Here is a 72,089-nt window from a genome sequence, read left to right on the forward strand (position 1 = left end):
GCGTGACGAGCTAACACTTTAACCACTAGGCTACCCCACCGCCCCTTTAGAGAGAGAGTAATATGGGTATGGTATAAACGTAAATAAAAATGTATTTATTTATATGTTGATTTATTGCTTTATATGCCTTTAGGGTATATAGGGTCTCACAGATAAATATGTCTTGTTATGCATGTAATGTCACTGAGGAAATTCAAACCACCTTGAGATGTTGTTACTGGCCTGAGTGATCACTTGCAATGGTCGCCTTTAATATCCAGCCAAAATTTGTGGCTGGGTCCCGGAAATACGACAGATTAACAACTGAACACTTGTTTACCCTTATTTTACCATCTTTCAATTAACAGTTAACAATTTCAGTATTACAAACTTCACGAAGTCGGGAAACATCACACAATTTGTACATTATATCAACATTTACAAGGAAGCGAGTATCTTGATGTGGGATGACACAGTGGAGATTTCTTATCAATATGTTTGCCTAATATTAGGCAACTTAATTAAGACGGATACAAAGAAAAGTTATATGGAGAGTTAAGAGGCAAATGAAAAAAAATATTTTATGTTCAACATCGCATTCCAGTTTCACTGAAAGACTTTGATAATTTACATTCGAATTTTTGTAATGTTTTGTAAAATGGCCACAAACATATCTGAAAGTTGTGTGTATTTTGTAGCTATGAAATAATAAAATCGCCAAAGTTCAGCAAACCAAAATGACGCATGGCAACGCATATATTGTCTGAGTGTCTAGTTCCGGTTTACAGTTAGAGAAGACTTGCCCTGGACGTTTGGCAAAAACAACAGTCCCTAAATTATATTCGTAACATTAATACAAAGGATCCCAGAGACTTTCTTCATTTTCAAACTGCGATTATCTACACTTTTCATTTTCAATATCCAGGCCTACAATATTCGAGAAATCACCTAAGTATCAATAAACGAGCACAGTGTCAATATCTGGTATATACAATAACAATCTTGACCCTCCCCTCTCTCTGTATCAGGGGCGGTGGGGTAGCCTAGTGGTTAAAGCGTTGGCTCGTCACGCCGAAGACCCGGTTCGATTCCCCACATGGATGCAATGTGTTAAGCCCATTCCTGGTGTCCCCCGCCGTGATATTGCTGAAATATTGCTAAAAGCGGCGTAAAACTAAACTAAACTCACTCACTCACTCTCTGTATCAGACGTTGAATTAGACGTTGGGGTATTGTGTTCCATTCTTGACGGAGTTGCTACAGTCTCTTGGCGAAAAAAGGTGTACCGGCAGGTGCACGATGTGACCTAGCATGTTCAGAGGATGGTCATCGGAAATGTGGTACAACAACCCTGTCTGGATGTACCGTGATGAACGTAGTGATGTACCGTTGTCCATTGAAATTCTGTATGAACGTCACAGGGTCAGGTTTACAATCATTTCAGAGGCACCCTCACAACCCCCGCTAAACAGAACTTGCATATGCAGTATTTCTGCGGGACCAAACACGAACTCGGACATCAGTCATGGACATTTGAAATCGACTTTCGTCCGACCAGTCGAACCTTTCCTATGACGTCAGGGGGTGACGGGGGAGCCTAGTGGTTAAAGCGTTCGCACGTCACGCCGAAAACCTGGGTTCGATTCCCCAGATGGGTACAATGGTGAGCATGGTACCTATCTGGTCGTGCTGCTTTAGCCCTGGGGATAACCGCGGACGTATGATAGGTCGTCTCTCTCTAAACAAGGCCATTTTAGTCGAATTCGGATCTTTCTGCAAGACAAACGACGATGTGGAAGCCACCTGAACGGATGAATTAAGTCTTGTGATTCTGATAAGGGTTGTGTCCTCCCCGTAGTTGTCAGTCGTGGACAACCTGAATAACCCTCAGTGACTTGCCAGTACTCTGCAACTTGCCATGTTTAAGCAGTTGTCAGTTGAGGAGACTCTTTAGTTGCGTAACAACAACGAAATCAATAGAATTTCCACCTTATCGAGCTCTAACAGTGTACTGAATTTTCATATTTGCTTAATGAAAGGTTTAGGTATTGCACTAGACTAACGCTTAGTCTCTGAATGTATATAGTTTTGATAGTAACAAATAATCCCATTTGATTAAAATGAAAAGGATGTCAGATTCTGAACCTGAGGAAATCTAGACTTGCTTCATTTAGGGCTTTAGCATTGCAGGGAGGGCTAGGCTGTAGGGAAAATAATGTGGTTCAGGGACTGTGAGACAGACTACATTGCAGGAGGGCTATAGGCAGTGGGGAAAATAATGTGGTTCAGGGACTGTGAGACAGACTACATTGCAGGAGGGCTATAGGCAGTGGGGAAAATAATGTGGTTCAGGGACTGTGGGTCAGACTACATTGCAGGAGGGCTATAGGCAGTGGGGAAAACAATGTGGTTCAGAGACTGTGAGACAGACTACATTGCAGGGAGGGCTAGGCTGTAAGGAAAATAATATGGTTCAGGGACTGTGAGACAGACTACATTGCAGTGAGGGCTAGGCAACAGGGAAAATAATGTGGTTCAGGGACTGTGAGACAGACTACATTGCAGGGAGGGCTATGCAACAGGGAAAATAATGAGGTTCAGGGACTGTGAGACAGACTACATTGCAGGGAGGGCTAGGCAACAGGGAAAATAATGTGGTTCAGGGACTGTGAGACAGATTACATTGCAGTGAGGGCTATAGGCAGTGGGGAAAATAATATGGGTCAGGGACTGTGAGACAGACTACATTGCAGGGAGGGCTACGCAACAGGGAAAATAATATGGTTCAGGGACAGACTAGTATTGCACGTTATACTCGCAATTCATCACAACACGTGTATATCTAAAACAATGTATGGAGCACCTGAAAAATCAAAATAATAATAAAATACGACTTAATTATGGTATTAATATGAATGGCTATATGGGTGTTAAAATCACAAGTGTTGCGGTATCTCTTTCCACCTGTATATTTTGTATCTATATCTGTGTATCTGTACTTAAATAACTTGTATATGTACGTAAATAACTTGTATCCGTGCTTCAATTATTTGCATCAGTACTTACATAACATTTATTTGCTGTTATGTGCATCTCTGCTTACATATCTTGTATCTTTAGTTGTATAACGTGTATTTGTAATGATATATCTTGTATTTACTGGTACATAACTGGCATCTCTACTTGAAATAACTTGTATCATACATGTATTAACTCACAAACACAATATTTTGTATAATTGCGACATAAGGATAAATGTATTGGCATTATATTGGGCATATATAGTCATATGGGCCTCAAATGAAAATTAAAGAATGAATATACATATGGTATCTTTCTCACCAAGATAAATAATATCATTACTTATCCAGGAACCGTGTTTCTTTCAGTGACGTATCTGTAGTACTCAGGGTCTTGAATGGATACATGAACAATGCATAAGCGCGTATTATACTGAGGTATGAACAATCAGGAACATGATTAGGAACACTCTTTTTTTTATCAAGCACTCTCTCTCCAGGCGCCGCCAGTATCGCCCGGGGAAAACGCTGTTAAACCAATACATTCAACGGATCGTTTGTGAAAGTAAGGGAGGTAACTCACGATGTTGACTATTCGAGTGAAGCCAGTAGAGCCGATCACATTACTGCTACAGAAAAGTACGGTGGGAAATTTAAAATGGCGACGACCGGGAGAGGTATTATTCTGAGCGGGAAATTGAAAAAGAAAACTGATCGCAGTCGGCGTGATGTTAATTCACCAAGGTGTCAGCCATACAAGGTATGTATTTTACCTCAAACATGTGTAATTTGATCACATTGTGATATATCTGGATCGATGTTGTCTCATTTCTAACAAGTTGTCGCGATCCTTTGAAACGATTTTGACACTGACACTTCACTTGTGTTCATTCCGTCCTTACTCCTCAGTACCAGTGTTGACGGTTAGAGTACACTGTACCCGTAGGCCAGTTGTCCGAGTCGGGACATTATTGAAGCCACTATAGAATTTGTCCGCCACCCTAACCTTGCATCACACGATTTATTTTCATTATTATCAATCGTGGACAAAACACTGTCAGTGTCACCCATCCAAGGGATTTCTGTGCCCAACGTTGCTTAACTTCACCTGATTTGTGTCCTGAGCTCTATGCACAGGACCACACACCACCATGAAAACATATGAGTTCAAGTAAAAATCCCTTGCTTTTTAAAAACTAATAATTTTTTGATTCCAGTGACTACGAATAATTAGTAGAATTCATGAACAGGATGAAAGGGATCAGTGTGCAAAATAGCCACTGGCCCTCTAGTCCGTGGCTAGTAAAAATCCAGTCGGGCCAGTAAATCTCCACTATCACTATTTCGACTGGCTAGTGAATTTTCGTGGGGTAATTTTGTAAATATATCACTCTCTCTGACTTGGTAAGTTCTAATGAACTTTTAGATCATACAAGATTATGGCCTGATAAAAATGTTCATCATTTTAGCAGCTTAATGATGAAACCTGCGTCTCCATTCACATTTCGGGTTAGTGAAGTATTTTGCGGGATAGTAACTTTCAGGCATAGCCAGCCTGACTGGCTAGCAAAATTTGGAAACAATTTCACACACTGAAAGGGTTGCAGTTGTATTCACAATATGCCCTTATGATGACAGCCCTAATGGTGATACAATCCAATGACCAATACTTATCATCAAGATTATGTTTACAGTGTATGTATGTTATAATGATGAGCCATTCCTTATCAACCGTAATAAGCTTAAGGAATGCTCCCAGCGCAGCCGGTGTTAAGCACTGGCACATTCCACCTTTCCATGTACAATAAACTGTAAAGTTGTGAGTACCAAAGCACCTTTATGTAATGATACTTACAGCATGGGTTTTCTTCATGTAAAGAGATTTCTGTTTGTCAGGTTATACGCCGAGATGCATGCCGGGTCTATGATCGGATTTATGCAGCTATATATGGTCAATGCGTGGGTGATGCCCTGGGATTATTGACAGAAACTCAGTCAAAAGAAGAAGCTAAAAAGGTATGCAAAGTTAATGACTTTACCATTTGAACAATTAAGGTGATGTGCATGAAAGAATTAAGTTTCCCTGTTTTGATATTTATTTGAATTCTGTGACCTTGGAATAAAAGATGAACAACTTCTATCATGTCTATGTCATGCTGTTATGAGATTGATGCTTATGATGTCAATCACTGGACTGTCTGGCCCAGACTTCGATAATTTACAGACCGCCATCATGTCAGTGTTCACGAATGGTGTTTCAAAGTAACAGAACATTGGGTCCTGTAAGCTTCAGATGTCTGTCTGACCAATTGAAAATTCACAGAACCCAAAGAATAAAATTAAACACACATTTCAGATTTTACATTTCTTATAATTGGCATTGAAATTATTAACAAACATAAGATTTATAAACAGCAAACAAGTGTCACATGTCACATATAACAACTTCAGTCAAAGTCATTGTGAAATATACAGTCAGACACTGGGGCTGGTGGGTTGTAGACTTCTATCAGACCTTTGGCGAGTCTGCTGGATTTGTCAGAGGGTCAGATGCTATTCGTGAACACTGCCATCATGATGTAGCTGGAAAATTGCTGAGTGCAGTGTTTAACAAACAAATGAACAAACATGCAGTTATGAAGTTCTTGATATTCCAGTTTGAATAGGCAACAGGCAACTTGTCACTTCGTGTATGCATTGTCTAAATAATCCCTTGAACAGGTTTGGTGAGTTTGCTGAATGTTTGTCATTATGCCCCATTAGCAATAGCATGGATTGTTGTTCTAATACCAGCAACTAGTTTGACTGAGTTAGACTTGAATTAAAGGGACATTGGTATGCGTGGTTAGTTCTGTAGTGCTCTCACCGACTTACAGTTGATATTTGTTCAGATATTGTTGATGGATAAACTAACAGGGATTCCTGTATTTAAGCCCTAGGCTTAACAATGAAAAATGACCCCTTTGGTAATCAAATTTCACAGAATGTCAATTTTCTGTGCCACTGTACAAATTTCTCAACAATGTCCCAGCTGATGCTACAGAGTGCCATACAGACCTCATTGGTACATCATTGCCCTATTGTTTTCATCTGTAACAGATAAGACCTGTGAAGATCCGGGTTAGAATTGATCTTCAGCAACCCATTCTTGTCGTAAGAGGCAACTAATGGGATAGGATAGTCAGGCTAGCTGACTTGGTTGACACATGCCATCATGTCCCAATTGCGCAGATCGATGCTCATGCTGTAGATCACTGGATTGTCTGGTCCAGACTGGATTATTGACAGACTGCCGCCATATAGCTGGAATATTGCTGAGTGCGGCTTAAAACTAAACCCACTCACTGTGACATAATATTGTTGGCAGATATCAATATAAGATGACATTGCAAGTTTTTATTTTGTTTCTGATAGTTATATGGGCCCGTGTGCAACAAGTTCCAGCTAGTCCACAAGAAGATGTTGGCGGATGCACATCGTCGCAAGTGGGATGTGTATGACTGGACTGATGAGACTGATCACATGATCATCCTCATTCAGTCATTGGTGGAGAACAAGGGACAGGTAACCAACTGTGTTGTATTCTTAGGTTTTTACGCGACACGTAAATGTGCATTCAGTACGCACAGATGTAGAGAATGGACACAGAAACAAAATTCACTTTGTCCCTGAAATATGCACAATATTATTCATTTTACCAACAACACATCTATGACTTTGCTAAGTGTTTGGTTGTTTCTTTCAGAACAGTTACTTGCATCATTTCACCCATCAGTACACATGATCAATGATTCATTCCAGGCTCTAAAGTAATGATCAAAACATACAGTTCTCTACACTGTTACTTCACAGGACCCTCGTATTGCCTACTGACTGACTGAGTTTAGGATACCTAAAATTCCTAATAACCTGGGGTCCACCAGAAATGGGCTTCACCTATGTGCCCATTGTGAATCGAAGCAGGTATAACTGAAATAAACTGACTAAAATATTACTGTATGTGCTATTACCTAAAATATTTCCCTGGGATTTTGAATAGAGGTGTAACGAAAATAAACTGACTAAAATATACCATGTGCTATTATAAGATATCTTGGAATGATGGACGATACGGATTCGATGCATAGATACGATATGCTATCTTTATCTTTAGTTATTTTCCTTAAAAAGTATATTTTGATAGCAAGTAACAGTGTAAATTTTTACATTACCGTCAATTTCTAGTGAACATTAACAATTTTAAGGTCAACAATTCATATCACGATACGAACAAAAGTATCGATATATTTATCATCAGATAAAGTATCACGGTTATCGATACTTCAGTATATCGTCACAGCTTTACTTTTGAAGGAGCTAAACTCTACCTACATGATTTCCAATTTTCCAAAACTAGACTTCATAAATCAAATAATTCTTGCAAGGAAATATCAAGAAAAGAAGAGCATCAATCTGTTTAATATTCCCTCCTTTTGGTTTGGGATTCATGTTGGGATTTATATTTGGATTAAAAAATGTGACAATATGCATATTTAATAATGAACACACACTTAACTAAAGACAGCAATAAGAAATCAATAACTAGGTACATTGGACTGACTGACTGAGTTTGGTTTTACGCCGCTTTTAGCAATATTCCAGCAACATCACGGCGGGGGACACCAGAAATGGGCTTCACACATTGTACCCATGTGGGGATTCGAACCCAGGTACATTGGAATATAGTATCACCAGCCCCCATTCTATTGTCAACCAATTACAAAAACACTATTACAGTCAAGTGCCTGGCCTTTTTTTTTTTTACTTTAAGGAAGAATTGATTGGTTAGCCAATTAATGGCATGGAATCTCTTGCATTTTATTTATTTCAAGTGAAATTGTGTGATGTCAAAGTGGAAACAGACAATGTGTATAGTCTGTTTGCAGTGAAGACATACCGGCCAATTTCACTTTAAACAAAAATGTAAATCGAATACAGTGAAATTAAGATTGCGAATCCTCATAATTCTACCATGCCAATTTAAAAATTAAATCTTAGATTTTTTATTTAAAGTGAAATTCATCGGTACGTTTTCACTGCAAACAGACTATAGTGTTGGTGTAATTGAGGTGTTATGCTTGTGGTTATTGCAGGGATTTACCTTGAGTCCTGTATTTGAGGATGCCTGGGACTAACACTCTTAATTTGGTTCATGACCGAGAAGGCTAAAATCGTGACCCCTTTCGGTTCAATGAGCATAGCCTTCGCGGTACTTGCAATGCAATGTTATGGCTGAATGAACATGGCGCGCCTCACACAGAGGCTCTGACAAATTACAGATTATTCAATTTACAATAATATCAGGTCGCTTTCTCTCAACCTGGAATCTCTTTTATTTGTCTTTGATTGTTATGTTGGCAGTATACTATCGCATGCGTCTGAGATATGGGGACATGATAATGGCTTAAATATTGAAAGGTTGCATTTGAAGTTTTGTAAAAAGGTTATTAGGAGTTAAGAAGTCAACATGTAATTCCATGGTTTATGCCAAGGTAGGTCGTTATCCGCTCGTATTTAAAAGACAATATAGCATGATTAAATATTGGTGTAAGCTTCTTGTGTCTGAAAATAGCATTTTAAGGGGTTGTTATGAGTATTTGTATGAGGAGGTGGAGACACGTGGTGTCAAAAATTGGGCGTATCAGGTTAAAGGTATTTTGTCAAACATTGGATTAAGTGAATTACCACTAGATAATCTAATCGTTATAGAACAAAGAAAACATTATCAGGCTATTCAGTTAACTTTAGTGCGCTGTCCAACTCATCGAAATGTGGAATTTATAAAAATATTATTAACCCGTGTACAGATAACGAATCGAATACTATAACAATGTTTTGAAAAGAAATCTATCTACCCCCGACATGGATTTAGCTTTGGCGATACTCCCCTACTCCCTTAGAAATTAGCTCTCCCGGGAAATCCGAAATATACATTTTAGCCCTTCCCGGGACATCTGAAAAATAAATTTTAGCCTTCCCGACACGACACCCTTAATTTTCAGGGGTCCTGGGCCCCGTTTCACAAAGCTCTCGTAAGCCTAAGATCTCGTATCTTTTCTCGTAGCATTCGTACCTCCTTTACTGTGACATAGGAGGTACGAATGCTACGAGAAAAGTTACGAGATCTTAGGCTTACGAGAGCTTTGTGAAACGGGGCCCTGGACTACAAAATTGGGGTCGCAGACACTTAAATATTATCATTAATACTATGTTGTAATAATGTTGTAATTCACGTTCTGTTACTGTATTTTGCGTATCATGATCATCACATTGTTACAGTAATTAAATTGCAAATAATACCATAACCCAGTTAGTAATTGAAATAATCAAAGATTGGTCGCAGTGGCCAAACGACCAAGCAATCGATCACATTTTCTCATAATCAAACATCAACAATTTTGGAACTACTGTTTTAGTCTTTGAAATACCTGACAATGGAACATATCTTAGAAGTTGTCAGGGCCTGAAGACGTGTTTAATTCTTAGAAAACTCACTTCACTTACTGAAAAGTCATGACTGAATATTTCTCTAAGACTCCTGGAAGTTTATGTTCATGATGTATTAGTGATCACTTTAGAGTAGCAAGTTGCATCATGTTATACTTATTTGCAATAAAAACCTGGATAGGAAAATCTGAAAAAATGACGCTAACCAATTTTTTTCGATGATTGTGCGTTGGTAATGAAGCAATCATCAATTGTGAGATTTCAACCAATTCCAAACACTACCAGCTAGTAGCAGACTCAGTGATAACTTATTGTTACTTGATCGAAATGTTTACATGCATTTTCATGCATCTTTGTGGGATATTCTTGCATCACTGTATACAGGTGATGCCGGAGGACATAGCCAAGCGGTTAATGGAATGGTTGGAGCGCGGCTTCCCTGACCTGGGCGATGTGTGTGGCCCTGGGTTGTGCAGTTTCACCAAGAATGTGATCAACCATCCTCAGTTCTCTGAGGCGCCCAACAAGGTAGGGACATTACTGTCAAGATCAGAGAAATTCACTTTCTTTTGAGGACTACTGAAAGTGTAGAACATGTTTCACTGTTTTACTAAGTCTTTGCTAGTCTTGCTAAAGAAGACAAATACATATAGTGTGTATTCATTGTCATTAAGATTTTTTCAGTTTATTTACAGATGTGATGCATTGAGGGTTAGTGATGTCACCTTAGAAATTCAGGTTCTAATTGTCTGTCCAGAGGACTAGTATAAGCCATATTTCATTGGTCCTCAGAACTTGGTAGCCAGTCTTAATGTAACAAGACAGTTATGAATACTAGGGTTGGGTACCACGAAAATTTCAGTACCACGGTATACCAAGGTTTTTGTTCAAGTACCACGGTATGCCGTGCTGCAGTAACTACTAACTAATGAATCCTATTGTCCTGTTTAACGATTTTGATTGAATTGGACCATGAAGTAATGTCATAACTATAGGAAACTTTTACAAGAAGATGAAATCTGAAAACTTCAAAACTGAGATCACTGTCAAGTTCAACAACTCAAACATTATGAACAAAATAAACAATCTTGCTAATTCCAATATGTCAACGACATTAAGCTGACATAACTTGACAATATCACAAAATAACTTCACAAAAAACACATTGACTAGAAATATTACAAGATTCACGGCTGAGCAATAAGATTCTTGAATTCAGCATTATTCAGGTATTAAATTACTAGGAGTGCAAGTTTGTGCAGTCATCACTCATCACTAGTCATCACTCATCAGTGATCACAGAAAGGAATAGTAAATTGAGATGATATTCTTCACAAAGTTCCATATGAAATTGAAAATTTCAAAACTGAACAACAAGTTAATAACAAATCTATTAATCATCAATGCCATTGCCAGTACTTTTCATTCGAGCATTTTAAAGAAACCATATAAAGAAAAACTAGTGAGATCACAAATTTTGCTAACAAATATCTTTGTGAAGAGAAAATAGTGTTTTATTTGAACGGAAAAAAGCCCGGTTTTCTGCGACCTTCCGCGGTACATACTGGCTCATGAAAAAAACATGGTTTACCGGTTAACCGGTAAAACCACCCATCTCTAATGAATACTGTATTTACATTTTAATGAGTTTTATTCACTTTTAGTTTGTAGTGGAACTGAGGCATTGAGCATGTTAAAACTACCATCAGTACGCGTGAAGATCTGGGTCTTCAGCAAACCTTGCTAGTTGTAAGAGGCGACCACGGGATCGGGTGGTCAGGGTTGATGACTTAGTTGACACATGTCATCAATAATGTAGATCGAAGTTCATGTTGTTGATCACTGGATTGTCTGGTCCTCACCCGATTATTTACAGACTGCCATCATATAGCTGGAATACTGCTGAGTGAAACATGAAACTAGCCTAAATGATGACACTATAGTCATAAGGAGCTAGGGGCAATTGGGTAGCCTAGTGGTTAAAGCGTTTGCTCGTAACGACAAAGACCCGGGTTTGATTCCCCACATGGGTACAACTACAACGTTTGAAGCCCACTTCTGGTGTCCCCCACCGTGATATTGCTGAGATATTGCTAAACTCACTCACTCATAAAGAGCTAAGCTGACTTGACTGTCCGGCGGAGATACGTCTTCAGCAACATGTGCTTGTCAAAAGAAGACAAATAGGATTGGAAGGCCAGATTCCTGCTATTTCCCAAATGGCAATTGCGTAGATCAATGCTTATGATGTTAGTCACAGGACTGTCTGGTCCAGATTGGAATATTTACAGACCCCTGTCATAGAGCTGGAATATTGCTGAGTGGAGTGTTAATCAACAAACGAACAAAACTTGCCCGATGAGCTATACTGCCTTTATGACTTGATTTAAAGTGGATTATTATGAAAATTTGGAAAACCGTCTTTCTTTGTTTGTCGAGATCATTTAAATTCAGAATTGGTAAAAGAACCTAATCTCAAACAGTAATCCATTGAACAAAGAAGCAGCTGTTTGTTTCAAGGAACAATTAATATAGCCCAGTTTCAATTATACAGGGATTTACAGGAACGAATTCCTGTGTCCTATACTCATAAAAATTGACAATGGACGCAACAAAACTTATTAGCGCGTCCCATGGGACGCAGAAAAAGTCCAAATACTTTTTGTAAAAATTCCAATCAAGTAACGATATGTTATCACTGAGTTTGCAACTAGCTGGGTTATGGTATCATTTGCAATGTAATTACTGTAACAATGTGATGATCATGGTGCACAATACAATAATAGTATTAATATTGTTATTTAAGTGTCTGGGACCCCCATTTTGTAGTCCAGGACCCCTAAAAAATTAAGAATATGAGTCCCTGGGACCCTCAAATGCAGGACTCGAGGTAAATCCCTGATTATATCTTCATGATGCTTTCTGGAGCTCACTTTGTGAAAAGAAATTAATCATGTATGTTTTGATCACTTTTGTGTTCCAGGCAGCTGAGATCGTGTGGCGGGACTGTCGCAGTCTGAGAGCCACTAACTGTGCCCTGGCCCGCGCCCCCATGTCAGGAATACATTACTACCACGTCCTGGGCAAAGTGATCAAGAACTCCCTGGATGTATGTTCCATCACACACGCAGATCCCAGGTACAGTGTAGAGTTGTCGGTAGATTAGTGGTTAAGTTAAAGTGTTCACTCATGCCAAATTCCTGAAGGCTTCTCTCCCTCCTTCCATCCCTCATTCAGTGTCTTGTTACATGTGCAACCTGTGCTCAGAAAGGGGCGGTGGGGTAGCGTAGTGGTTAAAGCGTTCGCTCGTCACGCCGAAGACCCAGGTTCGATTCCCTACATGGGTACCCATATCTGGTGTCCCCCGCCGTGTTATTGCTGGAATGTTGCTAAAAGCAGCGTAAAACTAAACTCACTCACTCACTCACTCACTCACTCACTCACTCACTCACTCACTCACTCACTCACTCACTCACTCACACTCACTCACTCACTCACTCTCACTCACTACCACTCACTCACTCACTCACTCACTCACTCACTCACTCACTCACTCACTCACTCACTCACTCACTCACTCACTCACTCACTCACTCACTCACTCACTCACTCACTCACTGTGCTCAGAACTGTTAAATCCATGGTCCAAATGAGGCTCGGGGCAGTGGAGTAGTCTGGTGGTTAAAAGCGTTCCCTTGTTATGCCGAAGACCTGGGCTGGTTTACCCACATGGGTACAATGTGTGACGCCCATTTCTGGTGTCCCCCGTCATAATATTGCTGGAATACTGGTAAAAGCGGAAACTTCGCTCACTCACTCAGATGTGGCTCTTACTGTGTTCTGCTATGAAACTGACAAATTGGGCACAGGGAGCCTTCAACATAAATTCATAGGATAATGTTATGATGTTATTCAATTGTATTGCACTTATTTCCAATGTAGCACTGCTCAGAAGCGCTAGATCATTACCCCCATTAAGCCAAGCTGCCTATGAGGCACTAGAAGGTTAATAGTCACATGACTTATCCTACTGGGTACCCATTTTCTGCTGAGTCATGCCAAACTGTTAAGTATGGCTATGTTATGGTTAAATCAAATTAAAATGATGAAATTATGAAATGGTTTACATTTAACGTGAACATGAAATAGAAAATGAAAACAACCAAGTGTTAATATCAATCATTGTATTATAGGAAGAGCAGGACGCCAAATAAAAAGGGAAGGGTGCCAAATAAAATGAGCAGTGCACTGCGCCCTGCTAAAAATGCCAAGGGAAAACACTAATTGATACATGTATCTATCGCACAGAGAACAAGCCATCGTATTCCCCAACTGTATTTAACCATGCATTTCAGCTGTCAAGCATCATGTGTTGCCGTGGCAACAGTCATGTCAGCCTTGCTGCAGAAAGACGAGAAGCACTTGAAGAAGACGGGAGACTATGATATTGATTCCATCATTGAGGAGGCCTTCTCCTATGGCTGTCGATGTATGTTGAATCAGCCTTATTCTGATGTGAGTAAGCTTTGAGTCATCTTCAGATTCATTCTCACATGGTCAGTGCAAATGGTCTGCTCTTTTAGACATATTCCTTTGGTAAATATTGAAAATTATTTTATAATGTAAAACATTGCACTTGATTTAAGCTCATCCATTGTACAGAATAGAGGTTGTTTGCTTCATTTTTTTGATAATATTTATGAAATCTGTAATGGTTGAATGGTTGATAAGTAATATGACTGACTGAACAAATGCATTTGAGACTGGACTTCATCTTTCGTTCCATTTATTGCGGTATAAATGCAAAACCTGATATGCACATTGCTTTTATTTTTTTTGTTTTATGAAAACATAAACATAAAAACATGTGCTTAATAGCCCATGGAATCACATGCAATGTATTTTTTACAACATGAATGCAATAATTTCAGTGATTTGATCAAATTTAACCATGTTAAAAGAGAAACTGTTTTGTTCAGATTAAGGAGTTCAAGAAGATCCTGTACACAACATCACTTAAAGACCTGAAGCTGGATGAAAGAGGCAAGATGAATCACACCTATAAGACGCTTGGAGCAGGGTTCTGGGCTCTCAAGCAGAAGGACTTCCGCACAGCTATACGAGATATTGTCATGGAGGTGCGTCTACAGTGAGACTGTTTGCAGGTCGAGGAAGTTGACTGTAGTGCTTTGTGTGTGTGACTTTGCATATTCAAGGGCAGAATAGCCTCTCAGTGTCATTTGTTGTATTTTGGAGCCTGTTCACTGGATGATTAAGGCTAAGCCATCCCTCCAGCCATCCACTCAATCATCCATCCATCCATTCATTCACCCAATTATCCACCCATCCATTCATCCATCCAATCAATCATCTATCCATCCATCCATCCATCATCCACCCGAATGTCCATCCATCCATCCACCCCATTGTCCATCCACCCCATTGTCCATCCATGATGAGTTAACCTGTTGTACTGGATGTTGTTTGCAGGGTGGTGATGCTGATGCTAATGCCTCTCTAGCAGGGGCCTTCTTGGGATGTAAGCTGGGACTGGACGCCATCCCATCCACCTGGATCCAGGACCTCAAGCACCGGCGTTGGCTGGACAAGGTCATAGACAGGTGACCGCCTAGCAGGGGGCCTTCTTGGGATGTAAGCTGGGCACATTCACTGCAGATAGATAGTTCAGTAGCGTGGGGATTAGGTGTGCCTCACCCACCCAGGACAGACCAAGCCCTGAAATAAGGGGAATTGTCGGGGTCAAGGCATTGGTCCAGGAGGGTTGGGCAACTTGTGCCCGTTTCAATTGTTCTGTTACAGGGATTCATATTGGCTTGCAGGATTGTGGGACATACACAGTTGTCATTACTTCTGCAATTTCAAGCAAATAAGGTTGAGTTGGCACTCTTTGTTGACCTGGTGCGAGATACAATATTAACAATATACAACCCTTTGGTAATTACCATATCAATTATACACTGTGACTTGTCTGAACAGAAACAATGCTCAACATTAATCATCGTAATAACCCAAGGTATCTATGATCAAAGGCAAGTTCCGTTCTTGAAATTCTTTAGTGAGCATGATCACTTGACTCCCTTTACCTGGAGTGTTGAAATAGTGAGGTCACAAACGTGTTGAAATCAGTGGGCCATTTTAAAAGACTGCAGGCATCACTGCTAGTACTTATCTGTTTGAAAGAAAGTTCCAGTGAAAAAATGGAGAATAGAACAATGCATGAATAAACAATGCCTTTGTGATCAAGACAACCTGTTGTCAGAACTCATTTTTTGTGGAAGCTGTAATATTTGGCTGACAACAACATGGCAACCAGTCCCATTGACTATGATTGGGAAATTTGATGCTGAAGAAATGACTGACAATCAAAAATGCCCTCTAAAATCTTTGGGAAGGAAAGGATGTTTTCACTTCCATAAAACTGGCTGTGGCTTTGGTGACGTGGTAATACAGGTTACCTCCCTTTACCTGTCCCTCATGTCAATGTTAATTTTTAACTAATCCTGCACTACTTACTTCCTGCACTTATTGCTTACGGCTCGAAAAGCGTGGCTTGCCAGACGATGTCAAAAAGACGTAGAACTGCAATCACTTCCTGGTCTCGGCTGCTTACTCGTCTGCGCATGCGTCACCGGAAGGTGACGTCAGCCACCTCAGATTATTGCTTTTCGCACGCCTCGTTAGACGTGTTGTTTGCCAGCTCAACTTGTATCCTACGGGATTATATTTTGTGAAGCATTAATAAAGACTGACTTTGTGTGTATTTTGTTTTTGTACCTCTACGAGAAGTGTAGGTATTATCTTTCACTTTCTTTTTGTCATTCAGTAGTTCTGTGTAGTGATGTCGTTCGCTTATACACGGTCCCGTCATCACACTTTCACTTTCGCCATTAAAACACTTTGTCGTATTTGATACATCGTTGTGTTTCATTTGGTTCAGGCTTATATACTATACCATATAATAGTGGTATATTTATTGTGCCTGTATTATGGTCTCTTAAACTTTCAGTTATTTTGAGACTTTTGTTCTCAACTTTGCTGTTATATTCATTACTTTGTATGTGCGTTTACTGGGTTTTCTGCTTCATTGCAGATCTATGTACAGCGCCAGTTGTATACATTGTCGGGTGGGAAGTCTCGTAAAGACCCTCATCCCGATGTTTGAAATGTACTACTCAATGTACCTCTGGCCATAAATGTGCCAGCTGCGCGCTGTGCTATCACCCAAGAGTTTCTCCGTTTATCTACAGGTTGTTAAGAAGCTTCTGGGACAACAGAGACGGAAGAGTATGTCTACTACTTGACACCGGTCTTTGACGACCACCACTCACGTCTACGCCAAGTGTTGCGGCGTCAACTGTGTCAACGTAATGCGCCTGTCACCAGCATTCAGATTATGTCTTCGCCGCTTATGTGGCGGGTGTTACAGCGTTTGGCGCGGGCGCTTGCAGCTTCGTCGGCGCTTTGATCGGCGTGGCGCCTGGCTTCGGGCGCTTGGCACTCCCTCACCTCCTCGCTGTTGCCGATGTCATCTCCACAACGACCGATGGGCCAGCAGTTTGCGCCGTGATCAGACACCCCAGCCAGTGTTCCCGGGCAGACGCTTTATCGCGTATCAACCACATACGGGTTTCCAATGCCTCAGGCGTCTATGATGCAAACGCCATCGCCACCAGCAGTTTGATGTATCCACGCCAGCACTCTCTTGACTTTACTATCAGGTCAAGCCGGTACATCAGCGCCTATGCCGCTTATGCCACCAGCTACATCGGGCTCTCCCCTACGGCCTCCAGCTTTGCCACCTTTGCCACCTCCGGACGATTTCGGCGCTTCTGCCCCTCCAGCATCGGTGCCTATCTTGTCAACTTTGTCTGCTCCTGTGCTCACGCTTAACGCCTCCCCGTTCGCCCGCGTCTTCGGCAGGCTTAACATAGGTCGAGAGACCTCGTAAGGCGCCTTCTGCTAAAGGCGCCGTCTGCACGTAGTCGCTCCCCTTTGCCGTTTTCGCTCACCGCCCCTCTGAGAGGACTTTGCCCCAGACTATGAGGAAGACACAGGCTCTAATCACCTTGGCTTTGATCACGTGTTTGACTGGATTGTTGATCGCTTAATAGCCTCAGTCCCTTCACCAGGCCCTGATGTTGCAAAGTCACTTACTATTTGGGACTCGCCTTCCTTAATGTTACCAGCACATGAGGCGGTCAGAGAGATTCTCTACCCTTGATGAAGATTTCGCGGGAATGTCTCTCAACCCAACTATTAAAGCCTAGAGTACGCCGTGATGACTATCCTATTCATGGCTTGGACTTTGCCCAGACAGTGACTAAGGTGGATGAGGAAATGAAACGCGTGTGACAGGTTCTTCCTCTGTGTCCTCCTATAAAGTTCAGGATACAAGGGTCGCGCTTTGGACTTAGAGCTTAAGCGTATGCTCCGCCCTATATCGGCATTGGCGTCAGCGACTGATGCCATCACTCAGGATCTTAAGGAAATAACCGGATCGACTGGATCATCTTACAACTATGATGCTATGGCAGGGTAAAGTGATCACTGACCTGGCGTGGAACACCTTAGGTCGGCTTGCCAACGCATGCGCAATTAAGTGGCAAGGCTTCCTCTCCTTTTCTTCATGGGATTCGGAATTTCAGCGGAAATTATTCCACCAACCCTGGTCATCGTCGTCACTGTTTAACGATGCCATTCATGATGTTTATCGGCAGGTGTGTGATTTTGCCAAAGGGGAGACTGCCTTGAAAGCGTTTCAAAAGGGACAACGTCCTGCCTCCACGTCATCCAACACCTACCAGCCTCGGCGACCGTCTGTTCGGCGTGCCAGAAACTCAGCGCCGTCTCGTGGCAGGGGACGTGGTGCCAAGCCTAGATCAGACAGGGGTGGATATCAACGTCGCCGTGCTCCCGCCCATCCTAGAGGATCCATACGTCACCGATATATTGAGGCAGGGGTTTCGGCTCCCCCTCCTCTCCGATCCACCTCTGACAATGTTCCCGCTCCGGCACAATCACTCTCAGGTTCAACACAACCTTCTAGCGGAGAACATAGCGATTTTGTTGGAGAAAAGAGCCATCGAACTCCTCCCGTATCCCATCATAACACCAGGGTTTTATTCTCCAATATTCTTAGTGCCGAAGAAAGGGTCCGCGAAAATGAGGATGATTCACAATCTGTCCTATTTCAACGAGACTTTCCTGGAACGTCCTCCGCACTTCCGAATGACGTCCCTCGAATACCTCAAATCTATGGTATGCGTCAACGACTTTCTTATCAGCCTGGACCTACAGGATGCATACCTCCATGTTCCAATACGCCCCAGCGACAGGAAGTACCTGCGCTTTATTTTCAACAATCAACATTTCCAATGGGCTGTCCTCCCATTTGGAATTTCAACGGCCCCGTGGTTGTTCACACGTATCACAACTCCTATTTCCCGGTATCTACATTTGAGGGGCATCAATTTCGACCCGTACCTGGACGATTGCCTTATGCACCTGTTAGACCGTCTACTTCTTATACAACAACGGGATTTCACCCTTCGTCTGTTGCGCCAACTAGGGTGGCTGGTCAACTTGGACAAATCGGAGCTTGTCGGGTCAACACATCAACTGGCATATAAACAGTCTGGAGTTGGAGGCCGTGATCCTCGCTATTCATCATTGGGCACATCGACTACGAGGAACTTGTCTTCTAGTGGCTACAGACAACACCACGGTCGTATGGTACATACGAAGGCAAGGGTCGACACACTCACAGTTTCTCCTCGATCAGACATTTCGGCTCTTTCAACTGGTCGACGATCTCCACATTCTGTTGAGAGTGCGGCATATTCCGGGGTGCCGCAATATACTAGCAGACGCTCTCTCGAGACCCGACAGAGTTGCTCCCACGGAGTGGATGCTACACAAGGAGGCCTTCACTCTTTTAAGTCACGCACTGGGTTATCCAAACATAGATCTGTTTGCCACCAGCCAAAACCATCAACTGCCAGTGTATGTGTCCCCAGTCCCAGATCCAGCGGCTTAGGCGGTGGATGCTCTCAGCCTATCATGGGAGGGACTTCACGGCAGATGCGTTCCTCGCCACCAGTTCTATTACCCAAAGTTCTCGCGAAAAGTCAAGGAGACAACTTGCTACGACTAATTTTGGTCGCGCCTTGGTGGCCAGCCAGGAACTGGTTTCCGCTCTACAAAGTCTAGTGGTAGGAGATCCCTTCCCTCTACCCACGTGGAGGAACGTTCTAGTGCACCCTCACAGCCATCTTCCGCATCCGGCTCCAGACTGATTCAATCTGCACGCATGGACCATTTGCAGAAAGCACTGAGTGCTAAGGGTTTTTCGGCTAGAGCAGCCAAAGCCATTCGCGACGGCGCACAGAACTTCTACTAGACATTTGTATGACGACAAGTGGCAGTCGTTTGAAGCGCTTTTTGTGTTACCAAGAAGCAGGATCCGCTGACTGTGTCTCCTCAGTTCATAGCAGATTTCTTACTTTATCTCCGAACGTCCAGGCGCCTGAAGGGAGGCACCATTGCCACGCATTTGGCGGCAATTAGCTCTGTTTTAGCGATTCCCACTGACAGAAGGATTTCCAAAATCCCAGAATTACAGGCCATGCTTCGGCTTCATTCCGACTTGAAGACCAGAAGTTGAAGTTTCGATCCGCCAGCATGGAATCTCAACACTGTTTTAGACCATCTCCGCGGTGCAATCGTATGAACCTCTTGATAACGCTTCCTCGCTGATTTATCCAGGAAGACGGCATTTCTGTTGTCATTAGCGATACCGCGCTAGAGTGAGTGAGGTTCACGCCCTTTGACGTGACTAGGATCAAGTTTGAACGCCGTCGCCATGGTTCTGTGCACTTAGGTATGTGTTGGGATTTCATCGCTAAAACCAACTACCAGGACAACCTGATCGCCAGTTTTCCATCCCGCCATTATCATCTATTGTTGGCTCTGAAGACGATCGCGGAATTACTGTTATGTCCGATTCGCGGCGCTCAAAACTTACATTGATCGCACCAAAGGCGCTCGTGGTACAAGGAAACGTTTATTTCTTCCACTGTCCCGGCGCCGCAGTCAGATGTCAGCAAAAAAACACTATTGCCTTATGGTTAAGAACAACCATTCTTCAGGCATATAAAGCGGCTGGGCTGGACCCTCCTACGCCCTCTCATCCCCACGAGATTCGAAAGCACTTGCTTCGACTATGGCACTTCACAGTAATTGCACTGTGTCATCCATTATGCAAGGTTGTTTTGGCGGTCGGACACAGTGTTTGCCAGTCATTACTTGGCGTGGACATGGCTGTCAAGGACGTTAATGATGTCCACAGCTTCGACCATTGGTGGTTGCTCAGCAACTCGCCATTCCCCAAGAAAGTGACCCTCCTGCCTTGTGTTTTCCTTCCACGGACCACCATGTGGGGAATGAGTTGTTTTTCTTCACAAACAACTAGGTATGTCAGTTAAGGAGTTATCCTTGTTTTTCAAGTCCATGCTTTTTGCTGCATTCTTAAGCTTTCGCCAGCTTTAAAATTAGTGGGTTCTTTTCATTTAAGACGCAGTCTTATTTGCAATTACCGCTACTTGATCGCCCCTCGCTAATTCCGGCTCTCTGTTATAGGCGGCGTTATCAACGCTTCGGTTAACGGGATTACGGATTGAGCTGGCTGCTATTACGCAGTTTGGTAAGCATCCCTCAGATGACACGCCCACCTTCCAGCCTGTCGGATAAAGTGCAGGAAGTAAGTAGTGCAGGATTAGTTAAAATTTAGTAAAATCTAAATATTTTTTATATTTGTATACTTATCCTGCACTACTTATGATAAGGGCCCACCCTGTGCTATCAGCTACCTCCCCGCTTAGTTTTGCCATCTGTGGGATTTCTAAGCAATAATCTGAGGTGGCTGACGTCACCTTCCGGTGAGGCATGCGCAGACGAGTAAGCAGCCGAGACCAGGAAGTGATTGCAGTTCTACGTCTTTTTGACATCGTCTGGCAAGCCAGGCTTTTCGAGCCGTAAGCAATAAGTGCAGGAAGTAAGTAGTGCAGGATAAGTATACAAATATAAAAAATATTTAGATTTTACTAATATTGGTTGGTAAATCTTAATGGGAGTGAGAGAGTGAGTTTAGTTTTACGCAGCACTCATTAATATTCCATCTATATGGCGGTGGCCTGTAAAGAATTGAGTCTGGACCAGACAATCCAGTGATCACCAGCATGACTAAATGTTAATGAAAATCAAGGGCGGGTAATCTGCGATCACAAGAACCACGGGGATGAATCCAGCACAAGGATAGATCTTTATTCATGGGCTACTTCTATGTTATGTTCAGGAAGGTGTTTTTTGTTAGTAGTCCAAGCCTAAACATGTCACCACTCACCAGTGATGTAAAATATGTTGATTTCTTTCAGAATTTTGGGTAATTTTTGTTTGAGGTATCTTCTCCGATATTCAATATTCCATATTCCGTTAAAGATTACCAATTTCTGTTAACTATATTGTTAGCCAGCCCAAGTTATCAGGCAAGTACTCTCTTGTAAACATTTATGGAACAAAGTTGTCTTAATGAAGCATTCAACTTTATGGATTAAACATTCTTGTGTGTTGTATAGATCGACGTTTCAGTGTAGATTCTGACACTGGTTTCACTTTTAGCGTGAAAATGTTGAAAGAAGGTACAACGAAATGTTGCTGTATGAGTGAGTGAGTCAGGTTAGTTTTCCACCACACTTAGCAATGGTGGCGGTCTGTAAATAATCGAGTCTGGACCAGACAATCCAGTGATCAACAGCATGAGCAACGATCTATGCATCTGGGAACCGATGACATGTGTCAACCAAGGCAGCGAGCCTGACCACCCGATCCCGTTAGTCACCTCTTACGACAAGCATGGGTTACTGAAGATCAATTCTAACCCGGATCTTCACGGGTACGTCACTCTATGCATCAAAGAAGAAGTTGTTATCCGTAAGGTTGTATGCTTCATTATTGAGTCACCAACTTCTAGAATGATGATAAACAAAGTTTTCTGTGTATTTCCAGTTACTTCAACATCATGGAGAAAGGAAGATTTCATCCTAAGATTGAAACTACAGTATAGCAGAAGAGGATTAAAAGACACAGCCTTAGTATTTCCATTACTGCTCAATATTAACCATGACAGACTAAGTCTCTGTAGTCAGACACACATACTACATCATTTATTGGAGCTAAGAGGGCTTTTGGCATTATTTAAGTAGGAGTGATTGCTGGAACGATTGCTCTTCTCTGTAAATAAATAAATAAATATTTTGCAAACAACTGACAAAATCACACCCTGATTGACTGATGTCTTGTGGCTGCTTTCCAATGCTTGGTGCTAAAGTAAGTTTGTTAGAATATGTAAATGCCGGTGTTAGTACAAAAAGAATTGATAATAACAGGTTTTGTTTTGAAATACTGTTAATGGTTTTCTAATATTGCAAAGATCTTAAAGTATATTTATCAGCAATATTATATTTCAAACATTTTTCATGAAATGTACTGAATGGGAAAAATGTTATATGAACTTGAAAAAGATTCCTGAAATCATGGAGATTTATGTGGTGTTCTGTGTAGTTCTCTGACTGGGCTGCACATGGGAATAGTCCCTTGAACTACATAGAAAACAACTGTCATTTGATTGTACATCATTCTGCTGGTTTCTTTATGTACATAGTGTTCAAAAAGCAAAGGAAATCACTCGCAAGTCATCGTGACTGTATTGTTGGAAGTTGTATATATAAAATCCTGCTGCTGTTATAGACATCCTAGTACATAGAGAATCTCGCCCAAGTGTCTTCTGATATCAATTATGTCAACCCAAGTTGATAACATTACAAACATCCAAGGCCTGTCAAGGGTATTTTAACTTTAATCAACGAGTGTTGATATATTTGAGATCAGAAGACACGAGGGTGAGATTCTATTTATCATCCAAATCACTCTTCATTATTTTTCAATGAAAAATGTACATCTCTGAACACGGTGCTGCCATTAGACTGTAGTGATGTCATAGCATTGTGATGTCATCAAGTTCATGGCATCATAGCATTGTCAGGGCATTGTACAAAATCTACTGTCAAAAAGATATCTCCCAGGCGATATCATTTGATCTCACACAAGCAATATCTCCTGTGAAACACAGGTTTGGATGATAAAGGAGATTGAACACTAGTAGGAGCAATAGGGTGGCACACTATAGGTTCATATACCCAGACAAGTTTGATATTCATTGCTAGTAACTGTGATAAATCAGATCTTTCTTTCAAGCTTCAGTGTTTTAGGGTTCAGGATAAATATATCATCATTCTAGTCATAGAAGCCGGTTAGCTTTAATGGCCGTGTTAGGTTTTAAAACCATTTTAGATGAAATGTTGAAAAGCAGCTTTATCAGTTTTAGACATTTGGACTTAAACTTTTGGGAACTGAACTCTTGTTTTTGTTTGAAGCACATCACATCATGAGGTGACATGATTTTATATTCTTTGTTTTAAATATTTCAATTTTGTTTTTCTTTGTGACCGAATGTTCCTATGTAACAGTGACTAGAAATACAAATGAATGGCATTGTTCAACATCTTTCTGCCAGTGGTCATTGTATCCATAATAGGAAAAAATACAGGAATGAAAAACTTCCCAAACTTTTTCCCATGCTGTTTACATCTACGACATTGGTCACGTATCTATTTTGAGTTTCTCCTGGCCAATAGTCTGCCCATGTGCTGCAGAGATGTACCAATCACGTGATATGATAAGTATTCTGATAATATGGATGGGTTACGATTCGTATCTCTGCTTAGTACTTTTCTATCGAAATTCATGTTAATTTTCAGATTATCTCCCTTTTCTGCAGGATCATTTCTTATTAAATCTCAAACAGTGAAGATGAGACATTGTAAGGGAAACATAAGCTTTGGAGCACTGCAGATTCTGCTATTAATAGTCAACCAGGAAATACCAGGAATCTGCATAAACTGGTTCCTGGACAGTTTATTTTCCCCATGTTTTACAATATAACTTGCAATGTAATATATTCTAGGTATTGTGATACAGACGTGGTATTTCCATATATTGTATTTGTGCCTCCTATTTCGATACAATACTTTTCTTCTGTAACGTTGCACCACAAATCATACAAATATTTTGACAGAGCTGGTGTTAAGATTTATGACTAAGCTACAAGATTTGTTTAACATTGGACTAAATTACTTCCAAAGAAGTGAATGTCATGTGTTCACTTAATCTGAAGTGGCTCATGATTTGTTGTCTATGGTAATGTAACTTTCAGAGTTGTACCCTTAGCCTTAAGCTGGAATCTTAAGCTATGACCTCGGGTTGATATTCCACATTCCCTGATTATGATTTTAGGTTTGTCTGTGCCAAACATAGCTCAGTTAATGAGTGGCATGGACATGCTGCATGTACAGTACTTGTCATACTGAACGTAATGAATGAGACGTTCCATGCCAAGTGTTAAGCCTGTTTATAGCCAGATCAAGCTGATAACATGAGACCTGAGGACATGTATTAAAATGTAGCCAAGGTTTGACAAACATGCATATGAGTTACATATACCTGCAGTGGCATATAATGGATTGTATAGTCAAGATGCTTTTGATAACCAAATTGTATGCATATTCACATAGCAGTGTAGCACTGTTGTTTTTCAAAGCCGATTTTAGTGGCAGTTGTGATATATTTGATTCTTAGTACATATCTGCATAATATCTTTTGTAGCTTTTTAGTATTGTGTTTTTCAAGTTTTTGTACCACTGTTGGGGACCGTACATAATTTATGGCGGGGAGGGATGTTTGGTGATTTTTATGGAGAAGCATGTACAAGGTGACTGACCCTCCCTAAGATTTATGTACAATGTAAGTGGACCCCCTGCATATCATGTACAAGATCAATGACCCTTCCCCCTCCCATATTTTCTAAGCATAATTTTTTATATTTATATGCACAAAATTGATGATCCCCATACCTCCCCAGAACAAAATCTCTCTCTCTCTCTCTCTCATCATATCTCATTATCTCTCTCTCTCTCATCTCCTCTCTCACTCACACACACACATTAGCCATAAATTATGAACGGTCCCTTAGAGTGAGAAAAGAAGTCTTTGGTCAACAGTTAGCAGTGTTCCAGTTGAAGCAGAACTTGGGTATGTTGGGGGATCTTGAGGTCTTAGGGTGTTTGAATCTCTGGATCCCTGAAATCTGAACTTTTTATCGATAGGTAATGAAAAGGCTGCCCAGCTTTCTAAATGCTCACTCTATTTTGCTCTAGGAACACAGCACATATTCCATAGTTTCAGTAAAAGTGGCAGATTATATATGCAAATAGTATCATATGCAAACTGATTTTATGAAAAAATAGTAGTATCTGAGAAAAGGACCAAGTGCACCAAAGATGAGCTGGAACAAACTATGTTTATCATGGTAAGTTCTATTCTGTCTATAGACAGGGTTCCCATAAGCTTGAAAAAGCCTTGAATGTTGACATTTTACCCTTAAAGCGATGTAGCTGAGAGTTATCTCCCCCTGACAGTCGGTCCCACATTTGACCAACCTTGTGTGTATTCAGCTACTTATGTGTTATATGTGTTTCTATAGTTTCCTAAACTTATTGACTGAGCCATGAAAAGACCCTAAAAAGGCCTTAATTTGATGGCGGATAATATGTACAACCCTGATAGAAGATGTCAAAACTGGGTCTATTCATGATTTCTTTGTGATATTTGTCAGGGATTGACACCATTGGTCATATCCAAGTAGTCTGCCACCTGGTCCCGATTTTTCGAAACAAACTTAAGTTTTTACTCAAATTTCAAACTGAGTTGGACAATTTGAAACAGATGAATTTTTAACTCAACTGCATTTTTTAAATGAAAAAGCCCAAACAACTTAAGTAATCTATCCACCAAACTCAAATTGTCTACTATGTTTGAGTTTAATATCGATTTTAGTTCATTCTGGGAAATGCATTTTCTCAAATTTGAGTAAAAACTCTAACTTAAGTCGAAACTCACACTTAAGTTTGTTTCGAGAAATAATAACGACCTAACCGGTTCCTCTCAACTGTTTCAAGTCTTGAAGTAACCGACTTTTGGCTGTGTCTATCCCAGTTAGTCAGATTAATGTCCTGTGATAAATTGCTTTATCAGTGGTGTGATACAGTATGTCACAAGACATAACTCATTTGGATATCCTATATTTCAATGTCTGTTGCCTTATGTAAATATGATATATGTATTTTGTTGAAAGTTCTGGTTGTGATGAATGTTCAAAGTAGGATTATGGCGATCACAGAGAATGTTTAAACTTATAATACTGGATAAGGGTATATTGAATGTTTTTTGTACTCCTTGTATCACAAGGCTCACCTGAAATATTACACCCGCAAGTAAATATAGTAATAGATGCAGAATATAAGAGACTGGCAGAGATGCTATCCACACAATTTTGCGGAGTTACTCCGAGTTTCAAATACAAAATCTGCTCTCCGATTTGTCTTTAAAAAAGTCTGATTCTTTTGGAAAAAAATCTGATTTTTATTGTAAGGTATTACAATTTCGTAAGTAACATGATTTATTTGAGTCGACACGTTTAAAGGCTTCCGGAAGCTTAGCGTGTGATCTTTTTGGCCTCGATAGTTGTGTCAGCCCATATGAAACAAAATGGCGGAGCCGACCAAGCGCTCACCCCCAACTCGCACCTTTGGTGCACGGGCCCGGCTTCCTTTCACTCACTGTGTTATATGTGGTGATAATTCATACATATCACAGTTTATGACCCTTCGTCACAATGCCCAATCTATGTATGTTGTGGGATCTTTGTGGGGCTCTGGTCCTGAAGAGAACTAGCTGAAGGAAATAGAACATGCGTTGCTGAGCCTAACATATGTTTGTTAGCAACATGAGCTTTTTAAATCTTAACGATATTTTGATTAATTGAAATATTGTGTGATCTAACACCTCTGATTTCGATCAATTGGTTTGTTAATGCTGAAAGATCATGTGCCCAGAAAAGCCTCATTATTTGATTATGGAATACAAGATTCTGGGTCAAGCTTTTGTAAAGACCTTTTTCATGGCAACAACATTGTGTAATTAGAAATTACATTTCTGTGATATTAGAATACATTAGCTGCCACTAGTGTCAGTTGTAGATTATTTTTATGTCAGTACTTAGCGTTATGTACTTCAGATGCGTAAACTTGATGTAACTGTCGATACTTGTACATTCCATGATGAAATATATTCACAGACTGATATTTAACCAAAGGCCCAAGTATGTATGTGCAATTATAGATCTGTTACTGTCTTATATAAACAGTCTATTATCAATGGTGTTTTGTTTTTTGTTTGGAAGAATTGTCTTGGATTGAAATATGCATGTGCATTGGATCCTAATAATGAGGGAGTGAGTTTAGTTTTACGCTGCTTTTAGCAATATTCCAGCAATATCACAGTGGGGGACACCAGAAATGGGCTTCACACATTGTACCCATGTGGGGAATGGAACCTAGGTCAGCGTGACAAGCGAACACTTTAACCACTAGGCTACCCCACCGCCCCTTCCTATAATGAAGCAGCTGTGTTAGAACATGTCGGCAGTCACCAGTGGGGCTTGTAGAGGAGGAATATGTGCTTAGACTTGGTGACTTGGGTCATTGTTCCCGATGTTGGTTCATTATAGAAATCACTGTATTGTCTGGTCCAAACTTGTGTATTTACATAATGTCATCACATCAATGGAGTAATGATGAATGCAGTGTTAAACACACAACAGTACTGACCTGGGTATAGGGAGAGTGACACTTCCTCATGCTTAATGAGTGAGTGAGTTTAGTTTAGTTTGAGGCACCTTTTAGCAATATCACGACTGAGCACGACACGACATCAAAAATGGGCTTCACACATTGTACCCATGGAGGGAATCGGGCCAGGTCTTCAGCGTGACGAGTGAATGCTTTCACACCACTAGACTACCCCACCACCCTCATGTTTGTGGGGGGCTGTGGGGTTTGCTTAGTGGTTAAAGCGTTGGCTCGTCACGCCGAAGACCCGGGTTCGAATCCCCACATGGGCACATTGTGTGATGCCCATTTCTGGTGTCCCCCGCCGTGATATTGCTGGAATATTGCTAAAAGCGGCGTAAAACCATACTCACTCACTCACTCATACTTGTGGGGTAGCTCAGTCGTTAAATAATTCCTGATGAGCTGAAAACCAAAGACCGGTTCGATTTCTTGTGTGCTCTCCGAGATATTGCTGAAATGTTGCTAAAAGCGGCCTAAAACTAACCTCACTCACTCATGACTGATGTGGGACATGACAGTGGAGCGACTATAACACTTTAAATAACGCTCCTTAAACATAACACTCCTTAAACATAACACTCCTTAAACATATTCTAAGCTTTAATGTAGCTTAAAACACTCAGCTATTTAACCATTGTACCCACTAACTGAATATGGAGAAGAAAGTTGAGGTAGCCTAGTGGTTAATGCGTTCGCTCGTCACGCCGAAAACCCGAGTTCGATTCCCCACATGGCTACAATGTGTGAAGCCCATTTCTGGTGTCCTACGCCGTAATATTGTTGGATTTCGGGTGCGGCGTAAACCTCAACTCACTCACTCACTCTTGTTCTGTCAACACCATACCTGTGGGTTCTCCAAGGTGGTACATGTCTAAAACCTGCATCAACTGTGCTTCCTCGTAAATCCAACCGACACTGTGATATATCTTAAATTCTATTCAAATGGCATGGCAGCCTCCTGAAGTAGTGGATAGAGCGTTTGCCGCAGGGAGAAAGGCCGTTCCCAGCCGTTTCGTTACCAGAGTTGTGACAAGACAACTTGTGTTACCTTGCCAAGCGCTGGGCCTTTAATATGGACAAGTAAATTAAAAAAAACCCAACTGATAGCGATTTTGTTGCGAATTTCAATTTTCCATCTTTTGTTCATTCAATATTGGAGGGAGAGAAAAGTAATCATAATCGTAGAAAGTAACTAAATTACAAAATAAAAGAGCTGAAACAAGAGAGAGAAAAGCCCAAGCGGGGGGATAAACTTTTGGGGTGAAAATAAATCACCCCGCCCCATGGAATAAACATGCATCCGCGGCAGTCAGTGAACCGTGAACAAATGGTTCATATCGACTAGTCAGTACAATGTTAAAGATATGATTGAATTTCAGTTTGTTTGATTGTTCTCTTTACATAATAAGAGCTTTAAACATTCCGTAAGATAAATTCATTGTAACATTATGAGTATACGGCGTATACCGCTTATCACAATGCTACAACCTATAATATGTGCCTCAAAATACCATTACAGAATTTAATTACAAAATGAAACACACACCTATTGACTGCTATGAAATATTGAATATTCCACCATTGGTCTCACGATAGCTTTAAAATGCAATCATTGTGATAAACGAGAACCATTGTACACCTGCCTTTCTCGTATTTGACACCTGTCGAAAAACAATAGAAGCGGTCATGTATATTTCTGTTCTCACGATCAACGAGCTTACCCCCAACGCTTTACACTTTATCAAGTTGGAAGCAGTTCAGACGCAAACATCACATACAAACACATTTATGCTAATTCAAACATTTGGTCATGTGGTCAAGCGGGGCTGAAGATGATGTGGCGGTAGTGTCGATAATCTGATTGGAAATGATCGATAATCTGAAGTTTGTTAGAGGACTATAAACACATTCAACAACCGTGAGTAGTTATGTGTTATATTACATATGATATTTGGGATTACGCTTTATCAGTAATCCCAGATTTCTAGTAATTTTTGGGTTGAGTAAGTCCCGGTGGGGTAGTCTAGTGGTTAAAGCGTTCGCTCGTCACGCCGAAGACCCGGGTTCGATTCCCTACACCGGTACAATGTGTGAAGCCCTCTTCTGGTGTCCCCCGCCGTGATATTGCCGGAATATTGCTAAAAGCGGCGTAAAATCATACTCACTCACTCACTTGAGTAAGTCGTAATCCGGATTCGAACCCGAACTCTCTGAGAGATCTACAGACCACCGCCATATACGAGGGGCGTCCCAAAAGAAGTCGGCCTAACTATATTCTCGATGTCCAATGTTAGAAAAGCTTCCATTTTATTTTGAAGGAATCATTAGCAAAGCCATATCCAAAATTTCACATGTGTGGGTAATGTGGTTAACAAGATATTAGTCATCACAACACATTGGGGTATAATATTTCATTAAAAATTCCAGAAAGTGAAAACGATCTGTTATTTTCTACGTCTTGGATAAGGTATGCCCTCAAATAATATCATATAAAATATGTTTAGTATAGTATTGGATAACTTCCCATCATAATCAACAGTCAAAGATTTGGATTGCTTGACTTGTATTTATACGGGGCTGTTTTTAAAGGACACCCCCATTTTAATCTTTCAAAAACATTGTGTCTAGATATTCAAGCTGGCACTGTTTACAATATATTGAGTGCTTACACTTGTGTGACCATTCAGTATTTAGTTTGAACCCTTGGCGTGGTGTATGAATAAGTGAAAACATTAGAATAAGTTATGTCCTTATGATTACGTCATCTGAAAGGGGTTGGGTAGTGTCTCCAAAACAAGCTCTTTCAGTCAATATGAAGGGGGAAGTCACTTTAACAAGCGATTGTAGTGTCAAATTGCATTTTTATGCACTTTAATATCTACGTTTGATTCTAGAGGACTTCTGCCTCTCTCAAACACACAAAATCTTTCTAGCATATTTTGTTTCCTGAAGTTTGTGATGCATTTATTGCAGATTTTGCGTGTTAGGGGGTACCAAGATAAAGAGTAAAAGAAAATGGGGACCGTGAGCCTGGAACATGGCAAAACCATTTTGCTTGAGGTTGACAGATAATAAGTAGGAAAATAACACATAAAAACAGCTGCATTTGTATAATTTTCTAGGTGAGGCGGACTACTTTTGGGACGCCCCTCGTAGCTGGAATATTGCTGAGTGGGGCGTTAAACACCAACCAACTATTGTACACTGGTAACGTCATGTCACAACGCTGCAAACGCTGAGCTAACGTCATGCTTTGGGCTCCTTACAGCGTTATAACAACGTTTCTTATAACTTGGTGTCACGATAGAGTTTTCTGTAAAACGTTTCACTTTGAGGTTCTTTCTTCACTATTCAGCTACAGCTTCAGAAAACACACGACCGAAACAACATTACAGCGTTATAACAACGTTTCTTATAACTTGGTGTCACGATAGAATTTTCTGTAAAACGTTTCACTTTGAGATACTTTCTTCACTATTCAGCTACAGCTTCAGAAAACACACGACCGAAACAACACTACAGCGTTATAACAACGTTTCTTATAACTTGGTGTCACGATAGAGTTTTCTGTAAAACGTTTCACTTTGAGATTCTTTCTTCACTATTCAGCTACAGCTTCAGAAAACACACGACCGAAACAACATTACAGCGTTATAACAACGTTTCTTATAACTTGGTGTCACGATAGAATTTTCTGTAAAACGTTTCACTTTGAGATACTTTCTTCACTATTCAGCTACAGCTTCAGAAAACACACGACCGAAACAACATTACAGCGTTATAACAACGTTTCTTATAACTTGGTGTCACGATAGAGTTTTCTGTAAAACGTTTCACTTTGAGATTCTTTCTTCACTATTCAGCTACAGCTTCAGAAAACACACGACCGAAACAACATTACAGCGTTATAACAACGTTTCTTATAACTTGGTGTCACGATAGAGTTTTCTGTAAAACGTTTCACTTTGAGATTCTTTCTTCACTATTCAGCTACAGCTTCAGAAAACACACGACCGAAACAACATTACAGCGTTATAACAACGTTTCTTATAACTTGGTGTCACAATAGAGTTTGCTGTAAAACGTTTCACTTTGAGATTCTTTCTTCACTATTCAGCTACAGCTTCAGAAAACACACGACCGAAACAACATTACAGCGTTATGCAACGTTTCTGAAAACTTGAAACATTGTAAAAGTGAATTGCTACAGCTTCTGTAAAAGAAAACACACGACCAGAAAAAACGACCGAAACAACATGCAAACTGACGAATAAACATTGAAGTGAATGTCTGCTTTGTTTCTTATGTACTGTTCATTACTGGGAAAACTATTCAGCTTTTAACATTAAATAGAACGTTAAGACAACGTAAAATACGTTAGCATCAAATAACGTAACCTTGTTTTGACGTACAAATGACGCATCACAACGTCAGGCCACGTTGTCACAACGTAAATGGGAATCCACAGAATAAGGTTGTTACAACGTTGTGACAATATGACATTGTGTGCTGGGTTGTTCCCACTTCACGGGTGTCTACGACCTTCATCTTGTCATTCTACTTTGCCACTTGTCTCTACATTGATCTCGGTCACATGCATGTACATGGTCTTATCTTAAGGAAAATTAATAAGGATCTAAGCAACGATTTAGCCTGAAACCGGAAACCGGAAGCGGTTTCGTGCGGGCCACCATCTTGCTTTACATAACAAACTTGGCATTTCATTTTACATTTCAATTCAGAGACCATATTTCGGTACATATGGTCGCTGTTTGAAACAGAGATATTGCCTCTATTGTGTGATGTCTTGTTGCAGTGGTCCGAAGGTTGGGGGCGACTGATGAGAAGACATGCAGCCCCTTACAGCATTATGGATTCTTCTGGTTGCCATGACAACCGTTCACGCAGGTGGGTATTGTTTAGAGAGAAACTTCAGCTATATTTCTCTCTATATCTACAACAGTGATGATAGAAATTATAGAATGTTATTTAAGGGATTGAGCTCATTGCCTCCTGGGGTGATGGTGGGGCAGCCTCGTGGTTAAAGCGTTCGCTCGTCACTCTGAAGGCCGGGGTTCGAACACCAACACAATAATGACATAGCATGTCAGCTAAGGAGAAAAGGCCTGAGATGGAGGCTTCAGACCTTTACCATTGTCTTTAAACCCACGTGCTTCGGTATGGGTTTGTATTTAGTAGCGAAACAGGGTTCGGACCCACAATCCAGGTTTTGGCAAGACCAAGGGGCGTAACTCTGCACAGGTTTTGGCAAGACCAAAACCACAATGAACCTCAGGCACTCCGTCCAGGATAATATATTACCGAACATTAGAAGTTGTTCACTGGTCATGAAGGGGACATGGGGTTACGTACCCTCTATGTTTGTTTATGTTCCCTTCGGGCTCATGGACACTCCCAAACACTACTAAAGAACTGTCGGAAATAGAAAAAAACACCGTTTTTAGGCTGTTAGTCTGTATCCCTAAACTTTACACAATTGCAAATAGCACATGTCGAAATAACCCAAATCGGCCTAACTGGGCGTTAAGGGGCTGCGTAATAGGATATCCAGCATTGGCGGGCCCAGTGCGTGCGTGTGCGTGCGTGCGTGCGTGCGTGCGTGTGTGTGTGTGTGCGTGCGTGCCTGCTTTTAAAAATGACTTAAGATCACATTGAAGATTTTATTTGGCATTGGCGGAGCCAATGGGGTTTCGAACCCCTGAACCCCTCCTTCAAAATTCCTGGATCCGCCCATGTCAAGAAAAGCATGTTTACTCGTAAAATCGGGCAATACTTTGAAAAAATACGAATAGCTGCTTAAAACAATAGATCAGACTATAGATGACAATTAGGTCGCTGGGCCAGGTATGATGACGGACCGTCGGCACACCGATCATGAAATGCACGTGCTGCCTACAGGTACAAGGGTCATCTCAAAGATATTCAATGTGTTTTCTTGTGTCGAATATGTCTCAAATATTGATTAACATCTAACGTTTCATTCTTGGTCACAGCAGATGAGGTTAAATGTGTGGAGTGTGAATCAGCATCAGACAAACCAGTTGAAGTACTGTCGGAAATAGAAAAAACTGTTTTTGGCTGTTACTCTGTATCCCTAAAATTTACACATTTGCAAATAGCATATGTTGAAATAACCCACATCGGCTTAACTGGGCGTTCAGTGGGATGCGTAATAGCATATCCAGACAAGCATGTTTACTCTTAAAATCGGGCAAAAGGCACAAGGGGTCATCTCAAAGATATTCTATGGCTTTCTTTGTGTGTTGAATATGTCTCAAATATTGATTAACATCTAACGTCTTTTTTCATAAAGTTTATGTTGAGATATGTAAAACAGTATGATACCCATAGAAAAGCTTAAATCAACCATCGTATCAAATGTCTCAAAATATATAGGTAGCATGGCCACCCGGAAGATCGACAGGACTGGATATTATTTGTAAATTGTTACTGACCCAGTTTAATCTTATCTTTATCTTATCTTAGCTGATATCTCTATCCCCAAGCCCGACTCCCAACCATCGTCTGCGACACCCGACTTGGTTTTGCTTTTGAGACGACCCCCATGTCCGTTTGTTTTATAGTGGTAGTGAGACTCCATGGTAACTACATCCTTAAGAGTTTCACAAGTAAATATTATTTTGTACGTCAGCTATGGGTTCTAATGAAGCTAAGTCTAATTTCAAAATGGGCATTTTTTGTCCTTTGTAATACAATATCATTGCACATGGCATAACGCCAAGGTCTGTTCCAAATAAGTCAACTTGGACTTAGAAAAAAACCATACATTGCTCATTTCTGCACTAATCTCTCCTCTGTAAAGTCCCTTTTTACGTTTCCTATCTCCCTACCACCGAGACTGTAGTTAGGTTGAACTTAGTTTAACAGATATTTTCACACTTTCACATATTAACTACATAAATATTGTGGATCTAAATGTGTAAAAACACAGTTTTATTTTCTATTTCGACAGTACTTTAACACTAAGTACCTAACGAATTCCTACAGTTCGGCATTTCCAGCGGGTAACATAGAAAATGTTACTTGCTTTTTAGCGGGGTACATTGACTGGCTCAGCCAATCAGAAAATGACATTTATGTTTGAGGTAGGATAATGCTTGTTCTTTGTCAGTCGCCTTATGTAGCCATGAAATACGTCTTTATTGAATTAATGAAAAGGCAACATGTTCCTTTAACTATGAACATTATGGGACATTGGATCCTGATACAACAGTATTACAAAACAACTCCACTGTGGCATGCCATTTTCTACCATTTTGGGAAGGTGCATTTTGTTCCATTGGGGCAAGGCATTTTCTAACCCTTTATGTTTTGTTGTCACTCGTTAATGAATTTATTGCTTGTGTGCTTTTTGTGTGTGTTTGTATGCGGTTGTTTGTGTGGATTACTACTGCTGCTACTGCTACTACTACTACTACTACCACTACTACTACTACTAATACCCTCCCACCACCACCACTACTACTGCTTCTACTACTACTACTACTACTACTGCTGCTACTACTACTACTACTACCACCAACACCATCACCACTACTACTGCTACTACTACTACCACCACCACTACTACTACTACTACTACTACTACTACTACTACTACTACTACCACCACCACCATCACCACTACTACTCTACTACCATTACTAATACTGCTGCTACTACTACTACTACTACTACTACCACTACCACCACTACTACTACTATCACCCCTCCTACCACCACCACTACTACTGCTTCTACTACCACTACTACTACTACTACTACTCACCACCACCACCACCACCACCACCACCACTATTACTGCTGCTACTACTACTGCTGCTACTGCTGCTACTACTACTACTGCTACTATTACTACTACTACTGCTACGACTACTGCTGCTACTACTACTACTACTACTATTACTACTGCTACTATTACTACTAGTACTGCCACTGCTGCCACCACTATTTCTGCTACTACCACTACTACTACTACTACTACTATTATTATTACTACTACTACCACTACTGCTGCTACTACTACTACTACTATAACTACTACTACTACTACTGCTATTACTACTACTACTGCTGCTGCCACTCACTACTCTGCTACTATTTCTGCTACTACTACTGCTATTACTACTACTACTGCTGCTACTACTACTACTATTACTGCTGCTACTCTCTACTGCTGCTAACACTACTGCTACTCTGCTTCTACTGTAACTTCTACTGCTGTTCCTACTACTACGTCTACTACTACTACTACAAGTGCTACTACTGATGCTACTCCTCTTACAACTACCAATGGTATAACAACTACCAATGGTGGTGATGCTACTACTACTGCAACTACTACTACCGAGGCTACTATTACTACTACAGCTACTGCTATTCTACTACGGCGGCAAACCATTACACTTAACAGAAACAGAGAACACAAACACATGATGATAATGATTATTGCCGACCACGGCGTAGAACAACAATCAGTCCATATATAATAAATAATAATAATAATAATAATAATAATAATAATAATAATAATATCTTCGTTTAAAGAAAATCTGGAGCTCAGAGCTAAATGCTCGAAACAAGGTCAAAGCCACCAATACTTTTGCTGTGCCAGTCCTTTCCTATTCCTTTGAGTAGTTGATTGGACGAAACAAGACATCCAGAGTCTTGACCGTCTAACCAGAAGGATCATGTCTGATAACAGAGCCCACCACCCTCGTTCCTCTCTTTAACCGTTTATACATGCCAATCAATTCTGGAGGTCGGGGGTTGATTAATGTGGAGGCTCTTCATGATAGAATTTTATTGTGTACTTTTGCACATATTTATTTATCAGATGATCCTCTAGTGATGCATGTGAAGACTCATGATGAAAGCAAGGAATTCCACAGCTATTTTAAGCGTGCCAAGGTTGTTGGACAGAATCTGAAATTTGAGGTTGACTTTGCTGATGGCAATGTACTGCTGGACGGTACAGCGATGGGAGTAAACCAGGTGAAGTCCTTTACCAAGTCTGCCCAGAGTCGGTCTCTTTGTGGATAAGCTTTCTGAGAAGCCATTGCATCGTGTGTACATGCAGTGTGTGGAACAGAATAGCAATCCCACCGACTCCTCTGCCTGGATGAAGTCGGCTGGTCTTAAATGTGAAACTGAGGGCTTCCCTTTGCTGCTCAGGACCAGTCACTTCCCACTCGTAATCGCCCTAAATGTGATTCTTAAAGAGAATATTAACATGAAATGTCGACTTTGCAATGAATTTACAGAGACTGTCCAACACCTTGTCAGTGGATGCCCTTCCTTGGCACAAACAGCATATCTTAAACGACATGATGGCATGGCTCGTTGCTTTTACTACTGTCTCCGACATGCCTGTGGCTTTGACTCCGAGGTCCATCCATGGTACGACCCTGAACATGTCCAGGGCGTCATGGAAAATGATGCTTTCAAACTTCTGTGGAATAGGCCCATATACAGCCTCAGAAGAATTCCAGCTAACAAACCTGATCTTGTCCTTTTTGATAAAGCCAATGAATTTATTTATATCATTGAATTTTCTGTCCCTTTTGACACCAATGTGATTGGCAAGATTAAGGAAAAGCATGATAAATATGCGGACCTCGCCTTTGAAATGTCTCGCTTGCATCCCAAGTACACTGTCGTCAGGCTCCCCATTGTTCTCGGTGCCCTTGGTTTGGTACCTCCTGATCTCTTGGCGCAGATCAGGAGAGTGCCCGGGTTCTTCACCGGGAGCACAGCCCTTCTGACACTCTGGGTAATGCAGAAGGCTGCAGTGTTGGGGAGCCTTCATATTCTCCGGAAAGTTCTTGGTGGGTTCGACTAGGCAGCGTTTCCTGGGAGAAGTCCCATTCGCTGTCTGGGCTGCGTGTAGAGGGGGCAAGGGCCCTGAGCTGATGATGAGCCTTACCAGCCTGACTGTGCCAGGATCACCTGAACCCTCTCTGCTGCATACAATTTTAATCTGTAAAAACATAATAATAATAATACTGATCCCCATAACTAATAATGTTTGAATACACAATACAAAAATATTCACAGGGTGTTTGACAAACCTCGTGTCATCTTACTGCTCTTCCAATGATATAATTTACAGAGAGCAGAAGGGAGCAAGAAAGGGATGTTGGGGGTGCAAGGATCAACTTCTTGTACAGAAAATGATTTTGGAAGAGGCTAAAACATATCACCGCAACCTCTCCATGTGCTGGATTGACTACAAAAAAGCATATGACTCTGTCCCTCACGAATGGATTCTGAAGTCTCTTCATTGTATTGACCTCCCTGAGCGACTACTTGATTTACTCAAGTCTTTAATGAGTTGCTGGTCGACTCAACTTGAGATGTACTCGCAAGGGCAGGTGCAGACTTCGGAATCTATTCCAATCAGAAGGGGAATATTTCAGGGGGATTCCTTTAGTCCTTTGCTTTTTTGTCTGTCTTTAAATCCTTTGAGCTTTCTGCTCAATAAAGAGGAGGGTTACCATCCCGGACCTCCTCAGCACAGATCCCCAACACCTCTTACTCATCTCCCTTTACATGGATGACATCGAGCTCCTTGCCAAAGGAGATTCCAATTTGAAAGAGCAGGTTCTCCTTGTCGAGTCCTTTTCTAATGATATTGGTATGACATTTGGACTCGACAAATGTAATACTCTTCATTTGAAACGTGGCAAGGTAACTAATGATGGATCGGTCAGGTTACAAGGGGAGGAGTTATTGAGCATCTTGTGGAAGATCAGGCCTACACCTATCTTGGAATGCAAGTTCGAGACAAGCTCCAGAATGCCCAGATTCAAGAAAAACTTCGGGCCGAGTATAAATCTCGTTTAAAGAAAATCTGGAGCTCAGAGCTAAATGCTCGAAACAAGGTCAAAGCCACCAATACTTTTGCTGTGCCAGTCCTTTCCTATTCCTTTGGAGTAGTTGATTGGACAAAACAAGACATCCAGAGTCTTGACCGTCTGACCAGAAGGATCATGTCTGATAACAGAGCCCACCACCCTCGTTCCTCTCTCTTTAACCGTTTATACATGCCAATCAATTCTGGAGGTCGGGGTTTGATTAATGTGGAGGCTCTTCATGATAGAATTTTATTGTGTACTTTTGCACATATTTATTTATCGGATGATCCTCTAGTGATGCATGTGAAGACTCATGATGAAAGCAAGGAATTCCACAGCTATTTTAAGCGTGCCAAGGTTGTTGGACAGAATCTGAAATTTGAGGTTGACTTTGTTGATGGCAATGTACTGCTGGACGGTACAGCGATGGAGTAAACCAGGTGAAGTCCTTTCACCAAGTCTGCCCAGAGTCGGTCTTTGTGGAGAAGCTTTCTGAGAAGCCATTGCATCGTGTGTACATGCAGTGTGTTGAACAGAATAGCAATCCCACTGACTCCTTCGCCTGGATGAAGTCGGCTGGTCTTAAATGTGAAACTGAGGGCTTCCCTTTTGCTGCTCAGGACCAGTCACTTCCCACTCGTAATCGCCTAAATGTGATTCTTAAAGAGAATATTAACATGAAATGTCGACTTTGCAATGAATTTACAGAGACTGTCCAACACCTTGTCAGTGGATGCCCTTCCTTGGCACAAACAGCATATCTTAAACGACATGATGGCATGGCTCGTTGTTTTACTACTGTCTCCGACATGCCTGTGGCTTTGACTCCGAGGTCCATCCATGGTACGACCCTGAACATGTCCAGGGCGTCATGGAAAATGATGCTTTCAAACTTCTGTGGAATAGGCCCATATACAGCCCTCAGAAGAATTCCAGCCAACAAACCTGATCTTGTCCTTTTGATAAAGCCAATGAATTTATTTATATCATTGAATTTTCTGTCCCTTTGACACCAATGTGATTGGCAAGATTCAGGAAAAGCATGATAAATATGCGGACCTCGCCTTTGAAATGTCTCGCTTGCATCCCAAGTACACTGTCGTCAGGCTCCCCATTGTTTTCGGTGCCCTTGGTTTGGTACCTCCTGATCTCTTGGCGCAGATCAGGAGAGTGCCCGGGTTCTCCACCGGGAGCACAGCCCTTCTGACACTCTGGGTAATGCAGAAGGCTGCAGTGTTGGGGAGCCTTCATATCCTCCGGAAAGTTCTTGGTGGGTTCGACAAAATTTAGGCAGCGTTTCCTGGGAGAAGTCCCATTCGCTGTCTGGGCTGCGTGTAGAGGGGGCAAGGGCCCTGAGCTGATGATGAGCCTTACCAGCCTGACTGTGCCAGGATCACCCGAACCCTCTCTGCTGCATACAATTTTAATCTGTAAATAATAATAATAATAATAATAATAATAATTGACTTGTATAGCGCCTAGTTTCCATCATAGATGCTCAACGGCGCTGCATACATATAGAACCAGATGGTGATTATACCAAAAAGTTTTCTTTTTCAGGTCGCTTAATCGAAACCAAAACCTACGGCGATCTGAAACTAGTGACACTGAATGGCTATGGCGTTCCTGTAACCGGATACAACCATGTACTCTTTGAGGTTAAAGGGTGCATGAACGCATACATCGTGTTATCAAAGACGTCCAACTTCGTCAAAGACAAAAACTACTTCATGATCATGTTAGGCGCCCTGAGAAAGAGACGTATGAACGGAATCAAAGACAGTTGTTTCAAATGTTCGACGTTCCACGCCACCGCTGTCAAGACTACGATGAACTGTACCGGGTTCAAATCCTACTTCATCAAGTGGGACAACCGTGGGTACATTGAAGTAGGCTCCGGAACCGACGTCACAAAAGACAAGTTCCTTGATTATACGAGCAAAACTAAAATTTCAGTGAATGTTCTCAACGTAATGTCCCAGAAAGCGAATGTTACGTGGAGATTTCGAGTTGGTAAGTACATTAAAACGTTGTGAGAAGTGTATTTTCAATAACAGCTCGAGAATCAGATATTCTTTTTAATGAAACTATGAACCTTAATTTAATTTTTTACCCCCTCAACTTACTCTCAAAACCTTGCTAAAATGTACTGTTTGTGGCAAAGATTTCCACATTTTTCAGTCTGGCCTCTAAGTCAGCGAGCCTGACCACCCGATCCTGTTAGTCGCCTCTTACGACAAGCATGGGTTGCTGAAGATTAATCCTAAATTTGATTTTTACGCGACATAGGAATACACAAATGTTCCAAGCATCCAAAGCTAATCGAATGCATAAACGTAATTCCAGTTTTGACGAGGTGCATTTTAGCAGAGAGAAGAGCAATACATTTCTTTATCACAGCGAGCCCTTCTCCACATACGTAGCCACGGGTACTGTGGTTTCCAATGATAGAATACATTAACGAATTGTTATAAAAGTATTCGTTAAGAATGTTTGTAATTCTTACGGGAAACTGGTTGTTACGAATACCCTACTATATTTACACAATTTCCAGACAGTCCACCTCGTTTTACGGCTCCCCTAAGCCATGGCGCGACGGTGATCAAGGTGGCAGAGGATACAGTCACTGATAAAGTAGGTCACGTTTGTGGTAGGTGCAGTGGTTACAGCCATTGATAAAGTAGGTCAAGTATGTGTTGGGTACAGAGGATACAGTCACTGATAAAGTAAGTCAAGTATTTGCTGGATGCAGAGTTTACAGTCATTGATAAAGTAGGTCAAGTATGTGTTGGCTGCAGATGATATAGTCATAATAAAGTAGGTCAACTATTTGTTGGATGCAGAGGAAGGTCATTGATAAAGTAGGTTAAGTGTGTGTTGAATACAGAGGATATAGTCATTGATAAAGTAGCTGAACTATTTGCTGGATGCAGATTGATAAAGTAGGTCAACTATTTCCGGGGGCAGATGATATAGACATTGATAAAGTAGGTCAAGTGTGTTGAATACAGCGGATACAACCATAGATAAGTAGGTCAAGTGTGTGTTTGATGCAGCGGTAGTCATTGATAAAATAGGTCAAGTGGTTGGATTCAGAGGATATAGTCATTGAAAAAGTAGGTAAACTATTTGCTGGATGCAGGGGATAGTCTATGATAAAGTAGGTCAAGTGTGTTAGATACAGCGGATACAACCATAGATGAAGTAGGTCAAGTGTGTGTTGGATGCAGAGGATACTCATTGATAAAGCAGGTCAAGTGTGTTGATACAACGGATACAACGATAAATAAAGTAGGTTAAGTGTGTGTTGGATGCAGAGATAGTCATTGATGAATTAGGTCAAGTGTGTGTTGGATACAGAGGAGACTGATAAAGTAGGTCAAGTAGGTCTATCGCCAGATATATGTCTCTGCCAGGAACGCTTCAAGTAAGACAGTTAGACAAGCAAAATGCACATATATGAATGCTAAAATCGAGGAAAATACATATGATCCCAAGCACTGTATAAACTTATGTTATCCCTGATGGGTAGAAAGACTGATCCATCCTTGCCTTCTGGTGACGTAACCTTGGAGATAGCAGAAAGATTTTCAACCTATTTTTCAGCAGTTTGATGACGTCACGTATGACAACGATCCTGTCATGTTTCAGAATAACCGTTTATCTGTTTTTGAACCGTTCTCTGAAGCCGAAACTCTGAAGTTGATTAGAAGATCTAAACCAACTACTTGTACCTTAGATCCCCTTCCTACGACGCTGATTATCGACAACATTGACATCCTCCTTCCAGTTGTGACATAATTGGTCAACCTCAGTTTAGCCAATGGAATAATGCCAAACTCTTGGAAAACTGCACTTGTCAAACTTCTCTTGAAAAAACCTGGCCTAGACTGTGATGTATTAAAGAACTAGCGTCCGGTTTCCAACCTTCCATACATTTCAAAACTCATTGAGAGAGCTGTGTGCCAACGTCTATCAGAACACCTGTCTTTGTATGATATTCATGAACCCTACCAATCTGCATACCGACAAAGTCACAGCACTGAGATGGCCCTGCTCTATGTCATTAATGAAGTGCAGTCTGGAATTGACAAAGGCAATGCAGCCCTCCTGGTTTTGCTAGATCTTAGCGCAGCCTTTGACACCATCTACCACAGCAGTCTCCTGTCCCGTCTTCAAGTTGAGATCGGTATCGATGGAACTGCATTTGCTTGGTTCAAATCATATCTGGAAAATAGGCTTCAATCAATCCATCTCAACGGGGTATCTTCATCAGCGCTTAAGCTTAGCTTTGGCGTTCCACAAGGTTCAGTGCTCGGACCGGTGTTATTTACCCTCTACATTCGACAATTGGGTGAAATCATTGGAAACTATGATCTTCCGAAGCACTTCTATGCTGATGATTCCCAGATCATCAACATCTTCAGACCGGATCTTTCCTCAGCATCAGTAGCTCACACTAAGATCAGTCTGTGCTACCCAGACATCAAACATTGGATGACCGCAAATAAACTGAAGTTGAATGACGAGAAAACAGAGGCACTCCTAACCGGACCTGCGAGTCGAACACAAAAGACACAGCTTGACAGCATCACAGTCGGAACAACGCCGATTCCTCTTGCCAGCTCAGCCAGGAACCTTGGAGTCACATTTGACTCCCAACTAACTATGGAAGTCCACGTCAGCAATATCTCCAGAACTTGCTTTTTCATCCTAAGGAACATCAGTTGTATCAGAAAACACCTTACCACCAGTGCTACTATAACCCTCATTATCTCTCTCGTCATCTCACGTCTTGATTACTGTAACTGCCTCTTGATTAACGCTCCCAAATCTCTGATCAACAGACTTCAGCATGTTCAAAACACAGCCGCAAGAATTGCATCCCTTGCCCCCAGACAGGCACACATCACTCCACTACTCAAGTCTCTTCATTGGCTTCCTGTTCACTTCCGTATCAAGTTCAAGCTCCTGCCCCTTACCTTCCAATGTATCTCCGGATCAGCTTCAGTCTATCTCTGCAACCTTCTTCAGACATACCAGCCTCATCCAACTCTCAGATCCCAGACCAAGTCTCTCCTTGTTGTCCCCAATACAAACACTGTCTGCTACGGTCACAGATCATTGCCGCAGCAACTGAGTGGAATAATCTGCCCCAAGAACCCAAAGACTCTCAAACGTTGTCATCCTTTAAATCCTTACTAAAAACTTTCCTCTTCCGCAAAGCTTTCCCTGACTGTTAATATCAAACCATGTTTGTGCACTTTGAGCATCCTTATGTTTGGAAATAGCGCTATATAAATGCACTATTATTATTAAGTGTGTGTTGGATACAGAGGAGACAACCACTGATAAGTAGGTTCAGTGTGTTGGATACAGAGGATACAGTCATGATAAAGTAGGTCAAGTGTGTGTTGGATACAGAGGATAAGTCATTGATAAAGTAGGTCAAGTGTGTGTTGAATACAGAGGATAAGTCATTGATAAAGTAGGTCAAGTGTGTGTTGATACAGAGGATACAACCATTGATAAAGTAGGTCAAGTGTGTGTTGGATACATAGGATACAGTCATGATAAAGTAGGTCAAGTGTGTGTTGGATACAGAGGATAAGTCATTGATAAAGTAGGTCAAGTGCGTGTTGAATACAGAGGATAAGTCATTGATAAAGTAGGTCATGTTTAATACAGAAGATAGTCATGATAAAGTAGGTCAAGTGTGTGTGTGATACAGTCATGATAAAGTAGGTCAAGAGTGTGTTGGATACAGTCATGATAAAGTAGGTCAAGTGTGTGTTGGATACAGAGGATAAGTCATTGATAAAGTAGGTCAAGTGTGTTGAATACAGAGGATAATTCATTGATAAAGTAGGTCAAGTGTGTTGAATACAGAGGATAATTCATTGATAAAGTAGGTCAGGTGTGTGTTGATACAGAGGATACGACCATTGATAAAGTAGGTCAAGTGTGTGTTGGATACATAGGATACAGTCATGATAAAGTAGGTCAAGTGTGTGTTGGATACAGAGGATAAGTCATTGATAAAGTAGGTCACGTGTGTGTTGAATACAGAGGATAAGTCATTGATAAAGTAGGTCATGTTTAATACAGGGGATAGTCATGATAAAGTAGGTCAAGTGTGTGTTGGATACAGAGGATACAGTCATGATAAAGTAGGTCAAGTGTGTGTTGGATACATAGGATACAGTCATGATAAAGTAGGTCAAGTGTGTGTTGGATACATAGGATACAGTCATGATAAAGTAGGTCAAGTATGTGTTGGATACAGAGGATAAGTCATTGATAAAGTGGGTCAAGTGTGTTGGATACAGAGGATACAACCATTGATAAAGAAGGTCAGGTGTGTGTTGGATACAGAGGATACAACCATTGATAAGTAGGTCAGGTGTGTGTTGGGTACAGTAAATACAACCACTGACTGTAAAAAAGAAGAAAAGGTAAACCTAATACGGTGTTTTATTGAATACTTCAAAATCTTTATTTTGATTTTGTAATAAAACATATGATAGCTTTTTTATTTATTAATATATTTACTTAGTTACTAGTTACTTACTTACTTAGTATTTATTCATATTGGCTTCTAGTGATACTTATCATTGCAAATAAAAACGACAAAGCCCGTTTTATCATCATAAGAAGTCTCTTCGGTTTAACTTCTATAAACGTTTTACCAAGTTTTCTTCTTCCAGGAGATCTTTAAGATCAAAGCATTCGATCCTGAGTACGACTCAATTACGTATTCGTTGGGCAAAAAGACACAGGAAATGTTTAACTTGAACGGATCAAGCCTCATGTTGAAGAAAATGTTGGACTACGAGAAGCAGTCGTTCTACAGCATAGAAATATCGTACGTCATATTAATTTGTTCTAAAACAAAAATTTTGTGTGATGAATGGTATGTTACAGAAAACTGTTATGATGTACTGGGTTCATTCTAAAAGGCATACCATGGCTTACACCCGACGGTCAGTCCATCCTTAATTCGCGCTCTTGCTTGGATTTTCACTGCATTCATCTTATAAATCCCCTGTAATATTATTCTAGTGTTGGTTTAATGTTTAACGCCGCAGTCAGCAATATTCCGGCCATATTGCGGCTCACAAAATATTGTTTATCGCACATTACAGTGGATTATTGCAACCTACCTTTGCGACTGATCCAATAGGCTTCGCGTCCCTTTCCATGAAGTTCGCGGTACATGAGTGTATATTATGTTTTGGCTACACGTCCTCAGATTTTGTGACTTTTAAGTCAAAATTAAAACACTTTCCAAAATATTTACGTTGTAAATAATCCCGAAACACCAGGTGTGTATTTTTTTGGTTTATATTGCCGATAAAAAGTTGTTTCAGATTTTTCCTTCGGTTTTGAAGTAAAATATAACGCTTCACCTCGGGATATTATAAAGTGTGACAATAATGCAACATTGCTAAAGCGGCGTAAAACTACACTCATTCGCTCATTCACTCATATTGGTTAACAATCGGAAATGACACATCAACACTTTCATCACCAGAATAACTGACGGCTTCAACACTGTCCCCGTCTCCATGGCGGTTCAAGTGACCGACGTCAACGATGAACCGCCAACTCTCATTTACAATGATGAGGTGAAGGTTCCCGAGGAGATGCCGGTTGGGTACGTCATCAGCGGCTTGTTCAGCGCCACCGACAGAGACATGAACGACAACATGACATTTATGCTCGAAGGTAACTGATTCTAACTATAGTTCTGTTACTTGGCGATTTCCTTGCTTTATATAGTCTAAATACCATCTGGTTCTGCCCGTTCCTGCATTAATCCAGCAATTCTAGAAACGTCTATGTTATTCTTCATTCCAAGTTTAAATATATAGTAACTAGCACACTAATGTTTTCTACTGAATAGGGGCGGCGGGGTAGCCTAGTGGTTAAAGCGTTTGCTCCTCACGCTGAACACCCGGGTTCGATTCCCCATATGGGTACAATGTCTGGTGTCTCCCGCCTTGATGTTGCTGGAATATTGCTAAAATCGGTGTGAAACCATACACACTCACTCACTCTCTACTGAACGTTAACAGAAACAATGCAATGCATTAGCAACACTGCCTTGCAATTAATGACACTACCTTGTAAAAATCATATGATGTATTTTAAGGAGGTGGCACACAAGACTGGAAAACCTTAAATGAAGCGTGACCTAATGACATCATAATAGAATCATCATTTTGCACCCTAACCAGAGCTACAGATAACCTTTTGGGTCATTGAGTTATGCACTCGCTTGTGTTCATCTCATTTGGGCCAGAGGTACAGATAAGCTGCGTATATGCGTAAATTACGCAAATATTTATGTGAAAACTCAATTCTTATTAAGTCTATTGCGTACAATTACGCTTGAATTTTTGTATATACTCAATAAATTTGATCATACATGCGTACACACAAAAATGTCAAGTCTTAGCTTGCGTACCGGTGGATAGATAAAATAACTGAGGTATATTAAGAGGTTCTATTTCAACACATGAACTTGGCAACTTTGCAGTCTTTCTTGTCGTTTCCCATCTTACAGATCAAGTGTGAGTAATATTTAATCTTTACAATTTTTACAATTAATGGAAAATGGCAAAAACCAATTGAGTTTGAGTGAAGTGGGTACAATTTATTTGGTTACTCTAATAAAAATTAGGATACCTAAATGAGACCTAATGACACAATAGAGTACATATCTTAATGACCCAAAAGGTAATCTGTTTGTGTATCCTAATACAATCAACACTCCATCAACTGCTTTTGTGCTGAGGGTCAAAAGAAACTATACGTAGTTTGTTTTTTAATCAAATTGGGATAAATACTTAACGAACACTCTTTCATGTAACAAATTTTTAAAAGTGAATTTAGGCTTAGTGGTTTTGTTTAAAATGAATTGGATCAATGAAGTTTGGGCTAAGAAATGAATTCGCGTCGCCATGCCCCTACCATAATTGAAACGTTGAAACTTATTACGCAAAAGGAAAACTGATTTTCAAAGATAAAATGTCGAAGATACCCATCAGAAGATACCCATGTGTTTCATGTCAACATTCTTTAAATTTTGAAACAAAAGTATATTAATAAAAAGACAAAAAACCAACAGAAGTAGTAGTGTTCAAGTGTTCTTATCGCTAACTTAAAATACTTTTTATTACAAAGAGGTGAGGTGAAATTGGGGTTAACGTCGTGCTTGAGAATATTTCGCTCATATAACGACGTGCATGCGTGTGTATGTGTATGTGCGGCTGCTTGTACTAGCCCAGACTGAAGCTGGTTTTATAGAGCTAGCCCACTGAGATACCATGCCGCAGTGAAGCATGAATACCCCACTCAGACACATTATACTAACTCCGAGCCGACCAGTCCTTGTTGTACCCATTAATGCCGAGCGCCAGACAGGGACCAACAAGTACCATATTTTAACGTCTTTTGGTATGACGCGGTCGGGGATCGAACCGGCGACCTTCCGCTCTCCGGGCGGACGCTCTAACTACTACACCACGGAGGCGGTCTTATTACAAATGAACCATACGATAAAATCAGATGAGAGGTATCTTTGATTTGGCCGGTTTTATATTATAATGTCAGATTTTCAAAGATAAGACTCGTGAACCATCACGTCAGTCAGTCAAAGATAAGATGTCGGAGAGACCCATCAGCAGTGGTGTTTTATGTCAACATTTTAAAAATTTTCCAACAAAATTATATTAATAAAAAGAAGAAAAAGTGTTCAAGTGCTGACTAAGAAAGTACAGAGGAACCATATGATAAAATCAGATGAGAGGTATATTTGATTTTGCTCTTGTCTTTACATTTTAATGTCTTATCATGTCAAACTGTAAAAACCAACATCGTCTCACCCTTGTCTCCTTTTGCCTCGCTCAATGAAGGTCCAGAAAGTGAGTTTTTGAACCTTTCCAACAACGTCCTACGGGTCCAACGCCGCATCGACCACGACGGCAACGAAGGGCACTTCTCGCTGAATGGGTTAACGTTTCGGGTAATGGACAGCGTCAACCACGAGAGCAACATCACCAAGAACATCACCATCATGGACATGAACGACAATACACCGAAGTTTCCACAGTACATATACAAACTGAACATCACTGAAAACTCCACGCGAGGTGAAAACCATATTGGACTCTTTAAATCTCGAATGTTTAATCTAAAAGTGACAGTTACAATCAGAATATTTCTTTTTATCAATGATGCTTCTGGAGAATGTTCTGACACGAGGAAATAGTGAATCGGTACTTTTTATCTTTTCTTTGGTATACGTGAAAATGAAACATGGCAGCTGAAACCCATGCTTGTCGTAAGAGGCGACTAATGGGATCGGGTGGTCAGGCTCGCCGACTTGGTTGACACATGTCATCATATCCCAATTGCGTAGATCGATGCTCATGCTGTTGATCACTGAATTGTCTGGTCCAGACTCGATTATATACAGACCACCGAGTGCGGCGTAAAACTTAACTCACTCATTACTCGCTGGGTTTTCAAGTGAAAATAACCAGTTACGGCGACAAAGCTAGGTTAAAAACTTTCATAGCTATATTCTCGATGACACCATTTGCACATCGGTAATCTTTAATAATTTTCCCATCAATGATATTTCCGATATCGATTTTTTTAGCCAGTCTACTTTTAACCATACCCATTTGCAGACAAATCAGCATACTAAGTAGGCTGTGTAAGTTTGGATTAACGCCTTGAACAGGGCACCAACTGTAATGCACCACTTCGTAAAGCCCATTACCATTATCATGTAGAATCTGTGATTCGGACCCCCGATATCGGCATCCTGGTCCGCCGAAGGGACGCAACCCTGTACAGTGAATGCGGCGCCTTAGTTAACATCACCAGTGTTGGATTGATTGTTGTTTAACGCCGCACTCAGCAATATTCCAGCTATATGGCCATAGTCTGTAAATAATCATGTCTGGACCAGACAATCCAGTGACAAAAAGCATGAGCATCGATCTAAGCAACTGGGAACCGATGACATGTGTCAACCAAGTCAGCGAGCCTGACCACCCGATCTTGCTTGTTGCCTCTTACGACAAGCATGGGTTGCTGAAGACCAATTGTAACCCGGATCTTCACGGCAAGGCCACCGGTGTTCCCCTCGCCACAGTAATAGCCTCTGAAGACATAACCAGACATAACCGACAAGAATATTTCCATATTTCAGAAACATTTCTGATTCAACTGTCGGCGACCGACAACGACCAAGGTGGAAATGGACACGTTGTGTATTCCCTTGCTGGGGAAAACGACACTACGAAGTATTTCAAGCTGAATGGAACGGATCTGTTTGTTAACGGGGATAAGATTGACTTGGAAACAATGGAAGACGGGAACGACGAGTTAATGTTGACGGTTATGGCTGTAGATACCCCAGAGTTCGAGCAACCGCAAACAGGATCCGCTACTATTCGTTTAAAGGTAATCAGTTCTTTCTTATGCTTTAAGACACAGGGTCTAGTACTATAACCCACTTGATATAGTGATCACTACCCGTGAAGTACCGGGTTAGAACCGGACAAACGGAATAGGGTGGTCAGGCTCGCTATCTTGCTTGACACATGTCATCGTATCCCAATTGCGTAGATCAATCCTCATGCTGACCACTGGATTGTCTGGTCCAGACTCGATTATTTGCAGACCACCGCCATATAGCTGGAATATTGTTAAGTGTGGCGTTGAACAACAAACAAACAAACAAACAAACAAAGGTAGTGATCACTACTTCAGATGTCAGTTACAATTTATCTTACAAAGATACATTTTTCAGATTATCTCCAAAAATGAATACGACCCTGTTTGGTCTTCCCCGAAGTTAAACAGCAGCAATGCCTTCCCGGATATGACGTTTTCAGAAGATGCTGCTCCCCTGACTCGTGTTGTCATTGTTACAGCCACGGATGAGGATAAGGGAGAGGATGGGATAATAAGTTACAGCATATCGTCTATTACCACAGGTACGCTGACTGACAATAGGGTCCGTAAATAGGTCATGGCGTTTCGCGAGACCTTAGGACTTCCGGTGACAAACGTTTCATACCTTTTCGATTGGTCTCATGGTTACAAGTTGACAGTAAGGAACCGATACTCCTTGTTGAAATAAGAAATTTCAGATCTAACCACCCCCATATTAAGCACGACTGTCACTAGCTGTGACAGCCAAGCATAGTTGTACACTTCGTCCGGTCAAGTAAAGTCATATTTGGCGGTCGCGCAATTTGGAACCAGAACTGGTTCTTTGAATATGCGTTTGAAAATCTGCAGCCTGGTTCCCGTGGTCTGCTGCGCCTGCGCTAAAGCCCGGGAACCAGGCGGGAAATCTGGTACCGGAAGTAAGCTGGGCTCCGTCTCGCATATCGCAAGTTGGCGCGCTCAAAGGGAGCCAGAAAGGAGCTTAGAGCCTCCCGAGACTTTCAGGCCCTGTACCATTACAGGCTCAAAAATATACATTTCTGTAAGGTTCAGTTTTAAATAATTTTTGAAATTGATTGACTCTTTTTCCAAGAAAAATGACTCTCATATTTTATAGTTACCCATGATCTTTAAGTTGTTGATCTGATTTTACAATGTTTTATTGGAAAAAAAGTGACGAACTTAGGAGTCTTATGTGCCTTTTCAAGACGTTCTTACCTGACCAGGGGTGGTGGGGTAGCCAAGTGGTTAAAGCGTTCGCTCGTCACGCAGAGTCCCGCGTTCGATTCCCACATGGGTACAATGTGTGAAGCCCATTTCTGGTGTTCCCCCGCCGTGATATTGCTGGAATATTGCTAAACGCGGCGTAAAACCAAACTCACTCACTCTTTCCTTACCAAATACGAGTGTCCATATTCCCTGTAATAACATCCATTCATGCTGTGTACATATTTCGTACTGCTAATATTCCTCACCATGCTTTTAACGTTTTTGTAGTGAAGACATGAAACTTTTACGTAGCTTCAATTGATAAGTCCTAGGAAAACTGTAGCTGTCAAAGTAGACCTGCGTATTTCTATCAAGTACAGGCTAAATCCTTGAAACATTACTTGGACGTGTGGGGAATACCATATGGGGAATCGAACACGGGTTTTCGGCTTGACTAGCCAGCGCTTTAACCACTAGGCTACCCCACAGCCCCTGTTGGAATTAGATGAGACTGTTGACTATTATTTGGGAACTGCTGGTGTGATTTTATCTGACTGACTGAGTTTGGTTTTACGCCGCTTTTAGCAATATTCCAGCAACATCACGGCGGGGGACACCAGAAATGGGCTTCACACATTGTGCCCATGTGGGGATTCGAGCCCGGGTCTTCGGCGTGACGAGCCAACGCTTTAACCACTAGGCTATCCCACCACCCAGTGATTTTATCTGACTAACATTGTATTTGTATATTGTTTAACGCCGCAATATTCACACTATATGACGGCGGTCTGTAAATAATCGAGACTGGACCAAACAATCCAGTGATTGACATCATGAACATCATCTACGGAAATGGATACAAAGACTAACAGACTAGGACAAACCGTGTTAACGTTGTACCTCGTCATTTCATCATGCCCTTCTATGTAAGATGTTTCTTTCATTGGGGGCGGTGAGGTAGCCAAGTGGTTGAAACGTTCGCTCGATTGTCCGTGGAAGGATGAGAGATTTACGTAAACCGCAGTTGCAGATTTTTGGAAATGGACGAGTAAATTATAAGATTTTGAAATTCGTGCTCTGTAATCGTTTAGGTTTTTGAAAATATATTTCCATTTGAGTTACATAGTGTTTTCCTTACGCATAAGTTTGATAAACTCGATTCATTACTAGATTCCCAAATATACAAAGGTAAAGAATGCAATTAAATGGTACCTCTCTGAATCCGAGAATGTATGTGTTTATTCATTGGTGCCAGTTAGGACGTTTGTTCGGAGAGCGGCAGGTCGGCTTTTCGACACCCGGCCGCGTCAATAAAATATCGTTAAAAAAAGGTAATTGTTTTCTTCTTCTGGCTGAAATCAAACATCAAACTCATCGAAAGTAACTTTAGCTCACCTACTTACCTTACAAACAACAAAAGAAAACAAATACGATACAAAATAAATAAATAAATAAATAGACTTTCACACACGTGAATCTAACTGCAACTTGTTTGCACACACTGTTAAACCCCATGTTTTGTGTCCCCAGCGTCAGGCTTGACCACCAACAGCACATTCTGGATAGACGTGAAGACTGGCGAGTTGAAGACAGCAGCTGTGCTGGACAGTGACACGGGCACAGGTATATGTGAAACCCAGTTTATATTTCCGGCTAAATATTTGCTTTTCAAGAGTGCAAACATCCAAAGTATAGCAGTTATGTTTTGGTCTAAAGGCAAACACATTTCATAGCGATTGGCTAAGGATTGTGTGCTTTTCCCAATAGTCAATAAATTGGCTTCAGACAGTACCCACATAAGTTGGTTTGTTGGTTTGTTGTTTAACACCACACTCAGCAATATTCCAGCTTTATGGCGGCGATCTGGAAATAATCGAGTCTGGACCAGACAAGCCAGCGATCAACGGCATGAGCATCGATCTCAGCAATTGGAATACGATGACATGTGTCAACCAAGTCAGCGAGCCCGACCACCCAATCCCGTTAGTCGCCTCTTACGACAAGCATGGGTTGCTGAAGATCAATTCTAACCCGGATCTTCACAGGTCTATACACGTACGAGTGATGTTCAGATCTGAGCATTAACACATGAAGGGACAAGCCGAACAGTGTTTTCTCGTGTTTGTTAAGGGCTGGTTGGGCTGCCTAGTGGTTTAACGCGTTCGCTCGTCATGACGACGATCTGGGTTCGATTCCCCATATGGGTACAATGTGTGAAGCCCATTTCTGGTGTTCCCCGCCGTGATATTGCTGGAATATTGCAAGAAACGGTGTAAAACTAAACTCACTCACCCCTGATCCACGGCATCAGTGCTTGGAGCCATGCTCTAGGGCCACATTCTGACAGCAGCATCTCAATGCTCCTGTGGTGCAGGAAACATTTGTCGTGGAATATTGCTAAAAGCGGCATAAAACTAAACTCACTCACTCACTTGGTTAAATAGGTAGGTTTTCAACAGACGATCCTTTCAACCATTCCTTGTTTTCTGCCAGGCGGGGAGGAGTACTACGATCTGCAACTCATGGCAGCAGATGCGGGTAACCCGTCCAGGAATACAACGGCATCTGTGAGGATCCGTATCTCCAACGTCAACGACAATCCACCTTCGTTCAACAACACCGTGACTGAAATACCCCTGACGAAGAACATGAACAAAGGAGACGTGGTTGCCTCCCTTAGTGCGACTGACGCAGATGGCGACAAAATGACCTTCACCCTTGGAGGGCAGTACAAGGATCTGTTTGAGTACGACGGCAAGGCGATAAAGGCCGCCAAGACGATCGTCAGTGGGAAATCTTACGTTTTGATATTGAGGTATAAGTGCGTTTGAAATATATTACGAAAGTGGTGACGAAATGAATTCTTGATGTAGCTATAAAACATGTATGAATGGAGTTGGGGGTCGATAATTTGGACGGAAAGATTACGTAGGGTCATTCCTCAATAGCACATCGTATTATCAATCTCAACTCCTCAGGGAGCATACAACTCTTGCAGCCAATAGGCGCACTGAATTTTACGGCTTTCTCATCCTTACGAGGTACCCATTCACAGCTGGGTGGACTGGGACAGATAATATATAACAAGTTTTATGGATAACAACTTCTTTATTTTCGTGAGTGCGACGTTTCGATACAGATTCTTGTACCGTTGTCAAGCAAGAGTGATACATGAAGTGTAGGAGCTGCATATATATACTGTATATAACAATGAAACAACATAATAGACAAGGGAAACAACATAATTGCCATGATTGGCTAAGCAGTAAGCTGATGAAGCCAGTAAGTACATAAAGGATAGTGAGAGGAAGCCAGAGATGTAGTTACAATGAGATGTTTATACAATGGATGCGATGTTTATACAATAGACTGGGCTTGGTGGAGGAGTGGATCATAAGCAGATGGAATGAAGTATCCTTGGTCACGGTTGATGGTAGGCTTGTGCCGTTTGATGTGAATGGCTTCTGTGAGCTTGCGTTTAGTGAAGTCCGTTTGGTTGTTGGCGAGAATGGTAATGTCGGACCACTCTATTTGATGATTGGGGTTGGCTTTGATGTGGTCAGAGATAGCTGATTTGGTGTCGGAATTAGCAACAGAGGTGCGATGTTCTTTGACTCGGGTGTTGATGGGTCGGGATGTTTCACCTATGTAGCATTGTCCACAATCACAGTCTATTTTGTAAATAACACATTTCGGGTTGTTGTTGTTGACGGTGGGTTGTTTTCTTCCGTTGGCATGGAGGAGGTTGTTGAGGCTGGAGGACGCTGAGAAGGTAGTGTCTATTCCTGCCTGTTGTTTCAGGAGTCGGCTGATTTGGTGTGATGGTTTACCAATGTAGGGAATGGATATCTTGATGGGGGCTGATTCTAGTTTAGACCTTTGGCAGGAGGTGAAAGCGTTGCTTCGATGGTTCTGTTGACTATTTCAGGTGGGTAGTGGTTGCGTTCCACAAAGACTTTCCTCAGGTGTTCAATTTCTTCCTGTAGGTTTGTTGAGCAGATGTTTTTGGCTCTTCTGGTCAATGTAGAGATGACGCCGGTCTTGACTTTAGGTGGGTGGTTGGAGTTGTGGTGGATGTATTGATCCGTATGAGTTGGTTTTCTGTACACGGAGGTCTGGAGTTGGTTGCAGGAGGTGCGGGACACAAGGACATCAAGGAAAGGTAGTTGGTTGTTCTGCTCTGTTTCAATGGTGAATTTGATGCGGGATGTTGGCTGTTGAGATGGGCGAGGAGCTGCTTTGGATCTTGCTGAGGTTGGAGGACGACGAAGGTGTCATCCACTTTGCGGTACCAGCAGGACGGTTTGAAGGGTGCAGTTTCTAGGGCCTTCTCTTCCAGGTCGGCCATGTAAATTTCTGTTAGGATGGGGGATAGTGGGGAGCCCATGGGAAGTCCGTGGATTTGCTCATAGATGGCATCGCCCCAGGTGAAGTAGGTGGAGTTGATGCAGGCGGAGGTGAGGCTGATGATAGAGTCGGTAGAGAGGCTGGTGTTGAGGGGTTGTTGGAGGTTGTCAATTCTGTGACGTAGTGCTTGAAGGGCTTCATCCCGAGGTACATTGGTGAATAGGTCCACAACGTCGTAGCTGATGATTGGACCTGGGTTGGTGATGTCACGGATCTTGGAGCAGAAGTCAGTTGAATCATTGATGAAGGAGTTGGCAGATTTACCTAATGGGGAGAGTACTTGGGTAAGGTGCTGGGCAGTACTGTAGAATACAGTGTCGCGGGAACAGACTAGTAGACGAGTTTTAACGGGATTCTTGTGGATTTTGACTGTTGCTCTGGCATAAGGTGGCTGGGGGTGAGATACTGTGAGTTTACGATACAGGTCTGTTGAGAGTTGATATTTATCATGCAGCGTTTTTAGCGTGGCCTTATGCTGACGGTTGAGCTTTGTAGTCGGATCCCTCTTCATCATTTGGTAGGTTGAGGTGTCATCTAGGAGGTTATCCACCATGGAGTGGAAGTGGTCCTTGTCTAAGACAACAGTGGCTCTGCCCTTGTCGGCTGGGGCGATGACAATATCAGGATGTTGTTTAAGTTGTCTGATGGCTTGTTTCTCAGCTGGTGTGATGTTTGGTTTCTGAGGCTGGGCTTTGTGGAGAATACTGGTGATCTGGTGTCGGAGGAAGTCAACCTTTCCACCGGGTGCAAGTTGTTGGAGACCCTTTTCAATGTTGGCGATAAACATGTCCGAGTTGATTTTGGGTGATGTAGGGGCAAATTTGAGACCTTTGGCAAGGGTACTGACCTGTTGGTTGGTGAGTTGTTTCTTGCTAAGGTTGACGACTGTGTTGTCCAAGTTTACTGCACGTTGCTGGACCCGCAACTAGGTGTTTGCACGTATACATGTGGCCACCATCTGGTCATATACCAACGGATTCGTGGGTTCTTATAAGTGCACAGGGTTGTGTACTGTACACTAGGGGTTGTGACAACACTGAAAGAGTCTGCACACAAAGTTGACTCCAAGGTTTTTACACCCGGTCACAAGTTGGCTCGATCCGAGCACCGGATGACTAGCCTGGCGCTTTAGCCAGTTCGCCCACCGCGCCCCCATATCTATATATACCAAGTCATTACGAAATCATTATGTAGACACGCGGGTCCAGTACGTTCTATGAAATGCTAATCCAGTTAATGTCGCCAAAGCAAGACTGTAAGTCACCAGTTAAATGGAGGAATATCCCTTTATTGCCTGAAGGGCCCATATAAAACCAAAAACAACTAGAGAACTGGATTAACGAGAGATGACTGTGTGTTCCCCAGGGCCTCGGACGGTGTCCACAAGATAGCAGCAACGGCCATCATTGGGAGTGACCAGAACAACTCTACAGCGGACGGAAATACAACTGGTGCTGGAGCTAAAGCTGGAGCTGGTGGTGCCGGTGCTGGTGGAGCCGGTACTGGAGCTGGGGGGACCGGAGTTGGTGGAGGGGCTGGGGGAGGAACTGGAGCCGGTGGAACCGGAGCTGGTAGTGCCGGTGCTGGTGGAGCCGGTGGAGCCGGAGGAGGGGGAGGTGCAGAGCTGGTACTGGAGCCCCGGAAAGATTTTGAAATTCCAGAAGAATACCCAGTTGGTCTCCCCCTACCAAGTCCCTTCACTGTATTGGGTGGAGGAAAGAATAACACCCTGACGTTCGAACTCACTGGTAAGTATTTAGTCAGGTTCAACCAGTAAACGATGCACTTGATACGCAGTCATTAAAATCGGACATGAGACTTCCATTCCGACCAAACTAGCACTAAGTCATCTCTAAGACAATATGGCCCTCATTGTACTGTCAGTACGAGACTACTTAAACATGATGGCAGCAATGGTTCAATTTGGTCACCATATCAATTTCAGTTTTTGAGGCCCACATTACAATAAAGTATGAACATATTTTAGAATATGTTTGCATGATTTTTGGGTTTTGGTTTTGTTTTTGATTGACGCCGCTGGAATATATGAGTGCGGCGTTAAACAACAACCAAACCAAACCTGATGCGCTATTTCGTATTGCTCTCAACATGACGTCTTATTATATGACGGGTAGATTTCCGCCCTTCTGATTGCCCCACTTGGTCACATGACAGCTGTGACGCTAGGCGATGTCAACCTCGCCACGTCGCGAGAGGTTGATATAACAATCCAAGCTATTCCAGCTGTGAACTCCGCACTGCTGAAATTGAGACTTGAAATATTTGAAATGTGATTTTTTAAAGATGTTGAAATGTTATTAACTGTTGAAAGATATCTAAAAGATTGTGATAATAAACAAGTTGAATTTAAAAAAAAATGCTTTCATTTACTAATACTGCCTCTGAAAGCTCTAAGCCTATTCCAGCTTATATTGAGTCTCTCCTATGTCACAGAAGAACAGGTATTCCGTACTTTTGTCACATAATAAAACAAGTATTGACTTCGCCTCGGTGAATATGACATGTCCAAGGTCGATAAATCATTGGATCAACCTCACTAGAAGTCAATAATTGTATAATATCGCTACAACTGATCAATCAGCATTGACAACCATATCTGAAAGTGCACACTCGATCAGAGTGTTTTATTATATTTTGTTCATAAAATTCGCTATTTCCCACCTTCAGGTGACGACAGTGCCCTGTTTGACCTTGAGCCCAACACTGGAGTGATGAAGCTTAAGAAGCGGGTGGACTTTGAGTCCAACACCACGAAGACCTTTCTGGACAGCCTGAAGGTCTCGGTCCAGGATTCAGCATCCAGGAAGAAAGAAGCCAACTTCACCATAAAGTTTATTGATGTCAATGACAATGAACCAGAATTTGATCAGAAGCTGATAACAGCAAATGTAACAGAAAATTCAACGAAACGTAAGAAAACACTGAATCATTTTTAGGCCTTCCGTATTTTTTAAATCTTTCGAAAGAAAATTGGTTAGGCAAAATATGTTTTTCAATAATTTTCAAACATTTTTACGACACTTTACGAATAACCTTGTAATAGTCTTTGTATTAACCTTGATGAAGATCTGATCGCTTTCTTTCGGAAGCGACCCATGAAGATCCGCGTTAGTATTGATCTTCAGCACTCCATGCTTGTGGTAGGAGGCGACCAACGGGATCGGGTGGTCAGGCTCGCTGACTTGGTTGACACATGTCATCGTATCCCAATTGCCTAGATCGATGCTAATGTTGTTGATCACTGGATTGTCTGGTTCAGACTCGATTGTTTACAGAACCCCGCCATATAGCTGGAAAATTACCGAGTGAGGTGTAAAACTAAACTCACCCCATCAACAGATATTTTGCGGCCGTTTCCACAGGTTCATGGAAAGCGTGTTGGAAGCATGCTCATGTTGTTGATCACTGGATTGTCTGGACCAGACTATAACATATACATATTTATAGCTTACATACACTCTGTAGATATATAACATCGTTATTCATTTTTTGTCAGGTGTGCTTGTGGCCCAGCTTACCTACAGTGACATTGACCCTGGCCCAAATGGTAACGTGACGCTACAAATAAGCAGCACCAGTCCTCTGTACAGCCTGGAAGGGGACAAGTTGTATGTAGACGGAACTCAGCTTGATTACGAGGACGGCAACATTTCTGATTATCAACACACCGTGGTCATTCAAGCAGTGGACAACCCCAAGAGCGGTCCAGCCAAGACAGGCCAGACCGTGGTAGTCGTCAAGGTAGGACCAGTCGTAGTGGTCAGAGGAGTTGCAATGTGTGGGTCAAGGTCGGAGGAAAGGGTTCCGTTTCTTTTGAAGTGAGTGAGTTTAATTTTAACCCGCCTTTAGCAATATTCCAGCAATATCACGACGGGGGACACCAGAAATGGGTTTCACTCAGTGTACCAATGTGGGGAATCGAACCCGGGTCTTCGGCGTGACGAGCGAACGCTTTAACCTCTAGACTTCTCCACCGACCCGTCCCTTTGAAAGTTTCAGTACGTGTGTCATGGTCACATATGTACAGTACTGTAAGTACGCTTACATTCGAGTTGGGCAGTGTAGTCAAGGATATTTGTCAAGGACAGTGAGCAAGTGACTGAGTTTAAGACTGTTTCAGAACAATATGCAAGCACAGACTGCAAGCCCAGTGTGTGTTGTGAAGGTACTGGTTTTTGACATGTACACATTTGTGAATCCCACCCTATGGGATGCAAGTCTGACACGTGTTGTGAGTCTAGTTTTACGCCACTTTGAGCAGCTCGGTGAAGACAAACCAAGGCTCAAACAATGCGAATCTGGGACAACAACCCACGATCTCGGAACCTGGAACATCAAAGGGAAGCAACTATCAAATGTTCATGTTAAATTATTCCATTTTCTGTTTTCCGCTTCCATCATTAATCATGATCCGTTTTATACGATCATGGGTTTCAATGAGTGCTCAAAATCCATTATCTATGGATGAATATTAGTAATATTACTTGTTAAATGATATCAAACTCTGTGAGGAGGTTAGGTAGCCTTGTGGCTGAAGCGTTAGCACTCACGCCGAAGACACAGTTTCTACTCACCTCGTGTGTTGAATGCTTGGGGATAATTCTCTTGTTGCTTGGATGTTTCAAAATGCGGCATTAAACCTTATTTACTCAAACTTTGTCATTTGTGTGATATAAGTTGAGGAGTCTTGGGTCTGAGCATTCACGTTCTTCCACGGTACTAGATTCAGGCATAATATTGATTACCGAATGTACTTAAGGGTTATGGAGTTAGTGAGTGAATAAGTCTTTACGCAACCTTTAGCATTTTCCAGCACCATCTCGGTAGGGGACACCAGAGAGAGTGAGTTTTGTTTTACGCCCTCTGTAGCAATATTGCAGCAATATCGCGATGGGACATTAGAAATGGGCTTCAGACATTGTACCCATTTAGGAAATCGAATCCGGGTTTTCGGCGTGACGAGCGAACGCTTTAACCAATATGCTACCCAACCGACCGGAGGACACCAGAAATGGGCTTTACAGATTGTGCCCACGTGGGGAATCGAACCCGGGTCTTCGACGAGCGAACAGCAAAACTAATACCCCATCCCCAACCTCAAAGTTTATGGAGGAACGTACTTAATGTGAACCACCTTTGTTAGCTCAGGCGTTGTAATCATATAATTGATATTTTCTGTGTCCAGATTGTACCTCACAATGAATTTGCCCCTGTGTGGAGCCAGCCAGACATTAACTCGGATGGCAGCTTCCCCAACAAGTCGCTGTTCGGAGTTGACACTCCTCTGGCGGAAGTGGGCACGTTCATCGCCACAGACCAAGATGGCGGCCAGGACGGGCACCTGGTGTACTCCTTGACTTCCGCTGTCACAGGTAATGTCCACAGAGATGAAGATGAGACCGTTCGTGATTATTCCTGACGTCTGGCTCAAGTCTATGAGCAACTCGTGCCCCCATAGTGAACATTTTATCACGTTGGTTCTGGCTTCGCGTTGAAATGAATGGTGAAAGAGTCAACTTCTTGTTCCTCCTCGGCCATTGCTTTGTAAGTTTGCGTAGGTAATATTTCTAAACATCCTATATTTACCATTTTCAATCACTTGTGAATCAGACAACTGATGTGTTGTGGTTGTATTAGGTACGAACTGTAACTATAAGTATAAACAAAATTAATTTTGAAAGACTGCAGAACTTATGAAGTCGTTGTCGTGTTTTCGCACATTTTATTGGTCGCTAGGGTGGTGTGAGTCTTCCTGCATTTTACGGAAAGAGGCGAGTTGTTACGAATGGTAGTGATGCCATTATTAGTATTAGTGCTAAGAATCACATTTTGGCGTCCAATAACATAAGACTTTGAACATAAAGGAATCGGTTATCGGGTGTATTTTCACGTCTTTGTGGATTGTTAGAATCCTCAACTGAAGAATATTTATCAAGGGGCAATAGTCTCCTAGTGTAAAACATTGGTTTCACTGGACGCGTAGAGCACATTATGCTAATTTTACAGTTTTCAATGTTTTTGCTTGATATTCAAAAAAGTTTATACCCATTTCAATCCACTCAACAGAAAACGGCGAGAACGTAACGGGCGCGTTCACAGTCAACCCAGTCACCGGCGTTGTGCTGACAACGGTCCACGTTGACAGCGGCGCGAGGACGGCAAGCTCCTACTTCGACGTCGTCGTTGCTGCCGCCGACAAGGGCACCCCGCCGAGGACTGCCGAGGGAAAGATCCGAGTCAACATCGATGTCACGCAGACAGTGTCTAAACTCACCAAGACAGCGCGCTTTGTGTCGCAGTTCGTGGCCAAGGTAACTGAGGATGCTGCAGTCGGCGATGTCGTAAAGAACTTCACCGGAGCCTTCCCCGGCGCTGAGAAGACGGACTACACGGTCACGGGAAAGTGGAATGATACCTTTGAGTTCGATGGGCTCAATTTGAAACTTATGAAGACGCTGGACTATGAAGACACACGCATTCATTTTGTTGACATCAGGTATAGTAAATGTTCTGATTTCACAGGTTTTCAAAATATATTTGAAAAATTAATGTCAGTTTAATTATTGATAATCTTCTCCTCCATCCTCGTAGGGATACTGAGCCTGTATCCGTTTTACGTTTTAAACAATTCGTGTATTCAAGCAACACACGGGCGGTTGATCTCCTAACATTGACTTCACTCATTAAACCCATCTTTTGTAGCAAACCAAGGCAATATATACACTGCTGAAACGGCCCCCTTACCTGATGTCAGGGGTTCAGTTCCACACGAATCTCGGTACTGTCGTAAGCCTGTGACCCGTGAAGATATGGGTTAGAATTGGTCTTCAGCAACCCATGCTTGTCGCAAGAAACGACTAACGCAAAACTGGATCGGGCGGTCAGGCTTGCTGCTGACTTGGTTGACACATGTCATCGTATCCCAGTTGGGTAGATCGATGCTCATGCTGTTGAATGATTGTCTGGTCCAGACTCGATTATTTACAAACCGTCGCCATATAGCTGGAATATTGCTGGGTGCTGCGTTAACCAACCATCAAACAAACCTTTGTGATTGATGTATGCATGTATTGGAAGGTATGAGTTCACTGATCGATGGGTCAGTCTAGTCCAAAAATACGATTTCCTACACAGTCAAAAGTGTGAAACCAATTTTATACATTTATAACATTAAGGGTGATGAGTGAGTGAGTGAGTGAGTTTAGTTTAACGCCGCACTCAGCAATATTACAGCTATATGGCGGCGGTCTGTAAATAATCGAGTCTGGACCAGACAATCCAGTGATCAACAGCATGAGCATCGATCTGCGCAATTGGGAACCGATGACATGTTAAGGGTGATGAAGTAGCTGAGTGGTTAGAGCGTTTGTCACACCGAAGACCAGGGTGCGATTCCCCACACGGGTACAATGTGTGAAGCCCAGTTGTACATTTATAGCATTTAGCGGTGTGGAACAAACTAAATATTTGCTGTTTTGCCACCGAAAAGATCCAGGTTAGAATGAGTCGTTTAGCAACACACGCAAGGCCCTTCCTGAATGTAGTGGGCAGGGTGGCCCATTAGCTTAAGACGCCACAGTTCGCCGAGCAGAGTTGCGTAACTTGCCTGAAACCTATGAGTGCGGGTTCGAATCCATTTTCGCCCAAGTCACGTCACACCCGTGCTGTGGGTTTCACCAACGTTGTAAATGATCCCTTCTCATATGAAGCTGACACAGCCGTGTTATAATTGGAATACTATGCAAAGCGACGTTAACCCAGACATTCTCTCAGACTCATTCCTATAATATATCGTCCACAACTACTATGATAAAAGGACCGCCTCTGTGGTGTAGTGGTTAGAGCGTCCGCCCGGAGAGCGGAAGGTCGCGGGTTCGATCCCCGACCGCGTCATACCAAAAGACGTTAAAATATGGTACTTGTTGGTCCCTGCCTAGCGCTCGGCATTAATGGGTACAACAAGGACTGGTCGGCTCAGAGTCAGTATAATGTGTCTGAGTGGGGTATTCATGCTTCACTGCGGCATGGTATCTCAGTGGGCTAGCACTATACTATGTTTTTCTGTTTGGCACTCTTCAGGATAAGTGATGGATCAAAAGATGAAACAACAGTGATGGCTGTCAGAGTAAACGATCTTCCAGATGAGGCACCAAAAATTAAAATTTTGTCCTCCTCAATACCCGAAGAGTTACCTCCCGCTTCTGTGGTCGGCCGACTGTTCAAGGTCACCGACGGCGACCACAACGACACACTAACATACAAACTAACAGGTATTCTTACAAGCAACGTCATCATCTCAACTGGAGATGGCGTTATTTCAGACTATTCTTGCAGTAATGGGACAATTGTTTTAATTAATGTAAATATGTACATATTTAAAAATAGAAACATATTTTACATATGTATGGTTTTTTGTATAACTCAGTATGGAAATGTTACAGAGCCATTCATAGAGTGAGTGAGTTTGGGATTTCCGCAGTTTATAGTAATATACTGATGGAAAAAAATGGGGGATCACATGAAAGCACAAGTGTTCCCTTATTTTATCCAGGTTTCTTCACAAGCTATGTGATACAAAGCTTGTGAAGAAACCTTGGAAAAGAATAAAGGAATACTTTCATGTGATCCCTTATTTTTGGCCCTCAGCATATATATCCCGATTATCCAGAACATCGCGACTGTGAACATGAGAAAGGGGTATTTCACGCAGTGTATCCGTATTGGAAATCGAACCCTGGCCTTTGGCGAACGGTGTGATGGCCTAGTGGTTAAAACGTTCACTCGTTCGCTCGTCACGATGAAGACCCGGGTTCGATTCTCCAATTGGGTACAATGTGTGAAGCCATTCCTGGTGTAAGCCGTCGTGATATTGCTGAAATATTGCTAAAATCATAACTCCCTCACTCCCAGACATGACAGGCGATAAGAACGCAGCCAGTTGTCGGAATGTAACAGTACTCGATTCTTTCCGTTCACTGATCAAACAGGGAATATTCTCTTGTTCAATCATTGACACGTTTAGTCGTTTTACAGAACTATGAATTAATTTTTTAGCATATTCTTCAGCTACAATCTGTTACTTCATATCTTTCTGTTTCTAGGTGATCATGCCAAATATTTTGATATAAACACTGAAACTGGAGTCATGTCAATGAAAGAAAAACTGAATCGTGACGGTAAAGATGGCGTCCATTTGCTTGATCAGCTGATGCTGACCGTCACAGATCGTGCAGGACTGACGGCAAATTCTAGTCTTAACCTCACTGTACTTGATATGAACGACAATATCCCAACACTAGGCAACGGTGGTTTAGATCTCAACATTACAGAAAACTCTACTAGTGGTGAGTGTTTGTTTGAAGGCAGTGTCTGAATCTTCTGGACATATTCTAAATTGAAGGTTAGATTTTAGTCAGTAAGCTTGAAATAAGTACTATGGAACAAATTATTTTTGCACAATGGTTGTTTGGTTGGTAGTTGTTCTATGCTACAGTCAGCAACATTCCACGAAGACCAGGAATGAATGGACACTCAAAAAAGTGGTTGATAGCATGAACACCGCTCGACGCTATCTGGTATTATAGGTTTCATAGCCTGGTGTGCAGTGAAATACCATACACAGTTAAGTGGCTGTGAAGATCCGGGTTAGAATTGGCCTTCAGCAGTTGAAACTCACAACGTGTCCATTTCCACCGTGGTCGTTGTCGGTCGCCGACAGTTGAATCAGAAATGTTTCTGAAATATGGAAATATACCAGACTGGTTATGTCTTCATAGGAAGTCGCCGTGGCGAGAGGAACCGGTGGCCTACCCGTGAAGACCCGATGGCCTACCCGTGAACATCCGGGGTAAAAATTGGTCTTAAGCAACCCATGCTTGTCGTAAGAGGCGACTGACTTGGTTGACACATATCATCGTATCCCAAATGCGTAGATGCTCATGCTGTTGATCACTGGGTTGCCTGGGCCAGACTCGATTATTTACAGCTGGAATATTGCTGAATGCAGCGTAAAACAACAAACAAAAACAAAAGATAATTGCAAACCTTCCTGTGTAGGAACATCCTCGATAATCTCCAGGGTATACGTTACGAACACTCTCCACTATACCCTAGATGCACCCACGGCTTTGCTGGCTCCGCATTCTCACAGGAGCCAATCAGCTAAGCCGCCGTTATATCCGAGCTTGCCAGTGTCAACAAAGATAGTGGTCGCAGTCGTGACAGTTTGTTCGCAGTGCCACTCAGATTTTTTGGAAATAATAAAGACAAATTGACAGAAATTTTAAAAAATGTATGAAAGAACTCCTTCTACCTCTTTCAGAGTACCTCTGCATCACTTGTGTTGCCAGGTTTAAACGGTTAGATAATTTAAGAAGCAAAAGTGAGTTGTGATTGGTTCGCTCAAATTCCCAGCGTAGACACCTGATTGGATAAAAAGCCGGCCAAGGGAGGTAATAAAATTATCGGGCCAAGCCGTGGATGCATCCAAGGTATAGTGGAGAGTGGCCGTAACGTATACCCTGGAGATTATCGAGGATGGTGTAGGAAACGATCGGAAGGTTTCTTCTGGACTCAACCAAAAATCATTAATTGTTCGTCAGTGGATTTTTTAGCCCGTGTACCCATATTGGTATCGAATCCAAATTCAAATTTAACTGCTATGAGTAAAACCCTGGTAGGGAACAATATTCGTGCCGAGACATCTTTTCTTGTATTGACCCGTGAAGGTCCGGGTTAGAATGAACCTGAGTGAGTGAGTTTAGTTTTACGTCGCACTCAGCAATATTCCAACTATATGGCGGCGGTCTGTAAATATTCGAGTCTGGACCAGACAATCCGGTGATGAACAGCATTAGGATCGATCTGCGCAATTGGGAACCGATGACATGTGTCAAAAAAGTCAGCGAGCCAGACCACCAGATTCCGTTAGGTTACTGAAGATCAATTCTAACCCGGACCTTCACGGATCATGCGTGTATGGACAGTGATGATATCAGGTGTTCATGAACCGGTACAGTGAGTGAGTATGATTTTACGCAGCTTTGAGCAATATTCCAGCAATTCACGGCGGGGGACACCAGAGATTGGCTTCACACATTGTACCCATGTGGGGAATCGAACCCGGTTCTTCGGCATGACGAGCGAACGCTTTAACCACTAGGCTACCCCCACCGCCCCGAACCAGTACAGAGTACCCTGCCTCTCCGATGACATTTGTCTCAAACACATGCAAAGACAAGTTCAAGCTGTTGAGGAAAACCCCGGGAACAAGGCAGTATAGAGAAAGGCATTGAACCTTATTATGGCCATTGATGCATCATGTTTGAAAATATCTACCATGAAACATTTTGAAAGTTTAGCTGTGTGCGTATCAATGTCGATGATAAAACAAAACTCACTCATTCTTATGAACACAGATACAATATTGACGTCACTGACCTGCGAAGACCCGGATGAAGGTCAGAACGGTAACTGTACCGTCGAGCTGAAGACTGAACTGACCAACATCTTCAAGATGAAAGGGTCCGATCTGACAGCTGACGGTACTCTGATTGACTACGAAGGACTTAGTGACCAACAGTATGTCTACAAGGTCATCGTGTTGACCTCTGACCACCCCGATGCAGGTCAACCCCACACAGCATCCATCACCGTGAACGTCAAAGTGAGATCGAATCGCGTGCAATAGTGTCTCTGTATAGATGTGTACATGTGTATTGCTAGTAGATCAATGTTGATTTTGGGACTTTAGATATTGTGTAGTTGTAGGTGAATAGATCTGTGTGATAGAGGAATATCGATGTGTTCGTTGTATAGGAATACTTGCGTGTTCAATTGTAGAAATTTGTGTGTTTTGTTTGTAGGTGGGTAGATAGATGTTCGTTTTAGAAGAATATCAATGTGTTCGTTATAATGAAATATAGGTGTGTTCGCTTTGAAGGAATTTATGTGTTTTGTTTGTAGGTGAATAGGTGTGTGTTCGTTATAATAAAGTACACGTGTGTTGTTCAAAAGATGTTTAAGATATGTACTCAGTATTAGAGAACGAGTTCAAAATTCGAGAACAATCGAAGTATTCGATACAAAAGGATTGGTATTTTTGTTTAAGAGAACAAATGTGTAATCTGTCTGTCTCTTTGCTAATAATGGGCAGGCAAATGTTCATTGTGTGAACACATGTATAGAAGCCCAGTTGTTTTAAAGTTTTGTTAATTCTTTTTTTAAAAGTTACCCACTTCACTAGTTGTACCTGCCTTCTCTGTAACATCGATCTTTAATGAGGCATGGGCCACCTTGGATGTATCAAATTCCACATCTTCTGTGAAAGTTTTAATTAATCATTTGATATGGGGATTTTGAAGCATGACGCGGACTAGATACTATTATTTTTGTTGTGATAACAGAATGACCGGTTTATTTGATACCTGTGGCAATGGGGCTAATAGTATAATGGCAATTTGGATTGAAATTTTGCAGAGCGCATGAACATGATTTGTTTTACAAAAATTGCTGGACGGAATATGATATTATGGTTCTTAGTATTTAGAAGATGTACAATTTTCTTTATTTGGGTTCATAATATAGATACTGTACTGAGTTTTTTCCGCTGCATATAATGTGTAATAACTGTATCAGCACGGACATAGACACATTTTATTATTCAACAGATAATAATAGTGTTGTGGTGTTTGCAGAATCACTAGTGTACGAGGGGGAAGTATTAACCTCTCGGGGGTGAACTCTAGACAGATGACACAGAATTCCGATATTTGAATTTCGTACAGTCTAATTATTATGCATTGTTGTGTCAAGAAGAAAATTTGATGTATAGCTTGTTGGCTCCGTTGAGGTGACTTTCTTATAATATCTATCTATGACATCTAGAACAATTGAAGAAGTCATTTTGAACCACTTTCAGCAATTTCAAGCATGACATCATGGGCATATGTGCAAGGGCTGCTACAATCAAACCCAAATGTTAATGTTTTAAGCCCGAATGGGCGCTGACCTAATTCATTAAAGAATATTTGGAAATGTATATGTTTCGTCGTTCTTGTATAGTGTTTCTAAAATCGGTGTTCCTATAGAATTCCAAAGAAGCGCCATGGTTGGTAGATTTCCGCTAAGATCCAGCGAGACTTCCTAACGTAATAAGTCGTTATCTTTTTACAAGTAGTATACGGTTGAAGTATACTACTCAAAACAAGTAAAGAACATTTAACATTCCTCGATTGGAACGCCTTGTGTTGCAATACCAGCCATGGCGGTCATATAGACTTATAAAAAGTGACCTCTTCTGTGTGTTTTCAGTCGTTTCTACATTTGTATTCCACATACTAATAAAACATATCTGTATGCGAGTCATGTTGCAGATATGCTTGCATAGGTAAAACGCAACTGTAGTTCAATTTATTGCTAATGATACTAATAACGCCCCCATCAACTATGCAATCAATGATACGATCAACGATACATGAGTGATCCAGGAAGTGGTGATACGGAAGAACAGCTGAATGGAGTTCTGGCTTCCTCTGCGGCTCAAGATCAGGTAGGTTCACATCTGTTACTATGACATGCCAATATTGCTTGTGTTGAGAGGCAGTTAAACTGGACCATTCCCTTGGCTGATTGACCAAACATGTAACAAAATATTTTGTCTCATTGTTTTAGAGGGTGGTAATGGTTTCGTTACACATAAAGTGCATTTTTATAAAGCTTTAACATGTCATTGAATAGTAAATAGGTTATGTCAAATAAATAGAAGATATGTTCATGAAATACTGTATTCTAAAAAACCGAATTCGTTCTGAGGACTAAACTATGCTAAAATGATGAGATGTCGGATAATGTTGCAAAGAACTAGCTGATTGAGTGAGTATGGTTTTACGCCGATTTTAGCAATATTCCAGCAATATCACGGCGGGGGACACCAGAAATGGGCTTCAACGTGACGAGCGGACGCCTTAACTATGACGCCAGGAATACCATTCAGTCGACTTTGTGTGTTGGAAATTAGGTGCCTGTCTCTGAGAATGTAGGTTCGAATCCCGGATGGGACTCAACCCAACAAAAGAACTAGCATCTGTAGTTTATGAGACAATGTTATCCCAAATATAACGTGTCACATTGGCCACTTAAATGGCTTTGTGTATTCACCATAAACCCAAAATGATCGTTCCCTTTTCGACACAGGGGTATAACATACATTCCAAACACGATTGTAGTGACTTTATTGTATTCGGAAACAAAAGGCCAACAAAACCTTGACAGACAAAATCTTTGATTTACCCGCTTTGTCTAGATGTCCATCGTTCGTTAAGAGATACGAGAAAATAAATGGGTTTTTTAGTGTTTCATTTCAAGTGAGGGTATTGAACAATCAAACTGTGAAGTTGAACCTCGCCTTTGATCAAGCAGATATTGGCGACTTTTACAGGAAACATTGCAGCTTTTGTTTTATGTCACGTGATTTAGATGCTTGTAGTGATACACATTGTGAAACGTCATTCCTGATTCCTTCTGCGTTCTTGCCCACGCTTCTCTTTAATCAAAAATTTCTTTTTTTCATATATATTTATTAGTTTAGTGATATTTGTCAAATATTTATTTTTAAATACATTTTGGATAGCAAAACTTATGAAAGATAGAAGTAAATTAACTGAGACAATATATTGCATGTCACTGATACATCAGAGAAGTACGTCTGAGAGAGACAGCAAGCAAGCACTCCAAAACCAAGTTTTATTTAAAAAAATGCTTTACAATATAACTACATATTGTTTATATTATGTTCTTTCCGGTCTCATTTCCTGTAGAAGCTCGTAATGAAAATAACATGACTTTTCGCAGAAATCATGTTATATATGTACACGCCTTAGAGAACAAATGTCAAATAATTATTCGAGGCAGTCGCCACAAACCATACAGTCCAGGATATTGTACACAACCACATAGAAACCAGTCTTTTGTTAAGAAATTGTTTATATGTCAACACAATGACTGTTTAAGACTTCATTATCTTTAAAACATATTCACCGCCAGCAAACGCTCAACGAACATAAATCACTGTGATAGTGTCAGTCGTGGTCAAAGGAACAAAGATACCATCTAGAGAATGTACGGAGGTCACGAATGGATAGTATCTGCTCACAATTTCCACAACTACTTATTGCTGCTGTCTGCATTCTGAACTTCAGACGGCGAAAGAACGTGGTCATGTCTTCGACAGCTATGGAAGCCTGGAGGAAGACATGAAAAAGACCGGAATTTAAGGTAGAACACATTTTAATCAACAGTAAATTTGCATAATTCCAAATTTTCTTAAAATATTAAATTTCCCAGTGCAGCCCAGTAGTGTATATTAGCTGTGTGCGACATAACCTAAACCACAGTCTAACACTGATGTCTCGAACTTACGGTTGGCTCGAACTAAAATCTTGGCACCTGCGTATTTCTTATTTAGTGTTCATTTTGTGGTTGTGTAGAACCTCGGATTACTCGAAGTATTTACGTGGGTCGCTTTAACTTTGACACAAAGATGTTCGTTTCTATTCCAAAAATGTTGGGGAACTGCATTTTAAAGTTACGATTAAAAAAATGTGTGATATATATCAGAGTCAATCAATGTTGATGTGACAATAATGAATGTTGTGAGAGTGCATCACCCCTTGCACTTCCTTATGACCATAGACCGCCTCCGTGGTGTAGTGGTT

General features: G+C 41.6%; 1 protein-coding gene and 1 long non-coding RNA gene across 2 annotated transcripts; both read left to right on the plus strand.

The window, feature by feature from the left end:
- Window positions 1-3,657: 3,657 nt before the first annotated feature.
- On the plus strand, window positions 3,658-23,477 carry LOC124276498 (ADP-ribosylarginine hydrolase Tri1-like). The gene is made up of 9 exons (XM_046712129.1): window positions 3,658-3,759; window positions 4,896-5,015; window positions 6,414-6,563; window positions 9,870-10,013; window positions 12,469-12,623; window positions 13,841-14,000; window positions 14,465-14,623; window positions 14,976-15,106; window positions 22,569-23,477. The coding sequence occupies exons 1-9, from the start codon at window positions 3,658-3,660 to the stop codon at window positions 22,624-22,626; spliced, it is 1,179 nt and encodes a 392-aa protein (XP_046568085.1). The 3' UTR covers window positions 22,627-23,477.
- A 2,104-nt stretch (window positions 23,478-25,581) lies between these two features.
- Window positions 25,582-27,893, plus strand: LOC124276512. The gene is made up of 2 exons (XR_006898550.1): window positions 25,582-26,333; window positions 26,584-27,893. It is a non-coding gene; the product is annotated as an uncharacterized LOC124276512 (long non-coding RNA).
- The last annotated feature ends 44,196 nt before the right edge of the window (window positions 27,894-72,089 follow it).

This window comes from Haliotis rubra, unplaced genomic scaffold (assembly GCF_003918875.1).
Source record: "Haliotis rubra isolate DU_JTF1 unplaced genomic scaffold, ASM391887v1 Scf21, whole genome shotgun sequence".
NCBI classification, from domain to species: Eukaryota; Metazoa; Mollusca; class Gastropoda; order Lepetellida; family Haliotidae; genus Haliotis; species Haliotis rubra.

Excerpts from the sequence above, each read along its gene's own strand:
- LOC124276498 (XM_046712129.1), top strand. The coding sequence starts at position 3,658 with ATGGCGACGACCGGGAGAGGTATTATTCTGAGCGGGAAATTGAAAAAG. Across the intron at positions 14,624-14,975 it reads TACGAGATATTGTCATGGAG|GGTGGTGATGCTGATGCTAA; the intron begins GTGCGTCTACAG and ends TGTTGTTTGCAG. Across the intron at positions 15,107-22,568 it reads CTGGACAAGGTCATAGACAG|TTACTTCAACATCATGGAGA; the intron begins GTGACCGCCTAG and ends GTGTATTTCCAG.